Genomic DNA, 72,089 nt, shown 5'->3' with positions numbered 1-72,089 from the left:
TTACTAACTTTCAATTATGGTAGACAGAAATTCAAACTCTCCCAGCATTTTGTGAGGACCTTGAATATGATCTGATGAAGAATTGGGGGATACAATGTGATTTTTGCAGGCCTCTGGGTTTTTGGGAATTCCCCTCTTCTTCAGAAATTATGGGTGTAGGATTTCTGACAAGGGGACTGGACCAGACAAATCTTATCAATTTGGATGCAGTCTGCAATTATGTATCAGCACTATTGACTCCTTTCGATCAGTTCTAATTTCTGTAGTGAAGCTGGCAAGCCGCTCAAAATGGCACCCACAGGTTCTAACTTATGCCAGCTGCCTGTGGCTCCAAAGCAAGAGCTCTTCAGGGGTAAGTCAAGCTGGCTTTAGGGCTGTTTTGTGATGCCTTCTCCCTCCTTGATCTTTCATCATGCTTCTTCTATGCAGATATAAACATGACCTTTATTTTTTCGTAAGAGGCTGCAGAAGGGCACACCGTTCTGTCAGTTCACTGGCATACACTATTACTCCATTCCCCCCCCCCCCCCAAATCCTGTCTGGTTCTTTCTTCATTTTGAGAAATAGTAAGATTGGCACCTTCTGGGCCATGCTGAATATAGTCCTCTCTTTCAATGCGATCTGCACTTTCTCATTCAAACAAGCCATTTTTGCTAAATACCATTATAACTTCTTTATATGTCTCATCTGAATGATTGTGGTCCAGTTTAGGAGTTTACTTGTGAGGCCCCTACCGGCAAAGTTGTCAAACATGTATTTGTTGCCTTTGAAACATGTAGAAACTTTGCACTGACCCAGGTATTTTATCTGAACATAACTGTAGTCTGCTTCAGCCTAGGGCTGAGGCCCATCTCCCTGTTAGCCTGTTTATAAATCACAGCCACCTCTGCCTCATATCAATTTTAAATGTCACACCAGTATTGCAAATCATGGGTTAATTGCCAAAATTGCTTATCAAAGCTGTCTCTGGACACAGGTTCCAAGAAATCAGCATCATTCATCCTGATTCCTTTGCTTCAGCAGACACACTTCCAAAGCCCTTTTTTAGTTATAGATCGTTGAAAAGTTTCCACTGATTGGCAGTTCTTCCTATGAAACGTCTGGTGCTGGCCGCTGCCAGAGACAGGATGCTGGACTAGATGGATGCTGGATTTGATCAAGTACATAATCTACATCATACAGCATAACATACAGTACTTCAAGTTACATAGGGTTGAAACTGAAGCTGGATTTTGTAGATGCACCCTTCCTCTTTACTGCACATGCTTGCATTCTCTCTTTCCTTCCCTCTTTATCCTCACTCTTTCCCCCACCTCTCCCAGCCAAAGTGTTTCTCTACCCATCTCTTTCAAACTGTTCTCTGCCACTCAGACACACAGGTATGCACTACCCCGTGTACACTATTACCATAATGACAGAAGAGGAGCTTTGCCTGGAATATCTCCTGAGCCAGGCCTGTAGGGTAGGGGGAAATACTTCGGTGCCCAGCAATCCAATCCAGTGCTGCTTTTGGCCATATAATACTCAATTGTCTCCCTCTCTTTGCCCTCCTGATGCCCCTTAGGAGATAATTCTGAGCTGAAGATAGAGGCAAAAAAGAAAAAAAAAGAAAAAAAAAAGAGCCCAACAGTACCTGTTCAATGGAATATAGCAACACTATACCATAGGACTGGTTAGGAAGTGAACAAGAATACTTGTATCTGTTTGAAACTTCAGGCTTTAGGGGTGGGGGAATTGAGGGAGAATGGAGTTTGGCCACAGTAACATGATTTACGCCTACATTCATGAAAATCACTGGCAGCTATTGGTCAGAGTGTTATGATAAATCAGTAAAACTACAAAATATATTTTCCCTCTAGCAAGCTCCATGTACATGGTTGCACATGAATTCCTCCAATGTTGCAAACAAGTTTGCATGAGTGCCTCTCTGTCTTCATTTGGGTATGTATGTATATGTGTACCTTCATGTTTCCCAAATAAAGAGTACCACCTAAGGATTGTATTAGTTTCTAAATCTTTACAATTTAGAGAGCTGTGATAATCATTTTGGGCTAACTAGTAGCACATCACAGGCAAACTGTGACTGATGTTTGCACAAGTTCATGAAGATGCACAAATGCCTGTCAGATACAGTTCCTGCACTGAAAAAATGCAAAGATTGCTTCTTTGATGCATCCTTGAAGGTATTCAAAGGAGCATAGATGCTGGAACTAGGAGTGCAGGGGGTGCTGCAGCTCTCGCAGCTTGAAATGGTTTCCATTATATACAGGGTTTACAGTTTGGTTCTGTCAAGGTTTCTTCCCCACTCTGAACTCTAGGGTACAGATGTGGGGACCTACATGAAGGACCCCCTGAGCTTATTCTTACCAGCTTAGGTTAAAACTTGCTCAAGGTACAAATTTTGCCTTGTCCTTGAACCCTATGCTGCCACCACCAAGCGTGTTAAACAAAGAACAGGGAAAGAGCCCACTTGGAGATGTCTTCCTCCCAAAATATCCCCCCAAGCCCTTCACCCCCTTTCCTGGGGAAGGCTTGATAAAAATCCTCACCAATTTGCATAGGTGAACATAGACCCAAACCCTTGGATCTTAAGAACACTGAAAATCAATCAGGTTCTTAAAAGAAGAATTTTAATTAAAGAAAAAGTAAAAGAATCACCTCTGTAAAATCAGGATGGTAAATACCTTACAGGGTAATTAGATTCAAAACATAGAGAATCCCTCTAGGCAAAACCTTAAGTTACAAAAAGACACAAAAACAGGAATATACAGTCCATTCAGCACAGCTTATTTACCAGGCATTTAAACAAAAGGAAATCTAACGCATTTCTAGCTAGATTGCTTACTAACTTTTTACAGGAGTTCTGAAGAGCATTCCTGATCTGGTCCCAGCAAAAGCATCACACAGACAGACAGACCCTTTGTTTCCCCGACCTCTCCCCCCCCCCCCTTGCTTTGAAAGTATCTTGTCTCCTCATTGGTCATTTTGGTCAGATGCCAGTGAGATTATCTTAGCTTCTTAACCCTTTACAGGTGAAAGGGTTTTGCCTCTGGCCAGGAGGGATTTTATAATTCTGTATACAGAAAGGTGATTACTCTTCCCTTTATATTTATGACAGGTTCAATGGATCTCAGCACCCCCACTATAAAAATTGTTCTAGCACCCCTGCAAAGGAGGTTGGTAGAGGTGGGTGTAGGGCACAGCAGGCCGGGCATGTTTGGGAGAGCAGAAAGCAGCATCCTAAAAGATGATCCATCCCCACTGTGTAATGTATGTACGTGCATTGTATGTGCAATGTAGTCAAGGAAGTATTGTGCTGTCTGAAGTTTTTCCCAAGGCAGTGTAGCTCTGCAGTAACTCCAATACTAGCTACTGCCCTAAAGGTACAATTCTGGTCTCTTATATCTTAAGGCAACTGACACCAATTGTGAGAATTCCATAAATATTAGGAAATGCTGTATTTTTGTTTTTCAGCAGAGAGTAAAAGACCAGTCCTAAAACAAATGTCTTTGATTTAGAGATTTCCCTTAAATTACACCTATGCATTTTGAATATTTTTACTCAGTAAACCATAACTTGGAAATCATCAATGTACAGTAAGTTTTCTTTTTCTGAATTTGTTCTCTTTGAAACGAAAGCTGATGGCACAGGACCATTCAACTGTAGCCTTATGTATTTCTCTCTCTGAAGCTATCAACATATTAGAAATTTGTGCAGAATAACCACTAAATTAGGCATTCCTTGTTGCGCAAATAGGCTCATTTAATGTGACCAGTCGCAATCCATGCACCATATTGAATTTTTATCTCTGTTAGATAATTAGAGGATACATTCTGGAGCATTTTCAGAGTAATTCTATTAGCACCAGTGGAGTTATACTCTGGATTTATACTGGAATGACTGAGATTAGAATTTGGCTCCAGGAGAATAATGTGTTGACTAATATATGCTGATGAGCACACATATATTATGCTGATAATATTACAGCAATATATATTTCAAAAATGTAAGTATACATATTAAGCATTGGTATAGCAGTTATATAGCCCAGATTGGCCTGTATCTTTGTTGTACTCCTGTACACTTGTGTTAAGTATCCCATAACACCATGCCTTATCTGAAGTAAGCCTTGGCTTGAGTAGATAGGAACACTACGAGTATCGGGATATATGATTATTTCCTTATGACAACAGGAAAAAATTACCCACACATTGGGTAATTACCCACCCCTGTGTACCTGGAACGCATGTACCCAGAACACAAATAAGGGTGCATCATGACCTGGAATGCATGAGTTCAGAACAAAAGATAAAGGTACACCATGGTACCAGAAACAAGGTATAAAGATGACTAATCCAGCTTTAAGGTAACATGTATATAGTACCTTTCACTGGTAAATAAGTAGGATATAGAAATGGCTTTAGAAATTTAACTTTGGGGAGCACACCTTCTGCATAAGGTGAATGTAATATTGCTGCTTGGGAATGGTATTGTATAGAACCATTTTCCTGTACCATATTAATAAACCTCACTGACCCTGGTTATTTGGTCTACTGAGTATATTTCATAACAAAATAATGAACCAAACCGTGCAACTGACTATACAACTTGTCAACAAATGAGATTGTAGAATCTGAATTTGATTACAAGGAATTTTAAAGCTGTTTATCATCAACCTAGAGCTGGGTGAAAAGTTCTTCTTATAACTTATTTGCATTACAATAGTGCCTACCCAACTGAGACTGGGGCTCCATTGTGCTAGGGGCTGTACAAACACATAGTAAGAGACCAACTGTGTCTCAAAAATCTTTAGTCTAAATAGACAAGACAAAGGGTGGGAGAAAGGAACTATTATTAATCCCATTTTACAGATGGTTAACTGAGGTGCAGAGAGAATGTTGTTTGCCCAAGGTTACACAGGAACTCTGTGGCAGAACAGGAAACTGAAACCAGAAATCCTGAGCCGTAAACACAAGACCAAACTTTCTAACTGTCGGAAAAGAAATTCCATAAATATTCATTCAAATATTAAATCAAGTGCCATTCTAAATCAAGTGCTGTGTTAATATTGGCTTTCCATGAATGCTAGTGTGAATGAGATTTTGTTCCATCAGTATTCAGGAGAAGGCTTGCAGTTGCATGAATATGTTTGTGTACCGTGAATGTATGTAACCAGGACATACAAAGCTTTACTATTACAGAATAAAGACAAAGGGTTAAAGCTTCCTTAAATTCATTAAATTTGCTTATTTGCTCTTGCCGCTTTGGGAGTGTCTAACTTTAATTGCTTGCATTACTGACAGCTGATAAGAGTCCATTGTCATCGATAAAGTAAAGTGAGGTGGAATGATGAGCATGTTCAAGGAGTTCCCGCAAACATTCTTCCCCAGTGCCTATTTGGAATGGAAGGAGCCACTGTGGCTGATTCACTAAGGGCCTGGTATTAAGAGACATTGGCTATTGTATTGAGCATATACACATGGAGCTTACATGGATTTCCAGGGGTTAAACTTATTTCAGTTTGCAGGTGCGGGGGTGGGTCTGCTGAGCCCTTAACATTGACAATAAAATTCACAGCCAGACTCTGCTCAGGAGACTTTGATACATACAAAACTATGTGAATAATCTATCTAAAATCTATATTTATTATATTACATTACAATAGAGTAAGTTACTCTTTAGGTGAGAGGGGTAAAATAATTGGTCTTCATAATATTTTCAAATAGTTAAATATCCATTTCTTAAATAACTTGATTAATTAGGTGATGTATTTAGTCACAAAACATAAGATTCATCTATAACTACCTTCTTTCACTGATCCTTTTTCTGTGACATTTTGAAAAAGATGATTATAATAATAATGTCCGAGGAGACTGATAGTTTCTTGGAGAATCAAAAATTTTATTTCGTTTTTTACCATCATGTTTTGGCCATAAGAGGGCACTGGAAATCTAAAGAAGGTTGATTTCCGCAATTGAAGTCCCCAAGGCCTAACATAGTTCATACTGCTTCAGGCCTGACATAGTTCATACTGCAAGCAGTTCAAGCTCAGAAGAGGACTGTTGTTGTTTATTATTATTGCACTTAGTTGTAGACTGTAATTAATTGTTTAACTTTTCTGAAAAGCGTTAGAATCACCTTTACAACAAACACAGATATTTGAAAAATACTGTAAACCATGTTGGTGAGCTTGACACTCTGAAAAAGCAAGCAGTGGCTGCAGTTCTAGAGCCATCACATTTATCTGCTCTGTCTTGCAACTGTTGCACTTAAGCACTACTGAGCAGTATGTGTTAAGAAAATTAAATAACCATGAGAAGATAATCCAAATAACCAAAGTATGATTCTTGTCTGTTGCAAACCTATGGGACAAAGGAAAGTGGGGAACTGTTGGTGGGGAAGTCTGTGGGATTGCACAGTAGACACATTTTTCTTAAGCATCTAAAAGGCACTCAGAAAATAAATTGGGCCATAGTCAGGGTAGGGGAAAAAACAGAAAGCAAGAAACTGTCAATGTTCATGTCTATCAGTCACAGTGTGCTGTAAAATAGCATTCTTTGTGTTCAGCTCTGAAAAAATCCCCCACTGCTTTGAATGCACTGCAGAAGCTGCACGACAAGGTTACTGAGGGGTTTGCCTCTTGCCTTCTTACTTCCCCTTGGGTTTGTCACATGTGTTTGTAGGGCTCAATAAAGGCTATGGAGTTGGTTCTTGTGTGCCATGATAGCAACTGTCTTAAATTATGAGTAATCTTATTGAAGAAGACATGAAAAATACACTGGCCAGTACTGTCAAAATTGGTGATCACGACAACCATTTTCACAGTGATGCCACCCCTTGAAAAACCTTATTGCCAAAAGATCATTTCACCCTTTGCCTGAATCATTCATTGAAAAATGCAAAGCTATGTCTGAGTTTGTGGCTCTGTAGAGGAGGTGATGAAGGGCAAGGAGAGCTAGTAATTGTTTAGGGTGGTACAATGTGGTATAACTAGGAATAGTTGGGTGAAAATAAGAAATAAAATCTATGAGGTTATTAGATCTATTTTAGGTATTTATAGGAAGGACTTTATATTCTCTGATTCTGTGATTGTTGAATTTGCCACAGAACCCACCACTGAAGTTTAATATTGCAAAGAGAAGCTTCCAAACCTATATTGTGATGTCTACCTGAGTCTACAGGTAGCCTGAAACCCTTTTTCTATTGCTCCAATCACCTGAAAAGCCTCACCTGTCCACAACTCAGCCCAAACTTTTAGCTTCCCCACTGACTGCCTTTGTGTTAGTTAGTATTTTCAACATAAAATTCTGAAATGCACCGAAAATTAAAAATAGAGGCAGTGTAGAATAAATTGAAGTTTATGTAATAAAGGACATTCTATAGGGATTGTATTATTTATTTTCATATTTATCATAAAACCTCCTCAATTCTTTATTTTATCAGAAGCTGCAGCAGCATGTTGTATCCGTTACACTCCAGTGCTGCAGAATGCAGGGGTTTTATGACCTTTTTTCACAGGGCACCCATCACCATATTATTTAGGTACTGGAGTATATAAATTAATGCTACTATAAATCTAAGTCCCTCATGGACCCTTGCTCTTCTCTCTGTGGTTTTAGTCACTTGAATATTAAATTGTTTTTTTCCTTTTCCCTATCTTACTCATTGTTCTTCAGCTTCATGGGTCACAAATGGAGAGGCAGTCTCTGAAATAAATAACTTTTAACCCATCAATGGGTCTAATGTTCAGGAATAGGACTTTGAATTGAACCCTGAAGTGAATAAGAAACCAGTGAAGAGCAAAGAGCACTGGTGTGATGTGTTCTCAGCAGCCTGTCCTACTCAAGGTGGGTCACCTCACTGCATCACCTGGAATTTCTTTATGGCCTTGATTGGCATGCTTAGACAAAGAAAGTATTAGTTGTCCAGGCCTGAGGTGACAAACTTGTGCATCCCAGTAACTAAGTCCTAGTCTGAGACCAATGGGTAGTGCTGTTTGGCAAGCCAGAGGTGATGGAAGATGTTTTGATTTGAAAGTATTTTAGTGATGGGGAACGGGGATGAAGGAACCTCAGTAGATGGTTTGGTCATTATTTTGACCTATTGTTTGAAGTGTTTGCCTGTTCCTATCAACAACATTTCCACCTTACCTGGGTTAAAGGGTTTCCAGGTGCTGATATCTTACAGACAGCATGACATCCTTGTGACACAGTCATCAGCAATATGCTGACACTGAATCCCTCTTGCCTCATGATTTCCAGTGATTTCATGGAGAGGGGATAAGACTGTTTCCCTATAGACTGCTATATTATGGCTGTTGAAGATGGGAGCCTCTGTCATCATAACTCTTTTGGTTATATTTGCAAAGAATGATTGAAGAGAGCACAGTGACTGAACGCTAACCTATCCACTCATACTAACATATGGATGGACGATCCATAGTGTTGTTGGCTGCAGCTGGATCATGCAGTCTGATCATCTGTGTTTGTTCATACATCACCAGGAATGAGGAAATCATCCAAAAGTGCAGCCACAGTCATACTTGTATTATGGCCTGTTTTAAAGCCCGATTGTGAGTAGACAGTGGGTGGTTTGAAGCTGAGGTATTGAGAGCTGTGGCCAGCAGGTGGTTGTATAGCTTCACCAGACCCCTGGCACTTTATTCTTGCTGCTGAATTACCTTCCTTCTAAGAGCATTTTGGAAGTTAGTTGGAATAATGTGGCTCCAGGAAGGAAATAGTTTGATCAGTTTTCTAATGTGATAGGGTAGCAAAACCATGGTTTATGTTCCAAGGAGGTTGTGATCAGAGGAAAAGGTTTGCTGTTTTCAGTTTTTACCACAAAAGTGGTGATCAGTTCCAGTGTTGTTTGGCAAAAATCACCTGTGAGAAGCCATGACATCCATCATAGCAAAGGCATACTGAGCTAATTTGTTGGAAGTGTCTTCTGAATGGATTTTGAAGAATGCTACTGCAAGAGTAAAATGGTCTGTCATGTTGAAAATCAAATCAGTAAGCTCAGAGGTCAATAAAAGTATCTTTAGGGAGGACTGTACATCAACAGGAGAAAAATATTTTATCCATTCCTGGCCTTGAATGTCATGTAGATGCTCTCAAAGTATCTTGGGTGGGTGGGTGGGTGCCATCTGACATGTAAATTTGGAGGAATAAAGAATTGATACTCCACTTCCCTTACAATTGTTCTTGATATGGCATGATGGGTTTGCAGGGCTCTTCTGTTGAACCAGCATATTAGCAGGAGTTAGAAACCTGCATCAAATTGCAGAAATTTTGCTGACTAACTTGCAACATGGCTCATTAACTCTGTCCTGGATTAAAGGCTGATAAGATATTTAGTGGCTCTCTAGGCAGCTGGGAAAGAAGAGGTCCTGGAAGCAAACTGTAGGAACACTCAGGTTTGGAAAGGATACTCAGGCTGAGGTTTATATTTGGCTTTTAAGTTGCCAAGAAAGCCAAACCCCAGGAAGAGAAGTGAGTTTGGACACTAATTCAGCTCTGTTTATTCTGAATGTCACCATGCCTGTTATGGGTCATAGCTGAGAGGGCCAATCTCAGCTCAGACTGTCAAAAAACTGGACAGACACTCCCACTCCCAGGTGGTGTAGTCTATAATTAGACTTAATCAAAGCAGCAACAAATGTGTGCTCCTGCATCACTATTCTAGCTTAACAGACACAGACACTCCAGCCTATATTACCACCCAGACAAACCGGACTTCTGTGATTAAAGGTTATTAAAACAAAAAATCACGACACATGTAGGTTCTTCCAGCCTGACAGGGCCAGTCAGTTCCCCAGGTCAGTGGATGCTCAGAACCTTACACCAAAGACAATGCTGTGCCGATCTTTTAATAAACTAGCTAAAGATTGATTGACGAAGAAAAAGAAATAAGAGATACTAAAAGGTTAAAGCAAATAAAATATGTTGCAGTTGGATCGAAGTATGTAGTCCAAAATGACAGCAGGAATGTTAAATCTGCTAGTTTTCTATAAATCTCTCTGAGTTGCCCAAATAGTTTTAGGGACGTCAGTCCTTTTGTTCAAAATTTCCCAAAAGAATTCACCAGGCTGGAGATGGGGTAGGAAAGAGGTGGCTAGGAGCCTTTTTTCCCTTTATATATCTTGACCCGGTTTTTTTTCAGGAAAAATCGTGGCTGTGTTCTGGTGTCAGGTAGCTCTATTACGTATGCGCTTTGCCATTAGTCCGCCATATGAATTGCAAATTCTAGTTTGCATTTTTCGCATATGTGCCATTTTAGGTGTCTTCAGGAATGATGTGCAGAAATTCTCTTTTTTACAGTTTCTTTGTTATTCCTGAAGAGCTAAGCTGTGGGTGTTTCTCAGACTCACAACATGTTTGAGTTACAAACGTATAGCAAAATTTCATAACTCCATACCCAGTGTTGATGAATACATTATAATGAGTTAATAATACTCAGCAGATTACAACATTTCCAATGATACCTTACAAAGCATACTTTGTACAAGGTTTATCAAAATTCTGTAACAGTGGTGACCATATTAGTGTAGATGGTCACCTTCCCCTTTAGACAGCATCTCACTGAGGACAAGGTGAGGCTGCAGAATGTTTACATATGTGAAATGAGGGAGTGTGGCTTCGCTTTGAGGTTGACGGGAAGGAACCACTCTCCATCCCCTAGTGCAGTGTTTCCCAAACTTGGGACGCCACTTGTTCAGGGAAAGCCCCTGGCGGGCCCGGTTGATTTGTTTACCTGCCGTGTCTGCAGGTTTGGCCGATCGCTGCTCCCATTGGCTGCGGTTCACTGTGCCTGGCCAATGGGGGCTGCAGGAAGCGGTGGCCAATACGTCCCTCGGCCCGCACCATTCCAGCAGCCCCCATTGGCCAGGCACAGCAAAACGCGGCCAGTGGAAGCCGCAATTGGCCGAACCTGAGGATGCGGCAGATAAGCAAACCTCCTGCTTGCAGCTGTGCCTGGCCAGAGCCCTGAAACTGCTAATCCCCGCATTGAGCCTTATATCCATAGGCGCACGGTAGTGAGAGGGCATGGCTCCCTTTGAGACTGACGGGGAGAGATGGCCACAGACCTCTACAATATGGTCTTGGCTTGTGCTGTATAGAACAGCTGGCGGGGTCAAGCTCTGCCAATACTTTGTTTGCAGAGTTTTAGTTTTTTTCTTGTTTACTAAGATCTTAATGATGCAAAACAAGATGAATGACTTGTCAAAATCAGATCATAAATAATTCTGGTTTTAACAGCCAACCTTGTATTCATCAGCAAGGTATTAAACTCCTAGCTGGGGACATGAGCTGTTCTAAACCATGGTGATCTAGGCCCAGCTGTAGTCAGTGGAACTAGTCAGCTAGACCTGGCTACAGGATATTCCCTAGATGAGTATCCTTCGAGGGTAGTGCTTCTGGTTTCTTGCAATTATTTCAGGTTCAAGAGGTCAGGACCATTTTGTTTCCTTCGTTTTGTCTGCTACAGTTCTAGTCTGGATTAATGTGGCTGAACTTTCCAGGAAGGTGCCATGGCAAGATAGCCTACAAAAGGGCATAGCTGGTGTAGGAGTGTGTGAATAGTAGAATGGTGGGTGTTCAGTAGGAGGCGTTTTGTGTGCGTTTGTCATGTTAATATTTTGTACTGCTATAGATCCTGTGGTGGACCTTTGAAAAACTAGTTTTTTCTGTCCTTAATTTCTAGTATACCTCAGATGAGTGAGATCTTATCAAAAGTTAGTACAATCCTGAACCATTTAGAGGAGATCAGATAAATAGTGTTAAGTAGAGTTTAGTGCTAATGGAGTGTAGAGAGTAATGCTTGTCTAAATTTGATCATCCCCATTATGTTTTGCTTATGTATGTAAAACAGGATAGAAATGTTAAATGTTATCATTTATTTGTCTGCCGGGGGAGGGGAGGGGGGAAGTGGTCCTTGAAAGAGGCCTTTGATGTGACTAATAATTATGTTGCATTTTATGCTTTTTGCTGGAGATATAACATATTAGTTAAGACAGAATTGGTCTCTGGGTTCAACAACCTCTTTAGATCCCGGATTGAAAGATGCGAAGATGCGTCTGTTGTACTTCTCACGTGCAGAATACTAGGGGCCAAAAACAGATTATGAGGCTAACTGCCTGCCAGAAAGAATAAAATAGAAAGAGAAGAGCACTTTCTCCATTGCCATTAAGGAAAGGGCAAAACGAGTTTGACACAATATCAATATTAATCTCATGAAGATCCGATTTATTTTTAAGCCGTGCCACCACTGCTATTTCTCGTTTTCCCCAGATTTCTTCACCTGCAAAGCATTCTTCTGCACTCTTAGCAAAGGCACAGTGGGTCCAGTTATAGGGCACAATGCCACAAGAAGTTGGCACTTCTGAGTCTCATCACCACCTTTCATTGGATGACAGCGGCGACACTGCTGCGAAGTTTAGTAACAGCATTTTTTGACAGCATTGCCTGCAATAGCAGGGAATTGGGCTCAATAACCCAAGAGGTCACTTCCAGGTCTCATGTTCCTAAACTAGAAATGATTTACACAAATCCTCTTCCATAATGATGGGGCCATTATCACTGAAAAGAGCATGTCTTTCTCGCATTCATGTTCAGAGAACGACATTCATTAAAATGAGCAAATGCCTGTTTCCTACAAATATGCCTTGCAGCAGGTCTCTGATCCAAGGATTCAAGTGAAAGAGGAGATGAGAAGGGTAATGATAATGAGAAAGTGGATGGAAGTTAAAAAGCTGTTGCCATTGGCATGTTGTTGTTATTTTTGGGGGGGTTAAGAGGAGAAGGCTGGTGTGTGAGTGAACTTTCAGCGCTGCACTGAGATGAAAGTAGAAGTTATGGTAAATAAGTGTAGAAGCAGAATTACGCAGGCAATCATTCAAGCTGATGATACACAAGATTTATTTGAAAAGTAAAAATCAACCATTTTCTGATGTACTATAGCTGCTTTTTGGGGGTATCCCATTAATAATAATAAATACCTAGCTCTCTTAGCAGCACCTCCCATTGCAGAATATGTCAGCTGTTGCAGGTTGCTCTTTAGTATAGTTATGTAGGGATGGGAGGAGACAAACACTTTGGGTCCAGTTACATTCCTAACTTATCTTTTGTAATATTGGAAAATATGAGCCTACAGTTGTTCTTGCACAGGATGATAATTGTATGTTATGCTTCCTTCACATACATAATAAACCAAATGTCAGTATTTTGATCAAAGTATTTTACATACAGAGATTTATTGGTTTTTTTTTTTAATAAACCTGAATAACTTTCACTTATACCACTCTTATTTTCATGTCATTTCAATGGAGTTTGGTAGGACTAATTCTCACTGATGTAAATCAGGAGTAGTTCTGTTGCAGTAAATAGAGTTTACGCTAGAGTAAAACTGTTGAAGATGACAGGAGACTCAGGTCTGATGACTTCAGCGGATCTACTCCTGCGCTAATTTTGTGTAGGAAAGAGCAGAAGCAGGCCCATTATTTTTGTATAGATGTGTGCCAACATATGACAGGGTGTCACACGTTTGTGTTTGTGGGGAGGGAAATCAAAAACAAAGAGTAGATAATTATGGATTTTTAGAAAGACTCGAGAGATTGTTTTCTATTTGTAAGGAATCTTTGCTAAACTAGATGACAAAGTGACACCTTGCAGGAACCCAAGTGCCACACTAGTGGGCTAGCTTTGCATTGTAGCAAGCAGATGCACACTGTCTAAGAAGAACAATCTGAGTATAAATCAAGGTGGCTTTCTTCATTTACTGCCAAAAGAATGACCAAATATTACACCCATAATGATCCAGTAGAAAAAGCCACTTCAGTCAGTGCACGTTGGGATTTATAGGGCCTAACTTTAGTTTACACCACTCTGGCAGCGTAATTGAGGATGGGGCGCATAGTCTATCATGAACTGCATGTCCACTTTAAGGATGAGGTGGCCGTCACCTGTACTTTGGACAATTCTGCTCTGGCACTAAAGGGGAATAAGGAATTATATATATATTCCCCTTTAGTGCCAGAGCAGAATATATATATAAGTTATATATATATATATAAGTTGCACTGCAAATAGGGGAAAATACATATTTCAGACGGTAAATTGCCTGCAAAAGATGTTGATTGAAATAGGTTTCTTGCAACATCCAGTATTCTAAGGGGAGCAAACCAACTTAAAAGCATCAAACATAGTAAGAAAATGACAATGGACATGCTTTAATGATACCATCAACATGACTTTCACATCAAGTGATAACATGGACACCACCTGGAAACAGAAAAAGAGGGTGATCTAGAGAAACTTTACACAGAACAATAAAGAAGTAATCCAGATCCATCAACATGACACTCAGAAGCCTGAACAGACCAGCACAACACCAAAATAAATGCCCTCTGCACCCGAGGGTGCTGGAAGATAAAGAAGAACATGCATAGCAACATTTTCAGCTGAAAAATTATATTCAGCATAATGAACTCATGTTAGAGTTTACTTTGTTCATAAAAGCCGTCCAAATAAAGACACTTTCTTTACATCCAGATTTTCTTGTAAATTAGAAATTGTGAATGTTTGAGACACAATTTCCCTACTTGGATTGAGTGAACATTTATGCAGTGAACAGGTGGGGTGAATCCAGAAAAAGTTAAGATGAATCATTTTCCTGAAGGACTAGTTCAATTTGGATCTCTTTGGCCAAATTAATCTTTGGTGTAATTCCAGTAATTTCAGTATAACTTCACTGATGTTACATTAATGATGCATTAGGGTGTTAGGTATTGTTAGATGTAAATGAGCTCTCACGCTTACTGTAACAAATGTAGTGAGATGGGTATTGAAGATCAATAGGTTTAAGCGTGACATCGTGTTTTTTACCACGCTTAGCTCTGCTACCTACCAACTCCATTCTTCACTCTATCTAAATAGGACTACATGGAAATGACCTTCTCTATTAGATCTACAATTTATATAGTATTTTTCTAGTCCCTATTGGCTTTCATGGCACCCCAAGAAGTTCTTCCAGACGAAATTGACTTCACAAATTAAATATCCCCATCTAGCAATAAGAGTCATTCCAATGACTTCAGCGAACACTGGATCAGGCCCCAAACCAAGATGCTAATGTGAATTCCATGTAAAATTCGAACCCTTCAGAACTCAATGGGGAAAAATTTTCAGGCCTATCTTGCCACATTTGCTACAAAGGAGCACCCTCATTGTTCTTCTAAATCAGTGTTTCCCAAACTTGGGACACCGCTTGATCAGGGAAAGCCCCTGGCGGGCTGGGCCGGTTTGTTTACCTGCCACATCTGCAGGTTCGGCCGATCGCGGCTCCTACTAGTCGCAGTTCACTGCTCCAGGCCAATGGAGGCTGCGGGAAGTGACGGCCAGTACGTCCCTCGACCACGCCGCTTCCAGCAGCTCCCATTGGCCTGGAGCAGTGAACCGTGGCCAGTGGGAGCCGCGATCGGTCGAACCTGTGGACGTGGCAGGTAAACAAACCGGCCTGGCCCGCCAGGGGCTTTCCCTGAACAGGGTGCATCCCAAGTTTGGGAAACACTGTTCTAAACAATATAGGAATGACATCAGGCCTCTGAAAGATCCTTAGGAAAACAAATTCTGCTCCAAAAGGATTTGTATTGATCCTATCCATGTCAGGTGAATCCTAGGAGTTGAACTCTTAGGCTATGTCTGCACTACACAGCTTTTAGTGACATGGCTCTCCTGCTGACAAGAACTTCCATGCCCAACAAGTGGGGTTTGTGTTGTCAGCAGGAAAGCACTCCTCCTGACAACTCGTTGTTCACACTGGTGCTTGTTGCGGAAAAACTGTTGTCTTTCGGGGGTGGGGTGGGGGTGGAGTTAACATCTCTGACAGACAAAAGTTTTGTCGTTCAATTGCCAGTGTAGACATGGGTAGGAATGCATTGCTCCCTCTCATCTTGTCTGGGCTGAGAGAAAAAGCTGAGCAGAACTTCCTTGTTGACTTAACACTTGCTTTGAATAGCTCTCATCACACCAGTTAAGGTAAAATCATAAGGCTCTTACTGTGTCTCCTCTAAGACGAGGCAGGGAGAGTAAATCCTTGCGTCTGGGAGCTGGGATGGGGGACTCTGGAAAACAGGCCAGTGTTTAATGTTTTGATTTTGACTGTAACTGTTAACCAAAAGGTTGAAAATACAGTGAGCAAAATTCTACACTTACACTAGGACAACCCCCATTAAGTCAATGGGGTGGTATTATGTTTTACACACACAAACTACATATTTTCACTCTGAATTACATTAATTTTAGACTAAGGAAAACATCAAATCAGGGCACAAACTTAAAGTCTCCAAGTACAGCGTGTGCTCTCTGTAACATGTTGTAAAACTCTGCAAGGGGAGGGGCCAGTTTGTGAGGCAGACTGTTGGAAATTTAAAGATACACCACAGAAACATTCATAACAATTACCTAGCCATATACACTGCATATTCACTGCTGTAATTTAGACGAATAGGCCTGTTTCTCCATTGCTTCATTTTAAATGGGCCACTTCACCTTAAATGGTCCCTTGAAATATCTGTTAATTACTTATGCTAAACAATCTGTTCCACATAGTGTTTAGCTGTGACACTCTGAGTACATTTCCCAGCCCTAAAGAAGAGCACTATGTAAGCTCAAAAGCTTGTCTCTCTCACCAACAGAAGTTGGTCCAATAAAAGATATTACCACACTCACCTTCTGTTTCTAATATCCTAGGACCAAGGTGGCTACAACACTGCATGTAATCTTTTTTCATGTAGTTAATTAAGTGGATGTAACATGCAGGTTAGCTTGCCTGCATTTTTATATTTATTCCTTACTCACTTTGCACAGATGCAAATGACTTCACAGATATAAGGCAGAAGAGAGTCATGCCAAATGATTCCAGGCTATTATTGTTATTTGAAGCTACAATATTTAGTAAATAAGCCAGAAACTCTAAAGGATTTCTTTTTGCAGCCTTTATTTCTTGAGTAGTGTGTCTGTCTAGCTCAGTTGACCCCAAGGAGTTGTCACCTACACAAGAATCTAAAGATCCCTGGAGGTGGGGGTGGGGGAATGGGGGAGGCACCATGGATTAGTTTTACCATTGTTTCTTATCTGAAGACCTGAGCTCATTCTGTTTAGGTGACAAGTGAAATTATGCTGGTGGCTTCATCCTAGTTCCCCTTGGTGCATGACTGGTAGTGTTATCGCAGAAGTGCCAGGATTGGGATAAACAGAGGCTGTGCATATCAGGAATGATGCACACTGGCAGAGATGTGTGTGGGGAAGCTTGAACAGTTTTCCCATGATGTACAGCTACTATCAGTGGCTCGTTGTTCCCTGTTGTGATTAGTACCATATTATTATAATATGAAGATACTACACATCAGCCTCAATCAGGATCTCATTGTGACAGGTGCTGTACGAACATGAAAGATAGTGTCTGACCCAAAGAACTTATGAACCAAGAAGACAAGCAATATATGCAGGAAGAAGGAGGCAAATATATATATAATTGTATGTGCATATGTGTATTTGCAATTTTTTGTTTTATTCATGTTTTTATAATAAATGATAAAATAAAACAATGGCATCACTTTTTTGAGCAGCACAATGGTGTTGCATGTTTGAATTTAAAGAGAACTCTAGATTGTCAATGACAGACTCAAATGAAATTATTTAACCAAAGTTTATCAATCAGACTAGTACAGCACTATCCAGAAAGAACAGATATTACAACTCTTGGTGTAAGGTAACAAGCTTGCCTCTGTGTGTCTCTCCTCTGTAACTGGTGGGATGCTGGCAGTTTGTATTCCCCAACCTAAATTCCAAAACCTCCGTCTCTTCATAGGGTATAAGACAAATCTCTTTTTTTGGAGGGAAAAATACTTTCCCATGGTTAAGTTTACCATGTGTTTTTTTTTTAATTATTTTTTGAATGGAATTTTATGGTCCTCAGTTTACCTGATTGAGTAAAAAAGAATCTCTCATCCAGTCATTAATGACTACTGTGAAAACAGTTCTTATTGAGTTCAAAGCATCTTTCAATGGGTCATTTTTTTATGTAGTACTGAACCCACCTGTAATGACAATGATTCCTTACTGATCACCCCATTTTGTTTATAACATACTTCTGTAGACACCTTTTAATAGTTTGATAGGGTCTTTTCCTTGAACACCTCATAGAACCATAGACTATCAGGGTTGGAAGGGACCTCAGGAGGTCATCTAGTCCAACCCCCTGCTCAAAGCAGGACCAATCCCCAATTTTTGCCCCAGATCCCTAAATGGCCCCCTCAAGGATTGAACTCACAACCCTGGGTTTAGCAGGCCAATGCTCAAACCACTGAGCTGTCCCTCCCCATCTTTAGGTCTGTATTCCCACAGACCTAAAGATGCTGAGGATAATTAGATACAGCCCAACACTTAATCACATAAAATTCTTGAAAACAACAAGGAGTCCGGTGGCACGTTAAAGGCTAACAGATTTATTTGAGCATAAGCTTTCGTGGGTAAAAACCCCACTTCTTCAGATGCATGGAGTGAAAATTACAGATGCAGACATAAATATACTGACACATAAAGAAAAGGGAGTTACCTCACAATTTGAGAACCAGTGGTGACAGGGCCAATTCAATCAGGGTGGATTAAGTCCACTCCCAACAATAGATGAGAAGGTGTCAATTCCAGGAGAGGCAAAGCTGCTTCTGTAATGAGCCAGCCACTCCCAGTCCCTATTCAAGACCAAATTAATGGTGTTAAATTTGCAAATGAATTTTAGTTCTGCTGTTTCTCTTTGAAGTTTGTTTCTGAAGATTTTTTGTTCAAGTATAGCTACTTTCAAATCTGTTATAGAATGTCCAGGAAGATTGAAGTCTTCTCCCACTGGCTTTTGTATGTTACCATTCCTGATGTCCGATTTGTGTCCATTTATCCTTTTACGTAGGGACTGTCCAGTTTGGCCAATGTACATGGCAGAGGGGCATTGCTGGCACATGATGGCATATATAACATTAGTAGACGTGCAGATGAGTGAGCCTCTGATGGTGTGGCTGAGGAACAAACCATCCTGATGTGCAGAAAGAATAGCAAATATGGCAGGTGACCAGCTTGGCTTAACGAGAAATCTTCAGTGAGCTGAAACACAAAAAGAAAGTTTAAAAGAAGTGGAAACTTGGACAGATGACTAGGGAGGAGTATAAAAATATTGGTTGAGTGGCCAAACCACAATTGGAGTTGCAGCTAGCAAGAGATGTGAAGGGTAACAAGAAGGGTTTCTAAAGGTCTGTTAGTAACAAAAAGAAGGTCTGGGAAAGAGTGGGACCCTTACTGAATGGGGGAGGCAACCTAGTGACAGATGATGTGGAAAAAGCTGAAGTACTCAATGCTTTTTTTGCCTCGGTCTTCAGAGACAAGGTCAGCTTCCAGACTGCTGCACTGGGCAGCACAGTATGGGGAGGAGGCTAGCAGTCCTCAGTGGTCAAAGAACAGGTTAAGGACTATTTAGAAAAGCTGGATGTGCACAAGCCCATGGGTCCGGATGCAGTGCCTCTGAGGGTGCTGATGGAGTTGGCTGATGTGATCGCAGAGCCATTGCCCGTTATCTCTGAAAACTCGTGGCGATCAGGGGAGGTCCTGGATTACTGGAAAAAGGCCAATGTAGTGCCCATCTTTAAAAAAGAGAAGAAAGAGAATCCAGGAAACTAAAGACTGGTCAGTCTCACCTCATTCCCTGGAAAAGTCATGGAGCAGGTCCTCAAGGAATCCATTTTGAAGCACTTGGAGGAGAGGAAGGTGATCTCCATTGATTCACCAAGGGCAAGTCATGCTTGACCAACCTGATTGCTTTCTATGATGAGATAACTGGCCCTATGGATATGGGGAAAGTGGTGGATGTGATATACCTTGACTTTAGCAAAGCTTTTGGTATGGTCTCCCAAAGTATTCTTGCCAGCAAGTTAAAGAAGTATGGATTAGATGAATGGACTATAACAGTGATGGGCAACCTGCAGCCCGCGGGCCGCATGCGGCCCATCAGGGTAATCCGCTGGTGGGTCACCAGATAGTTTGTTTACATTTGCACGGCTCCCTGCAGCTCCCAGTGGCTGCGGTTCGCTGTTCCCAGCCAATGGGAGCTGCAGGAAGCAGCGGCCAGAACATCCCTGCGGCCCACGCCACTTCCCTCACCTCCCATTGGCTGGGAACGGTGAACTGCGGCCACGGGGAGCTGCGAGTGGCTGTACAAATGTAAACAAACTGTCCGGTGGCCCATCAGCGGAGTACCCCAAGGATCGGTCCTCGGACGGGTTTTGTTCAACATCTTCATTAATGATCTGGATGATGGGATGGATTGCACCCTCAGCAAGTTTGTGGATGACACTAAGCTGGGGGGAGAGGTAGATATGCTGAAGGATAGGGATAGGGTCCAGAGTGACCTAAACAAATGGAAGGATTGGGCCAAAAAAATCTGATGAGGTTCAACAAGGACAAGTGCAGACTTCTGCACTTAGGAAGGAAGAATCCCATGCACTGCTACAGGTTGGGGACCGACTGGCTAAGTGGCAGTTCTGCAGAAAAGGACCTGGGGATTACAGTGGACAAGAAGGTGGATATGAGTCAACAGTGTTCCCTTGTTGCCATTAAGACTAACGGCATATTGGGCTGCATTAGTAGGAGCATTGCCAGCAGATCGAGGCTCAGGGATTCTCATTAATGATAATGATGTCTGTGTGACTGAATCCCCATGGCTACAATTAATATGTATGCCTTAGAGGCCAATAGCCCTAATTTCAGAACTGAAGAATACAGGACAATTGTCAGAGTTATATAACAAAATTATTCCACTGTTCATGAGTTATTTTTGTTACAAAAAAATTTGAGCGGGAGAAAATGAAAGGAAAAAAGAATATATTTGCAAGCCAGTTTGAATTAGAAGGAGAACATTTAGTTTGAGATTTCTTTGTAGAAGGTTTTTGGAGTCCAGGAACTTACTATCACTATTAAGGCCCTAGCATGCAGGTGGGAGTATATAAATAAATACCAACTGTTAGCAGATTCCAGATACAACTTTACCATGATGAATGCGGAAGACCAGGGCCAGTTGTACTATACAGAACAAATAGATTATTTTAAAGTGCTTTCTTGTGTGTCATTCTCACTTGACCTTTTTGACCAGATACTGTGATCCAAACTCTTAAGTGGTGCAAAATGACCTTAAGTGACCAGAGATGACCAAAGACTCCTCCCTGTGCAAAAGGATTCTCTGTTGACATAAATCTGGTGGAGGAGGTTCTGTCACTTCTTATGCTACCTGTCACCCTATCCCTGGTTAAGGAAAGGAAGGGGGCAAAATGGGGCATTCTGAGAGTGGGATGTGAAAGGGACAGGGAGGGGAACTTACACCAACTGCGTAACTTAGGACTGTTTCTGTGCAGCCCTAACTTGTGCCAACTCTGGATGGCTCTGAGTCTGACGGTTCTGCAATTGGCTCCCTGCAACTGCCACTATGCACTATGTCGGAGCACAGTTCCGGTGCAGTGGAGAATCAGGGGCTGTCATAAATATAAAGGGAAGGGTGTCATAAATATAAAGGGAAGGGACACCTTTAAATCCCTCCTGGCCAGAGGAAAAACCCTTTCACCTGTAAAGGGTTAAGAAGCTAAAGATAACCTCACTGGCACCTGACCAAAATGACCAATGAGGAGACAAGACACTTTCAAAGCTGGAGGGGGGGAAACAAAGGGTTCTCTCTGTCTGTGTGTTGTTTTTGCCGGGACCAGAGCAGGAATGCAGGTCAGAACTCCTGTAAAAAGTCAGTAAGCAATCTAGTTAGATATGTGTTAGATTCTGTTTTGTTTAAATGGCTGATAAAATAAGTTGTGCTGAAAGGAATGTATATTCCTGTTTTTGTGTCTTTTTGTAACTTAAGGTTTAGCCTAGAGGGATTCTCTATGTTTTGAATCTGATTACCCTGTAAGATATTTACCATCTTGATTTTACAGAGGTGATTCTTTTACTTTTTCTTTAATTAAAATTCTTCTTTTAAGAACCTGATTGCTTTTTCATTGTTCTTAAGATCCAAGAATTTGGGTCTGGGTTCACCTATGCAAATTGGTGAGGATTTTTATCAAGCCTTCCCCAGGAAAGGGGGTGTAGGGCTTGGGGGGATTTTGGGGGGAAAGACGTTTCCAAGCGGGCTCTTTCCCTGTTATATTTCTTAGACGCTTGGTGGTGGCAGCAAAAAAGTCCAGGGGCAAAAGGTAAAATAGTTTGTACCTTGGGGAAGTTTTAACCTAAGCTGGTAAAAATAAACTTAGGGGGGTTTTCATGCAGGTCCCCACATCTGTACCCTAGAGTTCAGAGTGGAGAAGGAACCTTGACAGGGACGTTCACCCATTGTGCAGAAGTAGTATAGACTGTATCATAGGCGTGCTTATGCTTTTCTCAAATTATGACCATGTTGTGAAGAGGCACACTTTTATCTAGTTTGCATTAATTGTAATAAATTGCAGCTGCCCTCATCTTTGTCCATGTAGAGCTCGTGTAGACCCCTACCTGTAGCTGTCTTTCTTGAGCAGAGCAGCTTGCACTGTACATTGCCATGGACTGCACTTGGCCAGTGGTGTTATATCATTAAATAAATTCACACATATTATGGTACAATAAAACAAAGCACAAACTATATATGCTGAGATTGCAGATGTATTACACTCTGGGCAATTTATAATATCACTAAACCAGCTCTGAGATCAGAATTTCATTCAGTTCAGATTTTCTCTAAACCATCGGACCTTGGATTGTTAGCTCCTTGGGGCATGAGTGTATCTTCCGTTATGTTTCCATAACAGTAGTACATGAATAGCCATCAATCAATAATAGTTACTACAGAAGAAAAGAAATATTATCCAGAGAAAGTGTTACACCATCTCTATGAAAAATTGGTATGCAAGTTCCTGTTAACCCTAGTAGATTTTAACTTTGTCATGTAAGCACAGCCTCTAATTAGTGAGGGTGTTGAGCAGCGGCACCTAATAGGAGCATTCTGCCTCAGGAAATTAGACTGTCTTCCAGGGCTCCCTAGTATGCAGAGGCTGTGAGCCTGTTACTTAACCCCATTTGTGGTGTGCAGCTTATTTACCTTGCACAGATGGCCAGTTTTACTGGCTGTTGTGGGGGAGTTGGAGTTTATAGCCTTGCCACCTTCTCACTCCATTTAGGGTGTTGTGTGCCTTTCAGGACTAGGAAGAGAGCAGTCCCTGCATTCCCTTAAGAAGATAGAGAGAAGGTAGTAGGGCAGGTTCTTTACAGCAGTGGCTTTCAACCCTTCCAGACTACTGTACCCCATTCAGGAGTCTGACTTATCTTGTGTACCCCCAAGTTACCCCTCACTTAAAAACTACTTGCTTACAGAATCAGACATAAAAATACAAAGTGTCACAGCACACTGTTACTGAAAAATTGTTTACTTTCTCATTTTAAACATATAATTATAAAATAAATCAATTGAAATATAATTATTGTACTTACATTTCAGTGTATAGTATATAGAGCAGTACAAACAAGTAACTGTTTGTATGAAATTTTAGTTTGTACTGACTTTGCTAGTCCTTTTTATGTAGTCTGATGTAAAACTAGGCAAATATCTAGATGAGTTGATGTACTTCCTGAAAGATCTTTGTGTACCCCCAAGGGGTTCGGGTACCCCGATTGAGAACCACTGTTTTACAGCCTCTGCTCACCACAGAGCACCCATGACAGAACCAGGAAGCATCTGGCCCGCAATGAAAAGTTCTCATTGCAAAATGGATGAGATAATGGAGATTAAACATACTGTATAGATATTCTGGTCTGGTGTGCACTTTGGTTTATAAATCAGATAGTTCTATGACTCAGACACAAATCAGTGTAATTCTGCCCCTTTTTCTGTATTTTCCAGAAATAATTGCAGAGATCTGACCTTCCAGTAATGCCACAAAATACTTTGCTGAGTTCTACAGAAAACAAAACATTGGTTTCCATCTCAAAATTCATAATAATGCAGAGAGATACTCTACTAGAGACCTTTAAAAAGATAGTTCATGGGTTGTTGTAATTTTTAACAAAATATTTCTAATGTTGCACTTTTAAATTGCTTACTGAAAGCGGTACGCTTTTAAAGGAGATCAGTGTGACTGCCTTATATTGACGGGGCATTTTCCTGGTTATGTCTCTAACAAAGTATACAAGCCACATTTGTATCTGGCAGAGACGACAGAATCGGAAATGAAAGGAAAGCACTTTATTATGGTGGTACCCATTAACTTGTCAGCTTGCTGGAATTATTTTAATGAGAGATATGAATCTGTCAAGAAATTCATGCTTACAAAACAGCTACTGAATACTTGCAAAATCTAGTTATTGTTTTGGTTGGCATGAAATGTGGTATGTGGACAGCTTAACCTAGCACAGACTGTGTTAAAACTTTTAGACAAGTTAAGTAGCAAGTAACATGGGAAAGCTAAGAAAGGATTGCTTAACATTCAAACAGATAAATCAATATTAGGGTGTCAATTAAGTGGAGTTATCTCATGAGATTAATTCAAAAACATTAATAGCGATTAAAAAATTAATCACACTTATAACAATAGAATACCAATTAAAATGTAGTAAATGCTTTTGGATGTTTTTCTACATTTTCAATATTGATTTAAATTACAACACAGAATACAAAGTGTACAGTGTTCACTTTATATTAGTTTTGATTACAAATACATGCATTGTAAAAATGATAAACAAAAGAAATAGTATTTTTCAGTTCACCTCATACAAGTACTGAAGTGCAATCTCTTTATCTTGAAAGTGTAACTTACATATGCAGATTTTTTTTTGGTTACATAACTGCACTCAAAAACAAAACAGGGTAAAACTTTAGAGCCTACAAGTCCACTCAGTCCTACTTCTTATTCCAATTGCTAAGACAAACAAGTTTGTTTACATTGATGGGAGATACTGCTGCCTGCTTCTTATTTAATATGTCACCTGAAAGTGAGAACAGGCATTCGTATGGCATTTTTGTAGCTGGCATTGCAAAGTATTTACATGCCAGATCTGCTAAACATTTGTATGCTCGTTAAAAAAATGTGTCAATTAAATTTGTGACTGTATTCCTTGAGGGGAGAATTATATGTCTCCTGCTCTGTTTTACCCACATTCTGCATATATTTCATGTTTTAGCAGTCTCGGACGATGACCCAGCACATGTTTGTTTTAAGAACACTTTCATAGCAGATTTGGCAAAATTCAAAGAAAGTATCAGTGTGAGATTTCTAAAAATAGCTACAGCACTTGACCCAAGGTTTAAGAATCTGAAGTGCCGTCCAAAATCTGAGAGGGACAAGGTGTGGAGCATGCTTTCAGAAGTCATAAAAGAGCAACACTCTGATGCGGAAACTACAGAACCCAAACCACCAAAAAAGAAAATCAACCTTCTGCCGGTGGCATCAGACTCAGATGATGAAAATGAACATGCGTTAGTCCGCACTGCTTTGGATCATTATTGAGCAGAACCCATCATCAGCATGGAAGCACGACTTCTGGAACGGTGGTTGAAGCATGAAGGGACATATGAATCTTTAGCACATCTGGCGTGAAAATATCTTGCAACGCCAGCTACAACTGTGCTATGTAAACGCCTGTTCTCACTTTCAGGTGACATTGTAAGCAAGAAGCAGGCAGTATTATTTCCTGCAAACTGTAATCAACCTTGTTTGTCTGAGGTATTGGCTGACCAAGAAGTAGGACTAAGTGGACTTGTAGGCTCTAAAGTTTTACATTGTTTTATTTTTGAATGCAGGTTTCTTTGGACATAATTCTACATTTTTTAAGTTCATAGATTCATAGATATTTAGGTCAGAAGGGACCATTATGATCTGATATGCAGAAGGGATATGCAGAAGGGACCTCCTGCACAAGGCAGGCCACAGAATTTCACCCACCACTCCTGCGAAAGACCTCTCACCTATGTCTGAGCTATTGAAGTCCTCAAATGACTTCAAGGAGCAGAGAATCCTCCAGCAAGTGAACCGTGCCCCATGCTACAGAGGAAGGCGAAAAACCTCCAGGGCCTCTTCCAATCTGCCCTGGAGGAAAATTCATCTCTTTCATGATAAAGAGATTGCACTGCAGTATTTGTATGAGGTGAATTGAAAAATATATTTTTTTGTTTTTTACAGTGCAAATATTTGTAATCAAACATAAATATAAACTGAGTACTGTACACTTTGTATTCTGTGTTGTAATTTAAATTAATATATTTGAAAATGTAGTAAACATCCAAAATATTTAAAAATAAATGGTATTCTATTGCTGTTTAACAGTGTGATTAATCGTGTTTAATTTGTTTAATCACTTGACAGCCCTGATCAATATACCACCATGCAAACACCTGATAGTTAAGTACTGTAATAATTTGAAATCTCTGAGTGATACTGAGTTGTAATATGTTAATATAGGAAAATATTTTTACTTTCAGTTCTAATTGCAAATGTTTCCATATTGCCTTGAAGTACTATTACTATTACTCTTTTTTGCACACTATACAATAGGAATGTAGCACTGCTCTAATACCAGAACCATTTCCCGTACTTGCTTTTCTCTTGTATGCTGTCATGTTGAAATTCACCGTAGTACAGAGGCTCTGCACAGTGTGTTCTCTGCATCACATAAGCCCTTAACACCTCTGTGCCTGTCTGTAGATGTTATTAGGAATAAAGAGAACCATTGGTGAAAACCAGAAGGCATGGAAAATACACTGTGACATAGGCTGCAAATGAAGACCCAGGACCAGACACACAAATGGGATGTTCGGGGAAAATATTGTTGTCCCAAAAGGTTCTTGCTCCTCTCACCTTCAGGGACTCGCTGTTGTGGATTGCTCACAAAGAAATCAATAGTAATGCTTTTACATGGATGTGTACAGGGTGCTGACCTACCCTATATCATTGTTTGGAAGCTACCACTTTTTAATAACCATTCTCAAACAGGCCTCATTCAGTGTCCGTTCAAAAGAACAGCAAGATTCCTATGGACAACAATGATCACTGGATCAGGCCTATAAGACTTGACTCCATGGGGCAGTGCTATCAATAATCATTAATGTCAATACGTCAGCCGTAGATTTACTGTGTAGTTTTAGCACCCACATCAAGATCATACCACATTTTTGCAAGTAAAGCTGGCTGAATAATGTGAACAAAATCCCATAAATACTTGTTAGGATTTTAAAAGAAATTTGCATTGGCTAAGATCATGATCATACTGTATTCACATCTGCAGGATGTTGAATGAGCTAATGGGCATGAATATTCACCAAAACAGGACATTATAATCAAGTGTTGGAGAATATTCATAGAAAGGGAATTTTGAAAGTATAAAGATAAGTATTTGCACTGCAAACTTGACTAGTAGTTATTCGTATACAGTCAGGATATAGAAACATACCTGTTCTGTACAGTATACATCCAATCAAAAGTAACCAACACAGCTCAAATTTTTAATAAGGAATACCTGCAAAGATCTAGGTTACTGAAATATTACTAATTCTAAATGCCTGACATAGATAAATGGGTCATGTCCTCAGCTAGTGTACCTCCTTCAATGAAGGGGTTTTCAAGAGACCTACACCATTTTAAACTAGGTAAGGAGCTGGCCCAATGTCTTTGTACTTTATGGCAAGTGATCTACAGACGAAGAATTATTGGCAGAAGATATTCAGTGACTAATTCTGAATACCAAATATGCCTGAGGACAAGAGCAATCATCTTCATGAACAGATGGAGGCAAAATGGGTTGAGTAGAATGCTTTTTAATGATTAATCTATTTACACATATGACACTATAATCCAGTCCCCTTTAGGTGTCACTGAGTGCTGTAGTAGAGCAACCTTTTTCAGCTAGCTAGCCGTGAGTTCAGAGGCAACTACTGTTTCACTAAAGCTACTAGCCTTTGGTGAGTTCCCAACACTCAAACATCTGTTAAATTATAGATTTATATATATGTTTACCAGATTTTCTGGCAGAAAAGAAAGGATGCAAATAACCTATGCACAATTCTTAGACAAGTACAGTCACACACCCAGTTCAGTTAATTTCTGTGGCCCAGAAGCAGAAGCTAAGCCTGATTGGTAACCTGACCTTTCTTTGTATTTTTTTATAGAAGGCCTCTGTATTCTAAAAGTATGACAAACTAACATGTTGAGAGGCTGCAGAGTCTAAGGGTATGTTTTCACTACCCACCAGATCGGCAGGCAGCAATTGATCCAGCGGGGATCGATTTATCGCTTCTAGTCTAGACATGATAAATCAACCCCTGAGCGCTCTCCTGTCAACTCCTGTACTCCGGCGCCATGAGAGGTGCAGGCAGAGTCAATGGGGCAGCAGTCGACTCACTGCGGTGGAGACACCACAGTAAGTCGATCTAAGTACGTTGACATCAGCTACATTATTCACGTAGCTGAAGTTGTGTAACTTAGATCGATCTCCCTCCCGCCCCCCCCCCAGTGTACACCAGGGCTAAGCAAAGGCATGCTATAAGATATTTGTGACTTGGACCGTGAAAATGAAGAGGCTGGGTAGTTTTAAGCTGAGTATAGCTGAGCAATGAAAAAGAAGAGCAGGTCCAGCCTGTACAAATTGAGTCCTTGATCATCTCAGTGTTCGTGACTTAGCCCTGGTCTACACTAGGGGTGGGGATCGATCTAAGTTACGCAACTTCAGGTACATGAATAACGTAGCTGAACTCAACGTACTTAGATCAACTTACTGTGGTGTCTCCACCGCGGTGAGTCGACTGCTGCCACTCCCCCGTTGACTCTGCCTGCACCTCTCGTGGTGCTGGAGTACAGGAGTCGATGCGAGAGCACTCGGGGGGGTCAATTTATCGCGTCTAGACTAGATGCGATAAATCGATCCCCGCTGGATCGATCGCTGCCTGCCGATCCGGCAGGTAGTGAAGATATACCCTATCTTTCATCTTCTGCATGCTGACAAAGGTTTGAAATGTAAAACCAAAGCAACAGTTCTTGGCTGGAGCCTGAATATCCAATCCAAAGTAAGTGACTGAAGTGGCACACAAGATCTTATCAGTGAATTTCCTAGCTTTTGTTTGTGTCCATCTCAAAATACAAAATACAAGCAAACCAAAACAAAAGGTCCTAGAAATCATCCTCCTGCATAGGAATTATAGAATAAGGAGTACTGGAGATCAGTGATTCTCATTATTTTGTCTATAGCTAACCAAAAGAGACTTTTTGTGTAAGTAACATGTCTTTACATGCCTATGTTGCTCTTTGCTGCTGTACCTGACACTGGGGAAGGTCACTGCAGAAGAACAGAAGGCCAGATCAGGGATGAGAGAAGGAGGGTCCCTGAGACAGAAGGGGAGAGCCCTAGGAATTTGTATCAGACTCTTCAATGAGTCCAGGGTCACAGTGGAGCTTGAATTTCTATGTGAGGATGGTGGAAGAGACAGGACATCAGGTTGAGACAGGACACCCTGGTTGATGTTCATGGAACCAGATTCTGCTTGATAGTTGTTCTGAAGCTCTTTCCACTCTTCCTCCTTCCTTCCAAAACATGAAACTGTAGACTATGAGTGAGGTGATGCTCCAAGTAGGGGGCATACTTGGATTCTTGGGCTCTTTGACATGGGCCTGGCTGCGTTAGAAACATAATAGTGCTCTCAGATTAACAGGACTCTTGTTTGTTTATTTAGTCATATTTTTTCAATGGAGCCTTATATGTTCTCCCATCCACTAGTACATGAATGGCCCTTCCTATATTTCTATCTTTTAGATGCCAGGGTCTAGTTTTCAATAGCCACAGGACACACTTTACTTTTATCCTAAGTGTCTATACTATGGCTTTCTGGCCGTAATCAAGAAAGATAAATTCAGACTGGAGCAGGTGCAGAGAAGGGCTGCTAGGGATGATCAGGGGAATGGAGAAGCAATCTGACAAGAGGAGACTTGGCTTGTTTAGGCTGGCAAACCGAAGGTGGAGAAAGGAGATGATTGCCTTCTATAAATACATCAGGGGGATAAACAGCAGGGAAGGAGAAGAGCTATTTAAGTGAAAGGACAATGTTGGCACAGGAACAAATGGGCATTAACTAGCTATGAATAAATGTAGGCACAAAGTTAAAAGGTGGTTTCTAACCTCAAGAAGTGTGAGGTTCTGAACTGCCCCCTCAGTATGAGTAGTGGGGCAAAAAGCCTAACTGGCTTTAAGATGGAGCTTGATAAGTATATGAAAGGAATTATAGGACAGGGTTGCCTGCAACATCAGGGGACTGGACTCAAATGACTCAGGATTGGTTCCCTTCCAGTCCTATGTTCTTATGTTCCAGCTATGTTATCTTTTAGAGTCAGCTGCAATCATTGCCCTTAAATGGGCAGCACTACCCTTCACCTTTACTAAGTTGACAGATTCAAATGGGTCTTGGCACTGGACTTTGAGCACTGTGGCAGAACTTTGAACTACAGATAACAGGAAATCTGATAGTGCCTCTGTGTCCTGGTGCAGCAGAATTACACTTGGCATAAGAAGAGAATAAAGTATGGATGGGAAAGAAACATGCATTAGACTAAAAGAAAAGAAGTATTTGTGGCACCTTAGAGACTAACAAATTTATTTGAGCATAAGCTTTCGTGAGCTACAGCATACATCTGATGAAGTGAGCTGTAGGTCACGAAAGCTTATGCTCGGATAAATTTGTTAGTCTCTAAGGTGCCACAAGTACTCCTTTTCTTTTTGCGGATACAGACTAACGCGGCTGCTACTCTGAAACCATGCATTTAGACTGCCATTGCACTCGATGAAACAGATGAAACAGAAATAAACTAAGGGCTAGGGCTGTGCCAAGTTTATTTATACCTATTTTCCCCCAAGGGAAATTCAATAATTAAAAAGCACATTTCTCTGTGTAAAGAAGAGCCACTCTCATGCATTACAGATTGAAGAATGGACTTCCTAACAGCTAAGCTGGCCCAGATGGTGGCATGTACACGGGAGATATATTCTGGGCAAAATTCACCTCCCCATTGCCATGGTGTAAATCCTGATTACTTCCATTGAGGTGAGTGGAGCTATTCAAGATTTACATCAGTGTAACTGAGCGTAGAATTTAACTCACTCTTTGTTTTTTAACTACACTTTTTCCCTTTCTCTACTCCATTTTCACCCTACTTGTTAATTAGATTTTTCTCTCTTCCTCCACAGTTTCTCCAAACCAGGCTGTGAATTCCAAGAGAATTCATGTATTCAATGAACTTTCAAAACTGCAAAGTTTGAATGGGTTTGAAATTAAACAAAATGAGTTCACCCATCCCTAATAATAAAGTTGGAATGCAAGTGGACCAATGCACAGAATTAGGATTTAAGGCCTGCTCTATCTTTAATTCAGTCTTTTATCGCTTTTGTGCATATTGTAGAACCTATGGTGCATGAAATTCTGAAATGATTTAAGATCCTTTTAATCACAAGATCTAATCAGTGAATTTCCTGGCTTTTGTTTGTGTCCATCTCAAAACACAGAATACAAACAGACAACTCCTCCTAGCTAAATTGAATTAAAATCACATAACACATTGAATAATCATTATAGGGACTTTGTACAGGTGCACCACCCTATTGGGAATTCCTGGAGGAAGGACTTTCTAGTACTCGGAGGCACAATCCTTCCCAGAGTGGCAGGGAGGATTATACAGGCCACACCATCCTGTAGCATAGTGCAGCCAGCTACCCTTGATGTAACAGGTCCACTTTGACTTGGCGCCACTTCCTTTTGTTGCTCTTGTGTGTTGACTAAAAGTGAGCAGTCCCTGAACTCTCTTCCAAGCCTCGGGTCTGCAGTTGTGACAACCCCTTGGCTGTCCACACTAGGGGAGAGACTCCTCGTGTTCCCCACCCCAGACCTCCTGTATCAGGGCTTGTTACTGTCTGGCCCTTGTCAAACACATTGATACATTCTATAAATGCACTAGAAGTAAGAAGGAGGCAAAGGAAAGTGGAAATATCTTCATTACTTAATGGATAAGCAGAGCAAATAATGGATGACACAGAGACGGCTCAAGGGCTTAATGCCATTTTTGCTTCAGTCTTCACTAATAAAAAGGTTTAATTGTGTTAAGTATCTGGTCACAATTAATATTACTAACAACGTGGGTGAGGGAACAGAAGCCAGAATAGAGAAAGAAAAGGTCAAAGATTATTTAGATAAGTTAGGTGTATTCAGGTTGGCATGGCCTGATGAAATTCACCCTAAAGCACTTAAGGAACTAGCCAACACAATCTCGAAATCACTAGCAATTATCTTTGAGAACTCATGGAGGATGGGTGAAATCCCAGAAGACTGGAGAAGGGCAAGCATAATACCTATCTTTAAAAAGGGGAACAAAGAGGACCTGAGGAATTACAAACCAGTCAGCCTAACTTCAATACCTGGAAAGATACTGGAACACACTATTACACAATTGATTTGTAAGCATCTAGCAGTTAATAAGGTGGTAAGCAGTAGCCCACAAAACATGCCAAACCAATTTAATTTCCTTCTTTAATAGAATCATAGAATATCAGGGTTGGAAGGGACCTCAGGAGGTCACCTAGTCCAACCCCCTGCTCAAAGCAGGACCGATCCCCAACTAAATCATCCCAGCCAGGGCTTTGTCAAGCCTGACCTTAAAAACTTCTAGGGAAGGAGATTCTACCACCTCCCTAGGTAACGCATTCCAGTGTTTCACCACCCTCCTAGTGAAAACGTTTTTCCTAATATCCAACCTAAATCTCCCCCACTGCAACTTGAGACCATTACTCCTTGTTCTGTCATCTGCTACCACTGAGAACAGTCTAGAGCCATCCTCTTTGGAACCCCCTTTCAGGTAGTTGAAAGCAGCTATCAAATCCCCCCTCATTCTTCTCTTCTGAAGACTAAACATCCCCAGTTTCCTCAGCCTCTCCTCATAAGTCATGAGTTCCAGTCCCCTAATCATTTTTGTTGCCCTTTGCTGGACTCTCTCCAATTTATCCACATCCTTCTTGTAGTGTGGGGCCCAAAACTGGACACAGTACTCCAGTTGAGGCCTCACCAATGTCGAATAGAGGGGAACGATCACCTCCCTTGATCTGCTGGCAGTGCCCCTACTTATACATCCCAAAATGCCATTGGCCTTCTTGGCAACAAGGGCACACTGTTGACTCATACCCAATTTCTCGTCCACTGTAACCCCTAGGTCCTTTTCTGCTGAACTGCTGCCGAGCCATTCAGTCCCTGGTCTGTAGCGGTGCATTGGATTCTTCCGTCCTAGGTGCAGGACTCTGCACTTGTCCTTGTTGAATCTCATCAGATTTCTTTTGGCCCAATCCTCCAATTTATCTAGGTCCCTCTGTATCCTATCCCTACCCTCCAGCATATCTACCACTCCTCCCAGTTTAGTGTCATCTGCAAACTTGCTGAGGGTGCAGTCCACACCATCCTCCAGATCATTTATGATGATATTGAACAAAACCGGCCCCAGGACTGACCCCGGGGCACTCCACTTGATACCGGCTGCCAACTAGACATGGAACCATTGATCACGACCCGTTGAGCCCGACAATCTAGCCAGCTTTCTATCCACCTTATCATCCATTCATCCAGCCCATACTTCCTTAACTTGCTGGCAAGAATACTGTGGGAGACCATGTCAAAAGCTTTGCTAAAGTCAAGGAACAACCCGTCCACTGCTTTCCCTTCATCCACAGAGCCAGTTATCTCGTCATAGAAGGCAATGAGATGAGTCAGGCATGACTTGCCCTTGGTGAATCCATGCTGACTGTTCCTGATCACTTTCCTCTCCTCTAAGTGCTTCAGAATTAATTCCTTTAGGACCTGATCCATGATTTTTCCAGGGACTAAGGTGAGGCTGACTGGCCTGTAGTTCCCCGGATCCTCCTTCTTCCCTTTTTTAAAGATGGGCACTACATTAGCCTTTTTCCAGTCATCCGGGACCTCCCCCGATCACCATGAGTTTTCAAAGATAATGGCCAATGGCTCTGCAATCGCATCCGCCAACTCCTTTAGCACTCTGGGATGCAACGCATCCGGCCCCATGGACTTGTGCTCGTCCAGCTTTTCTAAATAGTCCCGAACCACTTCTTTCTCCACATAGGGCTGGTCACCTTCTCCCCAGGCTGTGCTGCCCAGTGCAGTAGTCTGGGAGCTGACCTTGTTTGTGAAGACAGAAGCAAAAAAAAGCATTGAGTACATTAGTGTTTTCCACATCCTCTGTCACTAGGTTGCCTCCCTCATTCAGTAAGGGGCCCACACTTTCCTTGACTTTCTTCTTGTTGCTAACATACCTGAAGAAACCCTTCTTGTTACTCTTAACATCTCTTGCTAGCTGCAACTCCAGGTGTGATTTGGCCTTCCTGATTTCACTCCTGCAAGCCCGAGCAATATTTTTATACTCATCCCTGGTTATTTGTCCAATCTTCCACTTCTTGTAAGCTTCTTTTTTTGTATTTAAGAGCAGCAAGGATTTCACTGTTAAGCCAAGCTGGTCACCTGCCATATTTACTATTCTTTCTACACATCGGGATGGTTTGTCCCTGTAACCTCAATAAGGATTCTTTAAAATTCTTTAAAAATAGGGTAGCTGGCCTAGTGGATAAGGGGGGAAGCTGCAGATGTGATATATAACTTGATTTTAGTAGGCTTTTGACAGAGTCCCACACGACGTTCACATAAAGAAACTAAAGAAAAAATGGTCTAGATCAAATGGTCCCTCGGCCTGCGCCGCTTCCAGCAGCTCCCATTGGCCTGGAGCAGCGAACCGCGGCCACTGGGAGCTGCGATCGGCCTAATCTGCAGACACGGCAGGTAAACAAACCGGCCCGACCCACCAGGGGCTTTCCCTGCACAAGCGGCAGAACAAGTTTGGGAACGACTGGTCTAGACCATTGGTTTTCAAACTGTGGGGCAAACCCACCTGGGCTGCATGATGAGGTTATTGGAAGGGGGTGGGTGCAAGGACCTGTTGTAGTTTCTGCTGCTTCTGCCAGGCTGGAAGAACAAGGAGGAGGAAGGGATGGATGAGGAGGGAGGGGTGTTGCCTTTCCCAGCACAGGAGGCGAGGAAGGACCCATTCCTGCTCCTTCGCCTCTCCAGAGGATGATGCACATGCACCCCCTTGGAAGGTAGTTTCTCCCTGTCCACACAGGATCTTGCACATGCATCACACCAGGGCCAGAGGAGCCTGCAATCTGTGAACGCGGATAGGGGCATGACGAAAGGAACGCAACTCGTCTGTCTGTATCCTGCTGGCACAGGAATGCTCACAAGCCACAGAGCAGCAGGCACCCTGGCCAGGATGGCCTCCTGGATCCTCGGCATTCATGGAAATACTGTTTCTTAGAAAGAAGGGGGTGCATATGCGACATGAATCTCTGAAAGGGAGATCAGCAAAAAGTGTTCAAGAATCTCTGGTCTGGGTGAAATAACTATAAGGTGGATTCACAGCTGGTTTCAAAAACATATCAAAGAACAGTTACCCATGGTTCTCTGTCAAGGGGAGGGGTACTGGGTCTGTCTGAGACTGGTAATATTCAATATTTTAATTAACAACTTGGATGACAGAATGAAGGGTATGCTTATAAGACTTGCAGATGATTCCAGGCCTGGGAAGAGGTCGCAAACACATTGGAGGACAGGATTAGAATTCAAAATTATCTTGATAAATTGGAGAATTGCTCTGGAGAATAACTAGCTAGGCATTAGTATGGCTGAAAAGGATTTGGGGGCAAGTATTGACTCATTAATTGAATATGTCAAAAATGTGATGCTGTTGCAAATCAGGCAAATGTCATTCTGGGATGTATTAACAGGAGTGCCATATGTAAGACATGGGAGGTAATTGTTCTGCTCTAATTAGCATAGGTCAGGCCTCAGCTGGAGTACTGTGTTTAGATTTGGGCACCATACTTTAAGAAAGTTGTGGACAAATTGGAGACAGTCCAGAGGAGAGCAACATAAATGAAAAGAAGTTTAGAAAACATGATCTACAAGGAAAGGTTGAAAGATGTGGGCAAGTTTAGTATACAGAAGAGAAGACTGATAGTCTCCAAATATGTTAAGGACTTATAAAGAAGATGGTGATCAATTGTTCCCCATGTCCCCTGAAGGTAGGACAAGAAGCAATGGGCTTAATTGTCCTGGGTTTAATCTGCAGCAATGGAAGATTTTAGGAAAAACATTCTAACCATAGGGATAGCTAAGCACTGGAACAGGTTACCTAGGGAGTTTATTGAATCCCTGTCACTGGAGGTTTTTAAGAACAGGCTAGACAAACATCTGTCAGGGATGGTTTAAAGGTGTTGGACTAGATATACTCTAGAGGTTCCATCCAGCCCTACATTTCTGTGATAAATCCTTGGATGGAAGGTGCTGTTTATTATAGGATCAAGTCCTGAAGTTCTTTCTTAGTCTTTATTTGAGTCAATGGGAGTTTCATCTGAGTAAGGAGTAAGAACTTGAGAATTTGGCCCATTAGGTTATTAATATCTAATAATACAATATCCACTATGGTTTGCTTTATTTACTTGCAGAAAGCTTTAAACTTGTCGAGGCATCAGCAAGCAAAGCATAACTGGAATAATTCAGTTTCTCATGCATGTGTTGGGAACCTGATCATAATTAGATATGATGCATTTTCAGTCAAAGCCACATTAAATCCTTGTCTATATATCAGGTTGGAGTAAGGAGGTTATTTAGGATTTACAAAGAAAAAGATTTAGATTGGATAAAAAATACTCGATTGATGATTCATGATCACAGGTATTGTGTTTAGAAATCTGAACCTAAGCTTGCTTAAATATCAGGCAGATGTTGTTTATCTGTAGGATTAAACCTTCAACTATTTCTTCAGGCAATTTTTACTTAAACCCACACATTACCTTTGCTTCACAAAAAGGCTACTGGTTACTAGATATACAGTATGTGCAAACAGCAAATTACAAACAGAGACACATGTCTACCGCATAACAAGCTATTTTTAATACTCTCTAAGAACTCACCTAAAGGTTGCAACTGGTTAACAAACTGATTGACAGTACATGTAGAAAAGTGAAAAGGAAACCCAAAATGCTGAGCTCTGCACTATCAAAAACTTTTAAAAGCATATGAATTTTTAAATAGCATAAATTGCCTTGCCCTAAATGTACATGCATAAAACAGCATCCATAACATGGTTAATAGATTACAAGAGGGCTTAAAACAAAGAGCTGCTGACACGAATTTTTAAGACAACCGCAACATTACAGTTCATTGAAGGAAATTCACTTCTGAGGTATATATATTAGGGCAGGTGAATAACTCAGGCAGGAATATCAGCCAGCTTGAACCAGCTACATTCATGCTGTACAGTGCCTCACCATTACAAGCTGGGTTCAGCGGACAAGGGATAACCTTCTTTTAGCAAACATCACCACATTATAACAACCGCTTTTGCCCTGCCAGCCCAGTGAAGCCCATTCTTTAGGCAGGTCTGACCCTGACAACTTGTAACCACAGGAGGCTCTCAATTCTCAGGGATCATTCAATGAAAGGAGGTGTGGAAGACAGTACAATATGTGCAGGGTGTACTCACTCCTGATTTCATAGAATCATAGAATCATAGAATATCAGGGTTGGAAGAAACCTCAGGAGGTCATCTAGTCCAACCCCCTGCTCAAAGCAGGACCAATCCCCAATTAAATCATCCCAGCCAGGGCTTTGTCAAGCCTGACCTTAAAAACTTCTAAGGAAGGAGATTCTACCACCTCCCTAGGTAACGCATTCCAGTGTTTCACCACCCTCTTAGTGAAAAAGTTTTTCCTAATATCCAACCTAAACCTCCCCCACTGTAACTTGAGACCATTACTCCTTGTCCTGTCCTCTTCTACCACTGAGAATAGTCTAGAACCATCCTCTCTCATCCTCCTTTCCCTTCATCCACAGAACCAGTAATCTCATCATAGAAGGAGATTAGATTAGTCAGGCATGACCTTCCCTTGGTGAATCCATGCTGACTGTTCCTGATCACTTTCCTCTCATGTAAGTGCTTCAGGATTGATTCTTTGAGGACCTGCTCCATGATTTTTTTGGGGACTGAGTGGCCTGTAGTTCCCCGGATCCTCCTTCTTCCCTTTTTTAAAGATTGGCACTACATTAGCCTTTTTCCAGGTAGTTGAAAGCAGCTATCAAATCCCCCCTCATTCTTCTCTTCTGCAGACTAAACAATCCCAGTTCCCTCAGCCTCTCCTCATAAGTCATGTGTTCCAGACCCCTAATCATTTTTGTTGCCCTTCGCTGGACTCTCCAATTTATCCACATCCTTCTTGTAGTGCGGGGCCCAAAACTGGACACAGTACTTCAGATGAGGCCTCACCAATGTCGAATAGAGGGGAACGATCACGTCCCTTGATCTGCTGGCAATGCCCCTACTTATACATTCCAAAATGCCATTGGCCTTCTTGGCAACAAGGGCACACTGCTGGCTCATATCCAGCTTCTCGTCCACTGTCACCCCTAGGTCCTTTTCTGCAGAACTGCTGCCTAGCCATTCGGTCCCTAGTCTGTAACTGTGCATTGGGTTCTTCCGTCCTAAGTGCACGACCCTGCACTTATCCTTATTGACACTCATCAGATTTCTTTTAGCCCAATCCTCCAATTTGTCTAGGTCCCTCTGTATCCTATCCCTGCCCTCGAGCGTATCTACCACTCCTCCTAGTTTAGTATCATCCGCAAATTTGCTGAGAGTGCAATCCACACCATCCTCCAGATCATTTATGAAGATATTGAACAAAACCGGCCCCAGGACCGACCCCTGGGGCACTCCACTTGACACAGGCTGCCAACTAGACATGGAGCCATTGATCACTACCCGTTGAGCCCGACAATCTAGCCAACTTTCTACCCACCTTATAGTGCATTCATCCAGCCCATACTTCTTTAACTTGCTGACAAGAATACTGTGGGAGACCATATCAAAAGCTTTGCTAAAGTCAAGAAACAATACATCCACTGCTTTCCCTTCATCCACAGAACCAGTAATCTCATCATAGAAGGAGATTAGATTAGTCAGGCATGACCTTCCCTTGGTGAATCCATGCTGACTGTTCCTGATCACTTTCCTCTCATGTAAGTGCTTCAGGATTGATTCTTTGAGGACCTGCTCCATGATTTTTTTGGGGACTGAGTGGCCTGTAGTTCCCCGGATCCTCCTTCTTCCCTTTTTTAAAGATTGGCACTACATTAGCCTTTTTCCAGTCATCTGGGACTTCCCCCATTCGCCATGAGTTTTCAAAGATAATGGCCAATGGGTCTGCAATCACAGCCGCCAATTCCTTTAGCATTCTCGGATGCAACTCATCCGGCCCCATGGACTTATGCACGTCCAGCTTTTCTAAATAGTCCCTAACCACCTCTTTCTCCACAGAGTGCTGGCCATCTACTCCCCATGTTGTGATGCCCAGTGCAGCAGTCTGGGAGCTGACCTTGTTAGTGAAGACAGAGGCAAAAAAAGCATGGAGTACATTAGCTTTTTCCACATCCTCTGTCACTAGGTTGCTTCCCTCATTCAGTAAGCGGCCCACACTTTCCTTGGCTTTCTTCTTGTTGCCAACATACCTGAAGAAACCCTTCTTGTTACTCTTGACATCTCTTGCTAGCTGCAGCTCCAGGTGCGATTTGGCCCTCCTGCTATCATTCCTACATGCCCGAGAAATATTTTTATACTCTTCCCTGGTCATATGTCCAACCTTCCACTTCTTGTAAGCTTCTTTTTTATGTTTAAGATCCGCTAGGATTTTACCGTTAAGCCAAGCTGGTCACCTGCCATATTTACTATTCTTTGGACTCATCGGGATGGTTTGTCCCTGTCACCTCAACAGAGATTCCTTGAAATACAGCCAGCTCTCCTGGACTCCTTTCCCCTTCATGTTAGTCCCCCAGGGGATCCTACCCATCCGTTCCCTGAGGGAGTCGAAGTCTGCTTTCCTGAAGTCCAGGGTCCGTATCCAGCTGCTTACCTTTCTTTCCTGTGACCTTCTTCACAGAGGTCTACATTTGGTCACAGGCCAACATTACCTAAAGGGTGGTAAGGAGAAGACTAACTAGTTGATGATGGCGAGGTGAATGGCCACTCTCCACCCACCAGATACCAGCATAGATTTCCAGTGTAAATTATGCTCTTCCTCTTCTCAGAATGCTAATGTACTTTTGCCTGAGCATTGTATAATTTGGCCCATTCTTCTGTCATGTGACAGACTGTACATTGACACAAATTCCTACTATGACCCTGACCCTCTACATTTTCCTTGCTCAGTTGTCAGGTGGGTGAAAAATGCATGATGTTATGCTGGCATATATTTTTGGAAGGTGGAATAAAATTTCAGAACTTTCTGAAAAGTACAAACTCTGAACAAATGCCAATTACTGGTGATGGCATGAACTTTTCATACAATAAATACAGTGTTTGAGACCTGTACCACTGACAAGGGATTGGCATTGTTTGGGAGGAGCTCCTTTTTTTTATCTCTGAGTGGTTTAAAATGTATGATTATTCCTGATATATAAAAGATCACTTTGGGAATCTGTAGGGAACCTGTCTTGGCAAGTTAGTAAATAGGATAGACAATCCTTGGTTTTAGACTGGATAGGTACAGCATTTCATGTGTGATATTACTGGGCTTCCATTCAGTGGCTATAAAATGGTTCATCCCATATTTTTGGAAATGTATGTACCCAAGAGGTCCCTGCTCAGATACAGCACCTGATTTTCAATGATATATTGCTTTTACCCTGCTCTCTAGCTTGCCTGACTAATACACACAAGATGGTAGCAGAGACTTGCCCAATACTGTCATGTAAGTGTCTCAAAACAGATTACAATCAATACTGCTTCTGTGTCTGAAATCTCTTTCTGTGGCCATGAAGCCATATGGCCCCCTTTGCACTCTTTATATTGTTTTAAGTGGATTTATTGCTTAGGAAAAGAGATGGATTGATAGCCTTGGAACTCAAAGTTTTCTATTTCTCCCCAAACAGATGTAGCATGGATAAAAACAGTGCATATTTCCGCACAACAATATATTTACTTTTAGAAGCTCAGATTTTATGTCTAATAACTTTGAGCAAGATTGTGCAATTTATGCACAACCAATAAGGGGACATTTTGGAGCTGCAGTATCCCAGATGGAGCACTGTAAGGTGCATACAGGTGCTGTGTTTGGTACAACATTCATTTATGGGGGTCAGTAGCTGGAACAAAGGGTGACTTGCCCCCCTCAGCTCTGCTGAATGGTGACCAAAGGAGGCATCTCCCTGTTCCCTTTGGGATTCTGTGTGCCCAGGGGGAATGGGGAGTAGGGACAGGGCAATCCTACACTCCCCTGATTTCAGAGCCTACTGTGCCACCTGGCCCTTACACAGGCTGTGAAAAGGAAGGAAGGATGCTTCTTCAGCCACCACCGCCCCTTGAATGTGCAACTGCACAAGAGCCAGTCTAATCTGTCCCTTTGATAGCTTCCCTTTTAAGTACCGATACCACATTTAGGGCCTAAGCCTGCAAGCTTTATTCCCATGAGTATTCCCTCAAGTCTCATTAAAGTCAAATGTTGAATGCTCCCGAAATCAATGGGACTATTAACCTGGGAAAGATTTTCAGGATCTGGCCCTTATTTTGTACAACACATTACCAAAATCCTTTGCAAGATTGAATAATAACTAACTGTAGATGGAGACTATGATATATCAGGGCACAATCCAGACTAATGAGCAGCTGTGTCACCCCTGCCCTGCAACCTTAGAATGCCTTACAATGCTTGGTGAAGTAGCTCCCACCTGGGCTGCTCACAAACAGTCTTCCAGCCTGCAGGCCACACCTTGAGTATCTGCATGTAATTGGAGCCTGCCAGCCACACTTGGGTTACACTCTGGATTTCACCAGCCTTAGTTATAAAGCAGGGTGACCCCAACACCCCCAAAGGCTGAGATATCTCCCCAGATCTGTATGTCCTGAACTACCCATCCCTCTCCCAGGCAGTACAAGTTATATTAAGTCTGTTATTCCTTTAAGAGGATAATATGCACACAACTCGTCACCCCAAATGAAGTTACCCAGGCACTTCAAGTTAAACACACTGGATTAGATAAAACAATAAAACAAGTTGATTAACTGCAAAGAGAGAGATTTTAAGCGAGTGCAAGTAACAATACTTAAAAGTCAGAAATGGTTACAAGAAAAACAAAGATAAAATGCTTATTAATGCCTAACTTAACAAACTATGTAAGATTCAAGCAAAGTTTTTCACCACATGCTTTGACCAGTCTCACTGACCAAACCATGTGGATCAGGACTTCTCTCCCAGAGTCCAACGAATTCTTCCTTTGTCCTTCAGATGCTGTGAATACGATAAGCGGGCGGGTGCAGGAGTGTGTGTGTGTGCTTTGGGGGTGGTTGTCCCTCCTTTTTATAGTTTCAGTCCCTCTCCTGACAAACATTTCTAGCTGAGCACCAGGAGATGGAGAGTCTATGTAGAAGGATGTTCCCTGTTTCTCACCTGTTTGAGCTTTCTTTATTTCCCTTCCTGCTTGATGATTCTGTTTACTGCTTAGATGCAAATTAAGCAAAGCATGGATTCCTTTTTTAGGACTCTTTGCCAATTTCTGTTGGGCAGGGCTGTGGGGTTTGGGACATGTGTTAATAACATCATATAGGGATATCTTATAACTTCACATGCAGTGTTGACACAAATTTTACCAGGACAATAATGACCAGCAAATTATGATTTTACAGATGACACCTCACAAGACATAATTTGTGCAAAGAATATTACAGAAGTGCATAGGGTGTGAGTACAGGGAAGTATTCTGTCACAGAGACAAAAAGCTAGAAGTGAGAAAACATATGGTCTGGGTGACATTAGAAATGAGCTGGAGAGCTGAGAATGGAGGAAGATAAGGCAGGCTTTTCCAGGAGTCAGGAAAAGCCCCAAATTTTAAACAGTGAGGGTGATTAACAATTGGAATAAACCACAGCAGAAGTGATTGCTCTATATTTCCTGATGTCTTCAAATCAAGATTAGATGCCTTTCTGAAATATATACTTTAGCCCAACACAAGTTATTGAGCTCAATATAGAAGTAAACTTGATGAAATGTAATGGCCTGTGGTATACAGCAGGTCAGATTAGATGATCTAATCATCCTTCTGTGAATCTGTAAAATACAAGATTGGAAGGTTCCTGCATTATCAATGGCCAGATGATGTGCAGGGGTATTGTGATGGGGTGGACTAGGTCCGGAGGCCCCCTGCTGGAGGCAGGGAGAAGAGCAGAAGAAAAGTCCTCCAGGCTGCCTAGAGGGGCTGCAAGGGAGCAGCCAATCAGAGGGGCTGCTAGAGCAACCAGTCAGTGGCCAGGAGCATATAAATAGCTTGAAGATGGAGATCTGGGTGGCTGGAAGAGCAGCGGGACTGTGCACAGCTCACTGCAGGCAGAACTGAGCCTAGGGAAGGCTGCCAAAGAATGGGCGCCTAGGTGGCCGGAAGAGCAGCAGGACCATGGATGGTCAGTGGAGGTAGGCTGAGCCCAGGGGACTGAGCCCAGAACCTAGCCAGATACTGTGATGGGCCCTGCTGGTATGGTTGAAGACTGAGCCAAGGGAGGGCTGCCGAAAGGACACCAACTGAGGGTACTGATGGGCTGTTAAAGAAGGCAGTGTTTCCAGGGAGGAAGCCTTAGTGCTACAGTCCCATAGCAGGGCCGCAAGAAAGAGCTAGAGACTGTATACCCCTTAAGGTGAGACAGTATGTGTGAGTCAGTCGGAGGGCTGAGTTGTTGAAGGCCTGCTGAAAAAACATTGGCTGGGTGGGGAGGAGGGGAGTGCTCGCGAGAGGCGGATGCCATCCCGTTGTAAGAACTGGGGAAAAAAAAACAGGCTCACATGCAACCAGAAAGGGGTGCCTGTGAGAGGTGGGTGCCACAGGGTGAAAAAGACTGAATGATTGCAGGCACATATTGGCCAGAGAGGGGGTGTTTGCAAGAGGCGGGTACCAATGCTGTTACAGGAAGAAAGGAAGCCAGTGCAAGATGAGTGGAGAGAGCAATGAGCAGAGAAGAGGTAGACCAATTAATACAACTGTAAATCAAGTGATTTTGCTGACATTAATAGTTACACCAGTGCAACATGAGAATCGGGCCTACCGTGTGTGTGTTGACAAGGCTTTCAAGCAAAGGAATAAAGGTTCTGTTATGGGAATTGGTCCTGCTTTGAGCAGGGGGTTGGACTAGATGACCTTCTGGGGTCCCTTCCAACCCTGATATTCTATGATTCTATGACTTTTAGAAAGGGAAACCTGAGAACGTACATTGATAATACTGTCTCTTTTTAGATCTCTTAACACATGCAAAATAACTACTTACGTGCATTATGTGAACTGTTCAGGGAATCTGGTATCCCCTGGATGAACATGTGTTTTTCCCCAGTATCAAATGATCTTTGGGTAAACATAGTATTTTTTCCATTTACCTACTCATTGTTAGTAGTACTGATGATAATATATGTGAACACTGCAATAACACAAGTTAAAATATTGCAGTGCATATTGCAGAAAACCAATAAACAGCTTGTATGTACGGATAGGTGTGAAATTATTGCTTACTCTTCAACTATGCTCCAGCAAAATTGTGATTTCAGATATCTGTTCAGTCAAATTAAAGTTTGGTGACTGCCTCCAGATATCCATTTATCATCAAAAAACAAATCAAACAGAGAGAACGGTCAAGAATACATAACTGTATTCAAAAGCAACAACAACAGCACCGGTGGGTGAACTTTCCAGCAGTAGGCAGATAAGAGAAGCAGGAAATAAGAGTACCACAATAGATCGCATTAGGACAGGATATTATAGGATCTCAACCTTATTCACTAATATAAAATTATGAGCTACAGCTTTCATAGCCATACCTGTCAAACTATATTAAAAAGCTAGAAAAATGTGATTATTTCCTTTCGCATGTGGTGATTTGGTCAAGAAATTAGGTGTGTATGGTAACAAAAATACAATATGTCCTGCATAATTCAGAACTGCCCCCCCCCGCATCATATTATAATACTAATTTTGTATCTCATCAGGTCCCCCTTGGCTCCATTCACTGTATTCAGATGAATATCTTGCAGACCTTTTCTTCATCCTTAAAGCTGAAGATCCACTCAGTGCAGGAACTAGGAGTGCTGGGGGTGCTTCCGTACCCCCTGGCTTGAAGTGGTTTCTGTTATATACAGGATTCACAGATTGGGTCAATGGCTCTCAGCACCCCCAATTTACAAATTGTTCCAGCACCCCTGGGTACACTAGTGAGTAGAGTTGTGCCAGTAGAACATAACCATCTGGCTCTTTGGACTGTGGTACCAGTTCATACTCTATAGAGTTGAGAAGACTGCAAAAGCTAAAGAATTTGCAATCCCTCTGTTACCGTAAGTAACTTATTTTCACTTAATCTATTTTTATTAGCTGGGAGATGTCTGAACCTTTTTATATTCTTAATCTTAGGGTGTGAAAGTCTGGCTGGTGGCATGCATGTGTGTATGAACTCCCCAAAAGTCCTTATGGGTAAGGCACCATAAAGAAATTCTCCAGTTTAAACAGCCCTAAATTGTCTCTTATGAGATTAATCATTAATGTGTGTTCTATATTTAGAAGTCCTGAGAGATTGTCATCTGACATTTCTGGTAAATAGAACAAGTGAAATTTCTGTTTATCAGGAATGTTCTGTTAAAGTGGCTATTATGATATCCTTATGAAGGGGGAGAGAGGGAAGAAAGGGTTAGCCACCATAGGAGTTTTAAACTAACAAGGAAGCTTTATAATTGGCTCTGAGACATATAATTGGTTCAGACATAGATAATAACTTGGTTTCAGAATTAAGATATTTAACCAGCTCCAAGGTTTGATTTTGGGAAAATTTCTTAGTTAGGATTTGTAACCAATTGGCCAACTTCCTCCTTAGACTCCTTCTTAGAATTTATAAGGATTTATTATTTTTGGTATTACTTTGATATAACAAATGTGATTTCACTACAATCCAAAATTGAGACTAACTTGTTTGCTATATTGGTTTAATTTTGCTATTAAATTGATAGTTGTATTCCTTTATTTCTAGTTCAATTTAATATTACTAGCTTATCTTTTGTGAGGTTTCCTTGATTTTTATGTAGTTTGTTTCAATGAAATATTAAAAAAAAAAATACTGAATCACATGTCTTTCAACAAGCAATCCAGATCCAGCCCCTTTAAGGACCAGAGTGGACATCAACTGGACAGACAAAAAGCCTGACAAGCTCCCTCCATGACCCTCCCTCCTCCCCTGGTAGTGTTTGGTTCTCACAAAGGTGTAATGTTAAAATGTCCAGGCATCACACTGAAAATGTATTTCATAACCTTGCATTAAGGTAATATTTTCTTTGGGGTTTTGTGTGTGTGTATGTGTTCAAATACATTTGATGTGCTACTGTATGTATCACAAAGAAAATATGAAGCAGTAGTAACTGAGGAGATTTTATGTAGATTAGTTAAACCGCTCAGCAGGTAGAAAAAGCAGAGACTAGAGAAAAAATGTTTATTTGAACCAAACAATATGGATATTAAAATGCCCATATATTTTTAGCTAGTAACTGTAAAATGGACATGGATTTGAGTTGCCTAACCTACTCCTCTCATGTCTGCAAAAGAGTCTGTATTTATATACCCATAGGGTTATACTAACATGTTTGTAATTAAAATCCTATTTTAATCCTATTCCACTTGGTAAGACTATGATTTATGATTACTAGTCCTTATTTGGACACTTTGTCTATTGCTTAAGCCTTCTTCTTTGGAATACTTAAGAGATGAAGACAATGAAAGAATCCCAAGTGAGAGTTGGAAACTATACATGTGCTATCTTGGAAAGAAAGCAAAAGAGTCAGTTTGCTGGAGGTATTTAATCATCCTGTTGAGCATATAATATGTGCACCCTCACAAAAAAGCATTTTAATTAAATGCTAAAATGTAGGATGAATGCTAATATGACAAGTATTGAAGTGTCTTTTTCCTTGTGACAAGATCATATTGTTGTGGAAAACGAGTCACACCATCTGTTTGGTTCAAACAGTCTGAGGTCCTTTTATTGAATACAAGCATGCAGGGAGATGGAGATAGAGATGGTCACACGGAGGTGCCACCCTGGTCTCTCTCTGCCCTGCCCCTATAATACCAGACTTTATATAGGTCCAAATTCAAGCCAGATGATACATTTCCTCACCACTCAAGCATTATTAATAAAGCCTTATAAGGAATTAATGGAAGGGCAGTTTCATAACTAGCACAGTGCTGATGCACCGTGTTATTATCAAGATCTGCGGTTTGCTGTGGCAGCGTTTTGACTGGGGACTTTTGCAGGGTGGAGGGTGCACATAATGGACAGCTAGGGACTCTTTCTGAGGCCCTTTTGGTTCTTTTCTAGTTAGAGATTGGCCTAGTCCATTATCTGGGTCAAGTGCCGCAGCCTAGCACACATAAATGCTTTAGTTTAAGCCAAGTCTTACAGGATACAGCCCTGTAGGCCTCTTGTGTTACAGCTCTTGTATATGTTGCATATAGTACATAGATTTTTGCCGCAGAATGGGATGGGGTCAGTTTCAACACCAAGGTTAACAGCAATTTCCCCCACAATACCATTGTGAGCACCATGCTATATAGCTGCACATAATTATATGCATATTGAAAAAGAGAAATGTTATCAATACCTTTGACAGCTTGATGTATGCACTCATCTGTGAATGACCTTTAATCTTTTTTTAAGCTAAAAATTATATTAGAGTTGTGCAAACAATTTTGCAACACAGACAATCTTTTCCAGGACTTTCTGGTAACACAACTTACTGCTGAAAAGTATTTCACCCTCCCCCCAGACTCTTGTTGGCATCTGGGGAGTTGATTTGCACTGCACATCACTGAGGTGAGCTGTTGTGAGGCTGAAAATTCAAAAATTACTCTGCTTTTGGTGTTGCCTGGTTTGAATCTACAACTTTCCAAGATAAGTAGGGTTTACTCTTGCAGACAGACAACACAAGGAAAGGAGCTAAACTGAATGAATGATGGGCTAATCAGGGGAAAAATGCAAGGAGCATCACAAATTTGTTTCCTGATTTAAAAAAAAAATCACTTAATGGGTGAGATTGTTTAGTACACAGATGGTGTAAAAGATCCAAATAGCAGCCAGAACTGCCAGCTCAGAATTCCACAGTGCATGGGAGCTCTCGCTTGGTAAAGAGATGGCAGGCAACATACTCCACCTAACCCTGGCATGGGGTCAGAGAAAGGCATATCCAGTCATTCATCTGCTCAGTCTATACCGAGCTAATTTATTGCCTCCTGGGCACTCTTGCCAGCTGGCATAGGTTAAAATAGCCCCACTCTCTTTACCTGCTTCACACATTTGTTTAACTCCTCATAGGTCCCCCAAACCCATATTTCCCTCAGCCCAAAGCCATACTTCCTGCTGTCTGGTCTGGCTCTCAGGCTTATTAGGAGTGTGTGCAGATCCCAATCAGTGAGACAGAGGCCGGTTGCCAGGATTGTTCAATGGAAGTAGCTAACAAACCAGAGAGGTTTTAATAGCTAATCTTTGCGTCGCTCAGAACCATTATTCTGAATAATAGAAAAAGCTTCTTGCACATAGGCCACTTTCAAATGTTACCATTAAACATGAAGAGTTATCAGAGTACATAAGAATGGCCATACTGGGTCAGACCAAAGGTCCATCCAGCCCAGTATCCTGTCTACCGACAGTGGCCAATGCCAGGTGCCCCAGAGGGAGTGAACCTAACAGGTAATGATCTTGGGATCTCTCTCCTGCTATCCATCTCCACCCTCTAACAAACAGAGGCTAGGGACACCATGCCTGGCTAATAGCCATTAATGGACTTAACCTCCATGAATTTATCCAGTTCTCTTTTAAACCCTGTTATAGACCTAGCCTTCACAACCTCCTCAGGCAAGGAGTTCCACAGGTTGACTGTGAGCTGAATGAAGAAGAACTTCCTTTTATTTGTTTTAAACCTGCTACCCATTAATTTCATTTGGTGGCCCCTAGTTCTTATATTATGGGAACAAGTACATAACTTTTCCTGATTCACTTTCTCCACACCACTCATGATTTTATATACCTCTATCATATCCCCCCTTAGTCTCCTCTTTTCCAAGCTGAAAAGTCCTAGCCTCTTTAATCTCTCCTCATATGGGACCTGTTCCAAACCCCTAATCATTTTAGTTGCCCTTTCCTGAACCTTTTCTAATGCCAGTATATCTTTTTGGAGATGAGGGGACCACATCTGTACACAGTATTCAAGATGTGGGTGTACCATGGATTTATATAAGAGCAATAAGATATTCTCCGTCTTATTCTCTGTCCCTTTTTTAATGATTCCTAACATCCCATTTGCTTTTTTGACTGTCACTGTACACTGCGTGGACGTCTTTAGAGAAATATCTGCGATGACTCCAAGATCTTTCTCCTGATTAGTTGTAGATAAATTAGCCCCCATCATATTGTATGTATAATTGGGGTTATTTTTTCCAATGTGCATTACTTTACATTTATCCACGTTAAATTTCATTTGCCATTTTGTTGCCCAATCACTTAGTTTTGTGAGATCTTTTTGAAGTTCTTCACAGTCTGCTTTGGTCTTAACTATCTTGAGCAGTTTAGTATCATCTGCAAACTTTGCCACCTCACTGTTTACCCCTTTCTCCAGATCATTTATGAATAGGTTGAATAGGATTCGTCCTAGGACTGACTCTTGGGGAACACCACTAGTTACCCCTCTCCATTCTGAAAATTTACCATTTATTCCTACCCTTTGTTCCCTGTCTTTTAAACAGTTCTCAATCCATGAAAGGATCTTCCCTCTTATCCCATGACAACTTAATTTACGTAAGAGCCTTTGGTGAGGAACCTTGTCAAAGGCTTTCTGGAAATCTAAGTACACTATGTCCACTGGATCCCCCTTGTCCACATGTTTGTTTGACCCCCTCAAAGAACTCTAATGAGTGAAGCTTGGAATTTGCAGCAACTGTTTAGCTATAGGAACCCAAAGAAATGTGAGGGGGAAATAAGGCAACATTTCGAACAGGGAGCACTTTTAAATATTTCCTCTGCAAAAGCTGGCAACATTTCACTAAAAATTACAAAGAAATTAAATCTTCCTATGACCAGTTATTGTGCCAAATCCAGGGATTAAACTCCACCTTCAACAAGTGAAATAAAGTGATTTCAACTCTGCTTTAAGTGCAAATCACAGTGCAGTCTCAACTATGGAGTCACTATTGACATGTCTATGAATATTCAGTCTTGCCATCTAATTCTCGTGTATATGAGAGCCACTTGTGACAACTTACATTTAGTGAGATGACTAGATGATGTAATATTCTTGTGTTTCTTTAGATCGTCTTGAACATCGGAGGCAGGGTACTGCCTGCTCTCTCAAAGTCTTGAGACAGTGGAATCCTCTACTCTTCATCATATGTCAGAGAGAACCTGTGGCATCCTTCCAGGTACAGATGGGTGGATATTACCAAAAATATTCTGGTTGAATGTTTAAATGTTTAGGCCATTCTCATGCCATCTTTTAAGTTCACACTAAACACACATGCTGGAAGTACTTGCACAGTCATTCAAACAGGCATGTGACTGATTTGACCAATCAGAACAACCACTGATCAAATAGCAAATGTTAAATACTCTCAGACTCTTGTTCATAATGAATACAGCAGTGGGGGAGTCGGAATACAATTTTTTTTTGAATAATTTCACACAACAAATAAAATCAAGGCGGTCACAGTCTGATCTCGGATATTCCAGGAGCAAAGGAAACAGCTAAGTTTATTAGATAAACTATTTATTGCAAATGATTAATCTAGCTTGACTTCAAGTTGGAATTGTTCTAGTTTTGTTGAGATGTCATTTTATTTTTGTACATTTTAAGATGGGTCATGCCAGGTAATATCTGACATTATAGGTTGTTTGTTTGAACTCTATACTGGATAGGAGATGTATTTATTTTGGCCATGTTGCCATTGTTTTTCAAATTTGTTTTATTTTATAGTTGTGATAGGTGCTATGAAGGTTTGGGACACCATATAATTCAATCTTGTAACGTTAATTATGTGCATGCACACATACATAAAACTACATTAAAAGCAATTATTAAGGTTGGAAAGTCAAGTACTCAAAAGTTAGGATATGGCAGAATTAAGGTAGCCTGTATAACCTTTAATCTGGTCCCTTGTGCATATGCATTACAATACAGTCTTTAATTACATGATCTCATTATTTTTTTCCACCCTTGCCTTATTCAGCACACAGAATGGACATGCTCTGGTGGTGGAGCATGGGTGTGCAGTGTCATAAATATAAAGGGAAGGGTAAACCCCTTTAAAATCCCTCCTGGCCAGAGGAAAACTCCTCTCACCTGTAAAGGGTTAAGAAGCTAAAGGTAACCTCCCTGGCATCTGACCAAAATGATCAATGAGGAGACAAGATACTTTCAAAAGCTGGGAGGAGGGAGAGAAACAAAGGGCCTCTGTCTATATACTGCTTTTGTCGCGGATAGACCAGGAATGGAGTCTTAGAACTTTTAGTAAGTAATCTAGCTAGGTACGTGTTAGATTATGATTTCCTTAAATGGCTGAGAAAAGAATTGTGCTGAATAGAATAACTATTTCTGACTGTGTATCTTTTTTGTAACTTAAGGTTTTGCCTAGAGGGATTCTCTATGTTTTGAATCTAATTACCCTGTAAGGTATCTACCATCCTGATTTTACAGAGGGGGATTTCTTTACTTCTATTTACTCCTATTTCTATTAAAAGTCTTCTTGTAAGAAAACTGAATGCTTTTTCATTGTTCTCAGATCCAAGGGTTTGGGTCTGTGGTCACCTATGCAAATTGGTGAGGCTTTTTATCCAACATTTCCCGGGGCGGGTGCAAGTGTTGGGAGGATTGTTCATTGTTCTTAAGATCCAAGGGTCTGGGTCTGTAGTCACCTAGGCAAATTGGTGAGGCTTTTTACCAAACCTTGTCCAGGAAGTGGGGTGCAAGGTTTTGGGAAGTATTTGGGGGGAAAGAAGTTTCCAAACAGCTCTTCCCCAGTAACCAGTATTTGTTTGGTGGTGGTAGCGGCCAATCCAAGGACAAAGGGTGGAATATTTTGTACTTTGGGGAAGTTTTGACCTAAGCTGGTAAAGATAAGCTTAGGAGGTTTTCATGCAGGTCCCCACATCTGTACCCTAGTGTTCAGAGTGGGGAAGGAACCTTGACATGCAATGTAAGAGACTCTCGTCTGCAGGACCCCTGCTTCATTTGTTGCAGAAGTTGGAATTCAATAAAGTGGGAGATTGCAGGAATAGGAAGGATGGTCTCATGGTTAAGTGAATTGAATGCAGCCGTGGTCAACTGGATTCTATTCCTGTCTCTGCCACAGAGTTCCTATGTGATGCCAATAATGCAGATAAAATCAGTTCAGAGTTCTGTTTAGCTACCTTGAAACAAGATTCTGCAAACAACATCATGTGGAACATAAACTATTGTGTTTTAAAGGTATATTATTAATCTTTCAAAACTAATATAATGAATTACTACTCTGTAGCTCTATTTACTAACATTCCAAGGCAAAAAACAAGAAGTAAATGATCTAAGTACAGCTAGTACCAAACCAACTGCGAGTTACTTATCCTAGTCAGCCTTACTATTTTAACTAAGGCAAGCCTCCACGTTCAACTCAGGATAGTTAGTCAAAGCTGCCATTTAAGTCACTGACAGAAGGTCAATGCAATGACCCTATACTATACAGTGTCATTAGAAGATGATTGCAGGGCAGGAGCTCTGCTGTTGTACACTTTCATAAGCAATATGTTTCTCATAAGTAGCAGTTCACTTTTACTAAATGCACTAGAAGAACCTGTTCCTGTTCTTTTGGTATAAGACAGGATATACCACTCAAGGTGGTTAAGCAGCATAGAGTCATGTGACAGCTGCAACATGAGCTGTGTGTTCATCTCTGCCAATCCTCCTATGAGATATGGCTAAACGTATTCCTTCTTTATGGAATATGTGCAATTCAATAACTAAAGCTTCTGGCATTTCTGTTTAGACCTGATTGGAAAATGGAATTTCCACTCCACAATTTTTTTTTTTTAGATTTTGAATTTGTTTTGTTCAAAATTAAGATTAAGAAGCCATTTTCCTAAAAAAACTGTGAAACAAAATTATTTATATATGGAAATCAGAATGCTTTGTTTAGATTTTGAGATTTTACATTTTTTAATATAACAAATTTTGAAATGAGAAGTTTTTTAGAAAAAACACTGACATTTGTTGAAATTGATACAATTTTGTGCAAAAAAAAAAAAAAGTTTGTCAAAGAGCATTTTCCAACTGATTGAGCCTGGTATAAATACATAGATAGACATGCCAACCCCATATGTTTAAAAGAAAAACAAAACACCATGAGTCACAGCCCCAAAATAAATGGCTTAATTTTTAATTGGGTTGTTTTTATTTGCCATGTAGTTTCTGAACCTTTAGAGTGCACTGGCCACACATTTTCAGCCTTTTCTCCGCACTTAGGAGCGTTGGAAACTAACTTCTTCAATGAAAGCTGAGTCTCTTATCTAATCACAGGATTTCAGAAGCTGGGGTTTTGAGAAACGCATCGCATATCACAAGACCCACGATGAAGTTGTGAGAACTGCTGGCAACTCCCTTCTGCAAATCCTCTCCCCGTTGCCTGCTTAAAACAACGGTCTTTGAATAGCACTTTGGGGCGGCTAATCTTTTCCCCCCACCATGCAACCCCAATAAATGGACTGAATGTTAGGGGAAAGGGTGGGGATGAGCTAGAAGCCTCTCTTTTGGGCGTGAGATCATCAGCAGTGGAGTGATTGTGCGGGAAGGGTCTCCTCTTCCAAACAGGGAGGGGGAAAAGGAAGGAATGAAGGGGTGGCTCCCCTGTCTCCACCCTCCCTCCGTGCCGGGAACCACCTGCTGTAAGTGGTGTGCGCCCCCCAAACCCTGCCCAACCCCACTCCTTACAGCACTTCCACAGCTGCTGGGGGAGGAGGAGACTGTCCCTCAGCAACCCTCTCTCCTGCTAGCGCCGAGCCCTCTGCGCCCCGCACTCACACAGGCCGGGGCAGCGCAGCGCAGCTAAGCTCCCTCGTGCCCTTAGTGGGACGTTCCCAGCCCGGGCAGCACGCGCTCCGCCCCGGCTCCTCAGCTGGGCAGCACGTGCGCGTGCGCATGCCCACCCCCTGCCCAGCGCCGGGATGTCACGCCGCCCGCCTGGCCCGGGCCGGGGTTGAGTCAGGTCACCAGGTCAGGGGAGGCGCCCCGCCGCTAGGGTTTCAGTCGCGCGCCTGGGCTCCTCTATATACAGCCGCCTCGCGCTTCCGGGCCACTCAGCGCGCGCGCGGAGCCAGAGGCGCGCTTGCTGCTGGGGAGGGCTCGCGTGTGCATCCGGAGCCCCGTCCCGTTTGCTGGCTGGGCGGGGGCGCTGCAGAGGGGGAGCCTTTCTGGGAGCGTGGGCCATCCAGGTAAGGGGAGCAGGATTTCTTCTTCTCAGAGGCAGCGGGGAGCGTGGCTGGGGGCTTACGGTCAGAGCAGCCCGGGCGGGCAAGTGGGGCAATTTGCCTCAAGCCCCGGGCCAATATACTATACTATAGTATTGCAACTTTTTTTTTATGGACGGGGCCCCCGAAATTGCTTTGCCCCTGAATCCTCTGGGCGGCAATGCTTACGGTTGCTTTGCACAAGCCGCCAGGATAGCTGCTGGGGCGTTAAGTTGGGTTACCCAGTGAGTGCTGTTGGTGCTCCTTAGAAGTCTGTTGCGTTGCAAATTGGGAAGGACCTGCAAGCGTTTTCTGGCCTTATACGTTTAAGGTTTTGGGGGGCCATATTTTCCCCTTCCCTTACACTGGTATAAATCTGAAGTTTATTTAATTAAAATCTGCTGAGTTTCATCAAGGTTAGAATTAGCCGAAAGATCAGAAGGGCCCCAATAAAGGTGTTGCCCCGCACCTTGGTGCGAAAGACACTTTACACTGGAGATCATTATTGTCAACATATTTATTTTTTTTCTGTTGCTCTCCTGCAGATTGTTCTGAGCCAGTCTGCTTGACTTTTGCCCCAGTCCGTGCCTTTACTATGGCATCTGTGCCTTCAGCTGGCTGCCTCCTGGCCAAGAATCAGTACTACAGAAGTAAGGTGTTTACAAAAAAAAAAAAATCTTCAAACAAAACCTGGTGCATGTTTCCTGTTTCGTGGCAATTTCTTCTTGTTTATGAAGGAAAGAGTTACATGGCTGAAAATCCTCCATCGCTTTGGATAGGAAACATCTCAAAACTGATGCTGATTCTGAAAAAAGTTTCAACACCTGTTTATACAGTGTTTAAATCACTTCTGAGGGTTTTGTAGGTTTGAGGACTGTTCTATTTATTTTGTTATTGTCTACGGAGGGGGGGGATAATCTTAATTTTTAGGGGGCTTGTATATTTCTGTGACGTAGTCTCCTACTTCTCCTTCCTCCTATTAAGAGGAAAGACTTTTTCCTCTCATGAGGCATGTGTAACTTGCATTTGACATTAATAAACATCAAAAGGAAGGATGTGTAATGAGTCTGTTGCAGGTCCCCCTCTTTGCCAATCCCTAGTGGATATGAGTTCTTACATTAGCCAACTGTAGAGTTTTACTTCTTTAGCTCAAGTTGTAGCAACTTTTGCTTTGAAATCTGGAGGTCCTTGGTAGGTCATTACATAAAATCTTATGGTTAACGCAGAGGACTAGGAATCAAGTGATTTGGCTTTTGTCTCTGGTCCAGACTTCCTTTGTGGGTGGGTCACTTAATGTCTCCGTGCCTTTGTTTCCTCATCTATAAAATGGGGAAGTGCTACTTGCATGCCTCTCACAGGTAGTTGAGACAAAATGTTCTGATGCTTTGAGATTCTTGGATGACACACTGTAATGTAAAGCATTATTGGTATTAATTTTATTATGAAAGCATAAGGAGAAAAAAAGTTCTAGTATAATGTGTCTTATTTCTTATGTGCAGCGTTGTTGTAGCGTTGTTGGTCCTGGGATATAAGAGAGACCGTGTGGGTGAGGGAATATCTTTTATTGGACCCACTTCTGCTGGTGAGAGATAAGCTTTTGAGCTTACACAGAGCTCTTCTTCAGGTCTTTGGAAGCTTGTCTCCCTCAACAACAGACGTTGGTCCAATAAAAGATATTACCTCATCCACCTTTTCTCTCCTATTAGTTATATCAAAGGTCAGTATTCTAGAACTGAATCTCTTGTATTAATAGCAATATATATGCCTGATCCTAAAATACATCTTGTGGCCTTAACTTTCATTTAGCGTCAGTGAAAGTTACACCAGCAGATTACGTGTCAGCATGCCTCGCTGGTGAGGAATAAGTGGTAGCAGTAGGTGAACTCGTAAAATATTTATCCCGCTGTCATGCAATGTCCATAGCGAAATGGGGATATAAAAATACTGGAAAATTAGGTTTACTTACATTTTTTTTTTTTTTTTAATCTTTAGCTATACAGTGTCTTTTTTGAGGCATCGGGGGTCTGTAAAGTCTTGAAAAAATCTTTAGTGTGGAATTAATGTATATTCTGTAATTTGAGACCATTGCTTTGTTTTCTACACTCAGCTCGATTGAATTCTGAATCCAGTGTTTCATCAGGCAGTTCATCATTCTGTTCTGATCCTGTGAACTTCTCAGACCAGGAAAAAGCCCATCATGGTATTGCCTCTTTCTTTCAAACATACGTTTTTCTCATTTTTGGCACTTTGATTAAATGCCAATCACTGCCATTATGTCTCCTTTTGTAGGGTTACCTGAATTATTTGATAAATGCTGGTGGATAAAAAACTTTTTCCACTCTGAAACATCTGCTTCTCCAAATATGAGTGGAAAAACATTATCGACCAGCAGGTAAGTCTTGCTTTTTGAATGATTGAGATAATTTACTTGTTTTATTTTTCTTCTTTACTTTTACTGATTGGAATACCCCTCTCTTTGCCCTGCCCTCCACATCAACTTTAGGAATACAATATCTTGGTATTGATTTAAGTGAAATATAGTGGAAATGCAAGGTCACAGCTGAATGCCTGTGGAAATTTCCAGTTGTTTCTTGTTAGTGAAGTTAGTCAAGTCCATACAAAAGTTTACAGTAAGCAGAGAATAGTGACCTTAACTTTTCTTTACTTAACTTTTCTGATTGCTTGAGGTGATAAAGCAGTGGTTCTCAAACTTTTGTACTGGTGACCCCTTTCACACAGCAAGCCTTTGAGCCCTTATAAATTAAAACCACTTTTTTATATATTTAACACCATTATAAATGCTGGAGGCACAGTGGGGTTTGGGGTGGAGGCTGACAGCTCACAAGGCCCCATGTAATAACCTCGCAACCCCCTGAGGAGTCCTGACTCCCAGTTTGAGCCAACTCCCAGTTTGAGAACCCCTGTGATAAAGCAATATTTTGTTTGTTGGTATGTTTGTAAGATAATGCTTGGCTACCTAGCAAGGCTTAGAAAATGTACTGATATAGTGTCTTAGCTAGAGGCCATAGAGTACAGTACAATACATACAAATGTTAAAATCTATTCAGTTCGGTAAAATTAATACAATTTTTAAAAATACAAAAGATAAAAACTTAAGGTCAGCCATTCCCCTGGATCAGTTACACTTTAAAATCACAACCTCAAAAACAGTATACGCTTGGGTACCTAGATATCCATTTCCTCTTCACCCTAACTTAGTTGACTTAAATACATATTTCATAATTTTGTTTACACTGTATATTATCCTGTTAATAACTTGTCTTTATCTGTTTACAGTGTTGCAAGTTGACTTTACCTGCAGTAGTGATACGTATACAGACTACTCCTTTTTCTAAAGCTCAGGGTCTTTCAGATGGCTGCATTCAGCTGTGTGAAGAAAATACGCTGCTTGGAACTTCATTTCCACGCGAGAAATTAGAATTTCACAAAGATTTGTCAGTAGCTTAAATGGTTTTGCTTAAGGTAGGCATAGTTTCTACATACACTGTCCACTACTGAGTTGTTAACATTTGAGAAATGCATTTTTAATATTTTAAAAGGAAATTAAATGGATTTAATATCCTAATGACTAACGCGCATCACTAGAAGAAATGACGGTAAAAAGTAAGATCAGCATAAAGTGGCCAGTGACTATCTAGGTTTTATTTCTGTAAGTTGAAAAGCTTCTGTGGACTGTCCGTGTTAAAATTTTTCAAGGGTGCTGTGACTTAAAACAGACAAGTTTGTGTTTTGAAATGTCTATTCAGTAAGTAGTATTTTTCCATAAGTTTACATTTTACTATATCAACTGTGCTGACATCAAATGGATATAAACTAGTTTCAGGTGAACAGATTCCTGTTATATAACGGATCTGGCACATCTTTCCCAAATGCCCAGTATAGCAGTTACATACTGTTAAGAAGGAAGTTTACAGAACAGTTAATAGCTTTAATTGTGGAAAATCCTATTAAACAACAATCATAAGCTCTGTCCCCTTGTTATGGCTGAATATGGATTCTGACCTTAAATACAGGTGTGTAATTCTCATTCACATGCATGCACCTAAGTATTTGAGGGCAGAACATGAGGACTTGGTAAATAGTCTGACTTTCATGGATTTTGACCTTTTGATTTGCAGCCATACTTCACTTTTTTTATGCTACTCTTACTTGTTCTAGTATTGGTTAAAGAGCCTCTTGTTTTGTATTAAGTGCTCTCTATAAACTAACCTTATTGGTTGTGAACTCTTTGACAGTTCCAACTCCTTAAATAATCACAATTCTGGTATTCACAATCATTTCTGTCCATTAAATATATTTTTACACTAATTATGGTTTCCCTTCTTAACATATCCCAAGCTGCTTAAATGAATTATTAATATAATCACTTAACTCAGTGATGAATTGAAGCCCTCTCTGCTGTGAAGTATGGTAGTTTAACAGTGCACAGTTCTACAACAGCAGTTACGTTTTGTGAGGTGGATGAGCAAAATTGCTTAGGTGCAGGGGGTATTGCAAATATTTGTCTTGAGCATTTCATATCCATAAGTTTCAGGACTATTTCTCTATGCAACTTTATGATGCATCAGGTCTGTTCAGGTCACTTACTGAATTTATCTGGTACATTTTTAAGCTCTTCAGGTATTAAGTAACAATGTATTCTTTTAAAGTAAACATGTAAACTTTATCATGACATACAGATAGTGCTATAGATGTCCATGGCACTTGAGACAATAATGAAGTAGTCCCATCCCCAGAACATTTATAATCTAGCTTGAGACAGTATACACAGGGTAGGTGAGAATAAGGATGAAGACAACTGTTAAAAGAAATAGTGTGTTGGAACTCTATTACATGAAATATAAGAAAAGCAATTTATCAATTTACTTGTTTAAAATGATTGCATGGTTTGATCTTAGGATTATTTTTAAATGTATGTTATAAGCTACTCTCTTTTTATACTAAAATTTTATATTAATAAAGTTTAATTATTATGAGGTCTGAAATGTTTCTTCTCTAATACAAAATGGTAGTCACTGTTGCATGTGAATTTGTGGCAAAAATCTACAAAATGACCATGAACAGAAATTAAAGAAGTCATCTTTCAAAGTAATTTTTGAAACAATCATAACAGGAATGTGAGAGGAAAGGAGGAGTTTAAATAAAGAAAGCAAAACCAGGAGGGGAAAATTGCTTTAATGTCTTCGTGAAAACAAAGTAAAAGAATATGGACTTGTAACTACAAGTTTTGAAGATGATATTCTCCTAATTTGTCTTTTTCTTTTCACAAAATGTGTACAGAAGTTGGAAGAGGAAGTTTGCCTACAACTGCTAGTAGCAAATATCCCCAATGGCCAGAGATGGGACACTAGGTGGGGAGGGCTCTGGAGTTATTACAGTGAATTCTTTCCCAGGTATCTGGCTGGTGGATCTTGCAGAGATGCTCAGGGCTAGCTGGTCATCATATGTGGGAGTAGGAAGGAATTTTTCCCCAGTTCAGATGAGCCGAGACCATACAGGGGAGAGGGGGTACACCTTCCTCTGCACTATGGGTCAGTTGGTCAACATAAGAACGGCGATACTGGGTCAGACCAATGGTCCATCTAGCCCAGTATCCTGTCTTCCAACAGTGGCCCCTGCCAGATGCTTCAGAGGGAATGCACAGAACAGGGTAATTATCAAGTGATCCATCCCCTATTGTCCAGTCCCAGCTTCTGGCAGTCCTAGGGCATGGGGTTGCATCCCTGACCATCTTGGTTAGTAGCTATTCATGGAGGATGGGTCCATCTATTTATTTCTTTTTTTGAACCCAGCTATAGTTTTGGCCTTCGCAACATCACTGGCTACAAGTTCCACAAGTTGACTGCATTGTGTGAAGAAGTGCTTCCTTTTGTTTCTTTTAAACTAAAGCCTGTTGATTTCATTGGGTGACCCTTGGTGCTTGAGCTAGGTGAAGGTGTAAATAACACTTCCTTATTCAATTACTCCACATCATTCATGATTTTGTTAGACCTCTATCATATGCGCCCCTGCCTCTCCCCCGAGTCGTCTCTTTTTCCAAGCTGAAAAGTCTCAATTGTCTTAATCTTTTCTCATATGGAAGCTGTTCCATACCCTTAATCATTTTTGTTGGCCTTCTCTGTACCTTTACCATTTCTAATATATTTTTTTTGAGATGGGGAGAACCAGAACTGCACACAGTATTCCAGGTGTTGGCGTACCATGGTTTTATAGAGTGGGATTATATTTTCTGCTTTATTATCTATCCCTTAATGATTCCTAGCACTATTAGCTTTTTTTGACTGCTACTGCACATGGAATGGATGCTTTAAGAGAACTGTTAACAATGACTCCAAGATCTTTCTTGAGTGGTAACAGCTAATTTAGATCCCATCATTGTGTATGTATAGAGAGGATTATATTTTCCAAGGTGCATTAGTTTGTATTTATCAACATTGAATTTCATCTTCCATTTTGTTGCCCAGTTTTGTGAGATCCCTTTGTAACTCTTCACAGTCTGCTTTGGACATAACTATCTACAGTAATTTTGTATCATCTGCAAACTTTGCCACCTGACTGTTTATCCTTTTTTTCCAAATAATTTATGAATATATTGAACAGCACTGGTCCAAGTACAAATACCAGGGGGACACTGCTCTTTACCTCTCTTTTCTGAAAACTGACCATTAATTCCTACCTGTTGTTTCCTGTCTTTTAAGCAGGTACTGATCCGTGAGGACCTTCCCTCTTATCCCATGACTGCTTTGCGTAAGAGCTTTTGGTGGAGGACCTTGTCAAAGCTTTCCAAGTCCAAGTATAATATTTCTGGTTTAAATTAGAGTAAATCGTGGATTCTCTGTAATTTGAGGACTTCAGTACTCAGCCAGAGGTTATTGGTCTATTACAGGCATGGGTAGGTGAGGTTCTGTGGCCTGCAAGGTACAGGAGGTCAGACTACGTGATTATGATGCTGTCTTCTGGCCTTAAAATCTGAGTCTAAAGCTGCTTTATGCCACTGGTAAAGCTTCCTACCTTAAGATGAGCCAACTGGGGACAGCTACTTCAGCTTTAGGCCCACTTTATGATGCAATGCAGTGCAGCCCAGGATCAAGTCGAGCATATCTAACTGATGATAATTTGAAGTAATTTGTGTACTTTCCCCAAGTATTGATGGAACAGAACACATACCCTTGATCAAATCTGCAAAACACATTTATTGCCACCCACCTAGAAACAGTTAACAAATAGCGGAGAAATTCAATAGGAAATGCAAGTTAAGTCAGCATATTGCTATTAATTTAGATCTTATTCAGAGGACAGGCAGCTTGGCAACTGAAATTAAGATCTTGATTTTCCTCCAGCATTCCAGTATCAATGGTATATAATAATTCCTCCCAAAAGCAATAGCCAAAGCATAGCTGGTTGATCCTTGTAAGGTCCCTTTTTGGCACTGATACTTACAAACATGCTGCTATCACAAAAGTCAGCGGAAAAATACTATTCACTTCAACAGGAGAAGGATCAGGCCCTATTAATGCATTTTAGCTATGGTAGCTTTGAGCAGCTAAATTCATAACCCTGATACGGTTTCCCAGATCGTATATCAACTCCATGCCATTCTCAGCATCGCCCAGGTTAATATTAGGTTACATGACTGACTCCTGCATAATATAAGGGTCTTTCTGCTTGCCTACATTTGAGGGGTTTTTCCCCATCAAAACAAGGGTTGAGGTGCTGTGCATATTAGACCTGGAAATCTGCAGAGATATTAAGTTCTTGTATGTGAAATATATTACTGTGATAATTATAATGGCTGAGTTTTAGCAATTCTACATTATTCTTGGATAAGTAGTGAGTACATTGTTTTAATGCATTTAACTTGAGAAGTGTTAACTCCAGTACTACAGATTGTGGAACATCGTGTAATAATAATGACAGTCACCAGATAGCCCTAAACAAGTTCTAATTAACAGAATGTATAGACGGCTAGAACTTGGAAGAAACACTGTACTGCTAACAGCATTTTCCCTACAAGATCTAAATGCCTGTTAAACAGAAATTGTAAGAGTATTTGTAATAGCATTGTTACATATTATGTATAAGAGAATGAGTTTAAAGGGGGCAGGGAATTACTGCCGTGATATAATTTTGTTTCCTTCTTTGTACAGTTCTCTGCATAAGAGTGTTAAATAAAAAAGATTCTAAAATAGTTTTTATGAAAATGCAATAGAAAACTGCAAAGGGAGCTAGTGTAAGGTGTTTGAAATAAGCATATCCTTTTCTGCACATGTGCAGTCATAAAGACTGTCACAAATAACATTTTACATCAGGACTTATTTGTAGCTTTCCCAGAAGGGCCATGCCACCTGTGCCTTCTGGTTAAGGTATAAAGCATCATATACATCAGTATGAATTCTGCATTGTTAATGAGTTACTGTGTCAGTAAACTGCTGAGAATGCACTAACCCCAAAAGAAAAGGAACTATAAAAGCTAGCTATTTTTGTGGCTCCTTGACACTAAACAAAGAAAGGCTTCAACAAATCTGAAGCCTAGGATAGATTAGCTTTAGGGTGTTGTAATTTATGCAACAGACACTTATGTGGCATCTTACTTTAGTGTTCACTAGCACTGGCAGTTTTATATGGGTGGTGTTTTTTTGAGGATCAATAGTTATTACACTACTGTTCCCATGTATGGATTATTTTTGTACAAGTTACATGAACATATTGCCTATGTCTCCCTCACACCCTTGATGCAAAGCTTCAACAAAATCTTTCTGAATAATGAATTTGCATGACAAAAAGGTGAACATGAGAGAGCAAGTATGTATTTTCTACCATCTGCAGAAAGAATTTCACACTCTCCCTACTGATGTTCATTTTATTGGTCTTTCATACCTTCTTCCAACAACATGGAAAACTCTAATGGATTTTACTAGACCAATATTTTTAATGAGAAACTTTTATTTTTCTATTTGTGATGACACTGCAAAATTATGTTACAAAATAGAAGAATTCCTGCCTTAATTTATGAGATTCCCCCTGTTCAGGGGGAGGGATAGCACAGTGGTTTGAGCATTGGCCTGCTAAACCCAGGGTTGTTAGTTCAATCCTTGAGGGGGCCATTTAGGGATCTGGGGCAAAAATTGGGGATTGGTCCTGCCTTTGAGCAGGGGGTTGGACTAGATGACTTCCTGAGGTCCTTCCAGCCCTTATATGTTTTATAACCTTTATAAAAGGGCATTCAGGACATAGATAATTGGGTATTTTCTTTCTGGAGAAGCAAGATGTGTCTAGCATTCTCATAGCTCTGCAAATGAAAATCTGGTTCACTGCTCTTCAGTTTGCAACAGGATTAACATTGTTTGGAAAATGTTTCTCAGATTGTGTTTGGCAGCTGGCCACTGAAAATTCTGACCATGTTAATGCCAAGTGCCCTGCCTTGTCTTTGAGTGTTAGAGGATATCCAATTTCATGTGCTCTGTCATCTTGCCATTTTAGACTGCTCCTGCAGTAGCAGATCTGAAATATGCTGTTCAATAATCACAGGAAGATATGTCTGTGCAATAGGAGGAGGAAGCTATTCACAACAGGGGAGGGAATCCAGTCAGAATATTGGGAAAGGTGGAGGAACAAACTTTTTTATACACCCTTTGTCTCTGACAGTTATTAGGTAAAATACATTTGTTCTCCACCTATTCTGAGCGTATGGGTTACATTCTGATCCCAAATGCTGTACGTGAGTGTAAATCCAGAGTAACTCAAATGGCTTGGACAGAATTACTCCCTTTCTACACTTGTATAACTCAGATCAGAATCTCCCCCACAAAAATGGAGGACAGACTGAAAGACTGAAAGTTGGGCCTTAAAACTATAAATTGTTGCCTGCAGCCTCCTTCACTTAAAGGTAGGATTTAAAAATCTTGCGCCTTCAACTGCACAATAAAATAGTGGTAAGGGCATGTTTGTATGATGACCATAAAAAAGATGCATCTAAATACATACATTGTTTTACACCATTGAACCCATTTCATCCCACTTGCCCTTACAACACGAAGGATTCTATGCAGCTCCTTCCAGAGACCTTTCAGTGCTGCTCCCAAAACAATAAGAGCCTCTTCCAAGTGCAATGTTCACTCTGTTCACAAGGGTACATCTACACTGAGGGGGGTGGAGAGTCAGGGTCAAGCCGGAAAGTGTATTAATTCAGGTTAGTGAACCCAAGCTCCCCTCTAGGCTTTAACTTGAATTGCTAACCCAAGTTAAAAACTGAGTTGCTGTGTCTTCACTGCTATTTTTAACCAAAGTTAGCCAAGCTCACTGTTCCCACAGGTCTCTCAGCTGGGCTGTTGAGCTGGTTGCCTGATGTAATCAATCTTGTTGAAAACTTTTAAATTATATTACTGTAATTGCAAATGATTCAGTGTTTCATAAAAGCAGAGAAATTAAAGAATATTTTTAATGGCAGAATATCCAATGAAGTAGGTTCCTTTAAAGAGGTATAGTTCCATTACATTTGAATCAGGTTAATTTAATGCTAGCTTGACTCCAGTTCAGATCTGCAGTACGTTTTAAGTGTAGGTGAAATCTAGAATTACTATTTGAATTACAACCACCTGGATTTGTTTGTGAAGGTCTAGTACTTAGCTATGCAATCATAGCAATACAACTGAAGTTTTGAACATACTTGAACATACTTGAACAAGCAGAGTAAATATAAATTATAGTTGGCAACTCCTTTGTATTCTATCAAAATAAAATGCCTGCCCACAAAATGTATGATCTATTTTTTAAAAACTCTTTTCTCATTATGTTCTTTTTTTATAAATATTCTTTTTCCAGGTGAAGCATTGGTTGTTTCATATTTCACACTGAATTTACCTAGTAAAGACCAAGATGAATGGATAAGGTAATATCTTTTATTGGACCAAATTCTGTTGGTGAGAGAGACAAGCTTTTGAGCTTATATAGTAGATTATTGCTTTCTGTCCTTATTTGTTTCAGTTGTTATAATTTTTGTTCATATTCTGTCATTTAATGTATTTGGTGAGGGAGCTATTTGTTCTGTTTATTGCTATATAGTGCATGTAGCATCAGTGGTATTGGAAGGAGACAGCTCTGTGCTTTCTACATCAGGTTTTAAATACCTAGACACCTTGGAATTACAGCTTCAAATCCTAGGAGGGTCAGATCAGACCTTCAGGCTTCTGAGATAAATGTAATTAGACTGTAACTCTGGTGCAGGGACTGTCATTAATTCTGTGTTCTTACAGCACCTACATATAATGGGGATCCTGAGTGCTACGATAACACATAATAATATTGTCATGTATCATACTACTGTGTCGATTTTTTTCTAATTAAATCTTTAAATGGTAGCCCTCTATGTAGGCATTAAAGACTCCATGGCACTTTTAATAAGAGAAGGGTTTTGCCCTAGTGTCCTTGACCAAAATTTCTGTCACCGTGCACAAAATCGTGGGCAATTTGTAAGATGGCTATACCCTTACAGTATCTCATAACCTAAATGTATTTATTGTTGTCACTGATTTCTACCATTTATCTTAGTCAGTAAATTAACTTTTAGTTTTCAGTGTTTAAGACTGAGTGCTAATTCAGTTGCTAAATCTCGAGGTCCACGGAGTAAAGGCTGCTGTTCATAATAGATTGATGAAAATTCTTTGTTTCAGTATAGAAAATGAACATAGCTTATCATGGGCTCAGTGGTTGCTACCCACTCCCTATTACTTAAGGTCTTGAGCCCACAAAAATTAATGGCTTCAACAGAAGAAAGTCACAGAAGCTAAATGTGCAGGGTAACTGCACATTTGACTCACTCTGCGGTCTGCTCTAGGAATGCCTGTAATGCTTCTAGCCATCTCCTTTCTGTGGGTAGAGACCTGCATCCCTTCTCTCTCCAGACCAGAGTTTCAGACAATATGGTCCCTAAAGGTACTGCATGTGGTTGCAATATCTGCCACAATATCCTCTACCCTTAGACAGCTAATTTATTTTGGATAGGGCTTCCAAGCATATTAAGATGTGGATTCAGTTGGGAGGCAGAGATTACACCAATGAACTCTTTCTTCCCTGTACATAGTTTTTTGTTTTTTAATTAACCCAAGCACATTCTGGTTGCCCACAGAATATAAATTGGAGTCACTTCAGATCTGCATTAGGGTATCTCCTTAGCTCCTCCATATATAGGTGATACAGAACTACTATTTTTACCTTGCCACATCCTGTCCTCCTCTGCACAGCAAAACTACACAGATTCCTTTGCTTCCTGGGCCTTCTCCACCCATGGAAAGGATCAAGGACTGGAAGTATTCCTCAGAGCTGCAGGATAGGATTAGCACATCTAGAGGACATACATTTCTTCCTGGCTTGTGTTAGAAATAGACCCGACAGTTTCCCAAGGAAGAGTCCAGGCCTACATTTAGAACCCCACATACACTTCACTGAGCACGTCCTAGGTAACCTTTATATTCAGCCAGTTGTCATGGATAAAAATCAGATTCAAAAGACCTATAGTCTGTTTAAAATAATAGTGGGTAGAACTGGATGGAAGATATCCCCCCCCCCCCCCCAGTCCCAAGGCTACAGTATCTCCTAGGAAATGAGGTCCAGTTGAGGGTTCATAGACCAATTGGGGAGTCTGAAGCAAATGAACTACAACTCCCATGGGACAATATCCAAATCAAAATAATTTGGATTTTGGCAGAAATATTTCAGGGTTAGAAAAAACTTTTTTCAGCAAAAGTCAGTTTTCCATGGAAAGTTGACAACTTAATTTTCCATTGAAAAATAGCTTTGATGGGCTTTTTGTTTTGATTATGGCAAACAGTGTGGGCTAATGATGCTGGAGAGAAATGCAGTGTGATGAGTAAGCCTAATATCCTGTTCAATTGCCATGTCAAAGAGGGGAAAAATTTTAATTAGGAGAGTAACGCTAACTTCCGTGTCTATCTGCATATGTGGTTATGTCTACACTGCACGTGGGAGGGAGCCACCCAGCCCAGGGTAGATGGACTCATGCTAGTGGGACTTTAAAAATAGTAGTGTGAATGTTGAGGCTTGGGTGGCAGTTCAGACTTTTTTCAAGCCCACCAAACCTCCTAGGTCTAAGCTTGGGTGTCAACACTGTTGTTTTCAGTGGATTAGCTCAAGCCCCAGTAGCATGAGTCTTTCTACCTTGGCTGGAAGGCTCGCTTCTATCTGTCATGTAGACATACCCCTGAGCCTGATTCTCCCATTTTTTTTTTATATGCAGAACTGGTAGCTATGCCTATAATTAAGGTTGCCCCCACACTTTCCATTAAAAGACCCTGTTTTCAGTTCCTTATAACTTTATCATACATTAACAGTTTGGGCTGAAATTTTCCATGCCCATCATCTCTCTTAGGCTGAATTTATTTTTGGAAAAGCTGTTGCACAGGCAACCCTAAGCCTGGCATTTCCTAACTTTGGATTGCTTTACTTTTCCACCCAAATCCCAGCCCACCAGTCATCCTCATTTCCATTTCGCTTTTGTGTAGAGGAGTGGTCTATAGAGAACATTGCTTATTTTTAGCTTTCTCGGATACAGTCCTTCCAGTTTAGGAGGAGGAGTTAATCACATGTAGTCTTCTATTTCCAAAAATGAAAGAGCTGTGTAAATATCACATAAGCTAGCCAACATACCTTGGTTAAAATCTCTGCTGTGTAGCTTGCATAACTATATTCTATAATTAGCTGACAGGTAAGTAGAACATTTATTACAAGAACGTGAAGGAAAAGCAGATTCATAAATAGATCATGGGGATGCATACATTGTCCAAACCCATTTGTTTATATAGTAGTTTTAAAATATATATTTTTCACTGAAAGCATGGACTTGCACGTTTCTGCTTGCAAGCCAACATATTGCAAATATTAATTTTTTATTTCAACTACTATGTTTTCAGAAAAATTCTCACATGATCCCTCGTTCTTCATATTTATAGTACTGTACTGTACAGTAATGTTTAAAAGTGCACATTGGAGGGAGGGAGAGAGCCTTGTGTACCTTGATAGAATTATCCACAATCTAGCCTTTGAGATTTGTTGGGGAAGGCAGGTGGATGGAATTTTAATAACAAAAAGTTATAAGCTGCTGAAACATTGATTCTGAGTACACTCAGATGAGATCTAATATTTCTTTTAGCAGAAGCTGATTAGGCCCTGTTCTCTTTGTGCCATCATCCGGGGGCTGCTACTGTCAGGCTGCTCCTGGCATAGTTTGTGAGAGGGAGATTGGAAATGTTGCATTGGATCATTCATGCAGAAATTAAAAGGAATAAAAGAAAAACCCTAACCTTCCTTGGTATCTAAACCAAGAGAAAATCATAGGTGGGACAGGAGGGAATGCAGATCCTATGACTTTTAGTTTTAGTTTTCCAGTTTTTGCTTCATCCTGAAATATTCTGCACATTCTAAAATTGTCAATTAAAAGTAAAGTCTGTCTTTTTCCATTGTTAAGTTATAGCCATTATAATAATTCTGCTGTTTTGCTAACCAGTCTTTGCTGCCACCAGCTAAACAGCACCAGCACGCTCCCCCCACCCTTAACCTCAGTGATTTGTGAAATACAAAATCTTAGATCATTTAAATGCTAACATTATTAAGCCCAAACATTTTCTCTAAAATAAAAATAAGATAAATGCAAAAACTACATTCACAAAAGGATAAAGTTACGCAGTTAAACTTTAACAAAATGAAAAAAATAGCACTGCTCCCCATATACTAGCTTATGCATTTTACACAATCCTCTGTATTTTATGGTGCATATTAAACACAGATATGTATTGAAGTTTGTGTGTGTATGTAATACACACACACACACAAGAAAAAATAGTATTGAAATATTACTTATATACAACATAGTCAGGACATCATCATTGTAGGAATTTGCATTTACTGATAAAATGTTTACTGTTCAATTTTAAAATTGTATTAAGATTTTTTTATTTAAAATGGATACTAATGTGTGTATTTCATAATGCAATCTGTTTAGTCTTCTATATCATGTCAAGTTGCCAAAACCACCACCAATGATACTTTTTCCTAATTAGAAGACTTCAATTAGAACAAGTTTATATCCAAAAATTGCATTGCAATGGTGTCTGCATTTCTGCAGGGAGAATAGTTTCTGAATACTGTAAGTCATTATAATACACTATTACTATGAGAGATTTTCTTTTTTTCCACAGAGAATTGTCTCAATTTGTGTACCATGTATGTAAAATTTATTTCAGAGGAGACCATTGAGACATTTTTTTTTTTACATTTTTCATTTTATTATAACTATTTGGAAATAGGTTCTCCTTTTTCTTCTCAGGTATTTGCCTTTCCCTTGGCAAATATCCCCCCCCCCCTCCAGTGTTTCTACTGAACTGTTTAATTTAAATAAAACTTTGGTTTTCATGTGATTGTCCATGTCATATCATCTCTGTCCATACAACAGCATGGTTAATGATGTCACCACAGCTCTGGGAATGGTATTTGTGAGTTAATAACCACTGCAAAGCCAGCAGAGGGAGCACAATAAAAATTCTTTCATGTTTTTGGTGATGGTGGTAGATTTAAAAATGTGTATATTCACAACTGTTGTCTGAGGTTCTAATGATGGGGTGAAGTACTTTGGCCTGTCTTAAGCAAGAGGTCATAATGGTCCCTTCTGGCCTTAGTCTATGAATTTACAAACCTACGAACTAACATATTACACGGCAGGGGCACTGTTTTTTAGTTTTTACAGATGTTTATCCCACTGATTCAGCATGGCTGCACATTCTGAAAGGGATCCTAGCCTCAAAAATGAGGGGATCTCTAAATAAATATGTGGCTATGGGATCCGTCATCAAGTGAAGAGATTTCTGCAGCATGTTAGGTGCAGTGATCAAGTCCAAGCAGTGGTGTTCCAATATTCACATCATGGCACTATGCCAAGCCATTGCACAACAAATACTATATTTAAAATCAGCAACCACCATGGCATCATAGGGGGAGTTATTTCAGATACTTCAACAATGCTGTGATTAAATTAGCATCAATGCCAGAAATCTTCTGGCCTAAGTTTTATTCCCTGTCTCTGCTAGTTGGATTTGCAACCTGTTGTTCAGTACCATAAGCATCAATCATTATAGTCAATGCATGTGGCCTGTGTGCATTCCTTTCTAAGGGTCTCATCCTACTTCCATTAAAATCAGCAGCAGGACCATGCACAGGAATTTAAATTTGACCACGTTTGGAGGAGTATGTTCTGGGTTTCTGCCACAGCCCTGGGGCCAGAGAAGCTTGCTCTCTCCTCCCCAGCCCTGGGGGTGGAGGAGTTCTGCACCCCTGATTATTGCGGGAGCCCATGTCCCTATTCCCCTCCCCCCCCTACCCCCAGTGCATGCCCCTGATCAATAGTAAAACTCCAACTAACTTCAGTGGGGCAATCCTATAATAACGGCTATGCAGGACGGCAAAATCTTTGTAGAGTGAGAATTCATCTCAGCAGATTTTTAACTGGCCTTTCTGTGACTTAATGCAATACACTGATTTAATCTTGAATATATGATTTGCCCTTACATTCGTCATGGGAAAACATTCTTTTTTACATAAGAAGCCATATGTGTATTTAGGGCAATTTGCTAAACATGGCAACTTCATGAGGCTGGAAAGGCTGATGTTCCAGGCACTGAATACAGCTGTAGATCAGTTACTTTGTCGTCTTTTCTGAGCAGGCATAGCACTCAATGGTTGTATCATCAATCATCATCAATAATAATAAATACTAAATATTTATATGGGACCAGATTCTGCTGGGTCTTTATGCTGCTGCTCAGAGGAGAGAAGCATAGCTTGTACAATGACCAGGCAGAACTGCAGTCCCAGCTATATAGTATTTAATAGAATATGCTGTTGTGTAACTATTTTTACTGTAATGGTGCTTCACTACTTTTTAATTTCCTTAGATGTGGACCTTGTCTTTTTCCCAATGGAGTCAATGGGAGCAGGAAGCAGGGCTTTTGCTTATAGAGTCCATGTAATGTTTTTATGTATGGGTTTTTTTTTTCCTACAAATGCTTCAGTTGATTTGTCTTTTGGAAAATATGTCACTGAGGACCCCCACGTCCGTTTCAAGCATTCAAGGTGTTCTAAATGGCAGTGGGGAAAGGAGTGAATTTAAATAGAAATAACTTCACGTTTCTATGTCATCTCCAGCCTGAGGGATTCTAAACCACATTCCATACAGGAAAATCTGCAACAGGTTTCTTTTGGGAAGTGTAGTAAAGAATAACTTCTTAAACCAGAGGGGAAATTATAGGTAAGTAGAATATCAATACCCAAATTGGATTTTTTTCCAGTATGT

General features: G+C 40.8%; 1 protein-coding gene and 1 long non-coding RNA gene across 4 annotated transcripts; both read left to right on the top strand.

The window, feature by feature from the left end:
- The first annotated feature begins 28,991 nt into the window (after nt 1–28,991).
- LOC125630985 (uncharacterized) lies at nt 28,992–52,018 on the top strand. The gene is made up of 4 exons (XR_007354847.2): nt 28,992–29,103; nt 45,201–45,542; nt 46,340–46,517; nt 50,552–52,018. It is a non-coding gene; the product is annotated as an uncharacterized LOC125630985 (long non-coding RNA).
- A 2,340-nt stretch (nt 52,019–54,358) lies between these two features.
- PPDPFL (pancreatic progenitor cell differentiation and proliferation factor like) lies at nt 54,359–62,921 on the top strand. 3 transcript variants are annotated; one of them, XR_012666985.1, is made up of 6 exons: nt 54,359–54,697; nt 55,258–55,362; nt 56,820–56,912; nt 57,002–57,104; nt 58,010–58,195; nt 61,435–62,921. XR_012666985.1 is itself a non-coding variant. In XM_048840623.2 (5 exons), exons 2-5 carry the CDS (start codon nt 55,308–55,310, stop codon nt 58,020–58,022), a joined length of 264 nt encoding a protein of 87 aa, XP_048696580.2. In that variant the 5' UTR covers nt 54,359–54,697; nt 55,258–55,307; the 3' UTR covers nt 58,023–59,706. The 3 variants fall into 3 exon arrangements, 1 of the variants encoding a protein (XP_048696580.2); XR_012666986.1 differs by having other exon boundaries at nt 61,432–62,921; XM_048840623.2 differs by lacking the exon at nt 61,435–62,921 and having other exon boundaries at nt 58,010–59,706.
- The last annotated feature ends 9,168 nt before the right edge of the window (nt 62,922–72,089 follow it).

This window comes from Caretta caretta, chromosome 2 (assembly GCF_965140235.1).
Source record: "Caretta caretta isolate rCarCar2 chromosome 2, rCarCar1.hap1, whole genome shotgun sequence".
Classification (NCBI taxonomy): domain Eukaryota; kingdom Metazoa; phylum Chordata; order Testudines; family Cheloniidae; genus Caretta; species Caretta caretta.
The sequence above is the reverse complement of the archived record's forward strand: the minus strand, read 5'-3'. Positions and strand labels throughout refer to the sequence as shown.

Coding starts and splice junctions, on each gene's coding strand:
- PPDPFL (XM_048840623.2), top strand. CDS start 55,308: ATGGCATCTGTGCCTTCAGCTGGCTGCCTCCTGGCCAAGAATCAGTAC. Junction 55,363..56,819: donor CAAGAATCAGTACTACAGAA/GTAAGGTGTTTA, acceptor TTCTACACTCAG/CTCGATTGAATTCTGAATCC. Junction 56,913..57,001: donor CCAGGAAAAAGCCCATCATG/GTATTGCCTCTT, acceptor CTCCTTTTGTAG/GGTTACCTGAATTATTTGAT.